Genomic DNA, 72,089 nt, shown 5'->3' on the forward strand with positions numbered 1-72,089 from the left:
ATAAGTCTCTCATGACTATTGGGACACACCAGGTGAATCCAAACGGAATGACCAAGCTTACTTTCATCCCTGCTTTTTGGTTCAGCTGATGTGAAGGTATGTTTCAACAGAATTAACTTGTCCAAGAAAAAAAAACGCTTTTATTGTGCGACCAAACCTCTCCCTTTGTGAACAATCTATTCTGTTTCAAGCTTCCGTAAATGTTCAGAAACTCGCGCTGACTTATTCAACATTTTGCGCACGGTATTTTTATCGCCATGTATAAAGTGTATAAACTGCACGTTAAACAATATACAGAATATAGCAATGTACAGATAAATTACAGCAAACAGTTTACAGTGTTTTCATTTACGACGAGGTGTAAAGTTTGTTACAATTCTCTCACCCAGATATTGCTTAACTGCTCCCGGAATGTAATCGGTCAAACTTTCAGGCAAATAAGCAGACAGTTTTAAAACCAACTTTGCGATTGTCTTTAAACACTCTTGATTCGTTGAATCTCTGCAAATCCTAGAGGGCATGAAATAATGCTGAGACGTAGGAATTAAAACTGGAAATCAAGTAACGGCTGAATACACAACAAATTAATTGAATCTAATCAACTTGGTATATCAGGTAGATTAAAAAAAAACGATAAAATTTAGACCTGAAGTTGACATTGAATATTAATCGAAGAGAACTAAAGATAAAAACCAACTTACCTGCATTTATTTAATGCGATCTCGAGTAAGTTTACATTTTCCCAAAATTCGCTTCCACTAAACTCTGCATAAAAAAATTGTATCAGGTAAAGCAGTTTGCGTTTTTGTTATGATAAATTATATTGCACAACAAGAAGTTGATTTCTACATGGTTTCACGTAATTTGGGATCACATAGATTGCACGCTGAAGTTCAAAGACCGCAACCGATATCTGTCGGCCACAAATAACGAGCCGGGGTTCAACATTACTCACACTTCATGTCATGGGCTTTGTTTTGAATCAACAATTGTAATTAGCACAACTGAAGGATTTAACTAATTTTATTGACATAACAAGTATGCAAAGGTGGATGTGAAGCGATGGCATGCACTGATTACCATCACAAACAAAACCCGGTTTACCAATGGACGCAGAAGTCCTTGGGTCCATCGTGCGCCTACCCACATCAGGTAAATAGTGGTAATTCTCTTTCTTCGAGCTCTCTCTTCGCTCGTAATTCTCTTTCCTCGAGCTCTCTCTTCGCTCGTAATTCTCTTTCCTCGAGCTCTCTCTTCGCTCGTAATTCTCTTTCCTCGAGCTCTCTCTTCGCTCGTAATTCTCTTTCCTCGAGCTCTCTCTTCGCTCGTAATTCTCTTTCCTCGAGCTCTCTCTTCGCTCGTAATTCTCTTTCTTCGAGCTCTCTCTTCGCTCGTAATTCTCTTTCCTCGAGCTCTCTCTTCGCTCGTAATTCTCTTTCCTCGAGCTCTCTCTTCGCTCGTAATTCTCTTTCCTCGAGCTCTCTCTTCGCTCGTAATTCTCTTTCCTCGAGCTCTCTCTTCGCTCGTAATTCTCTTTCCTCGAGCTCTCTCTTCGCTCGTAATTCTCTTTCCTCGAGCTCCAGATGTTCGGTGATACGAACTCGGGTCCATTAATATTTGAGCCGACGTACTACAGTGAGCAGCCTCAGATGTTTGTTCCACGCATTGATTCACTCTATCATCAGGGTCCTCTTTCCATCCCCCGCCCTGCTTTCAAACGATCACCTGTGACTCACACATATCAGGTCGACTTCATAATGTGACAAATTATGAACAGCACAAAGATAATATTAAAGTTTTATTCAATCGCAAAATGCACTTAAATTTCGTCCAAAATTAACTGCGAAAGTAATAAATATTGTTCGTGCATCGTTTAAATGTATTTGTCTGATACAAACGCTTTAAACACAATATCACGGACGTTCACTAAGTGGTTGATCCCAGTTACGACGACATATCTGCTGATACTTTGTGTACATTATAAGTTCGATAAATTGCTTCCTGGCGACTTCAGCATTAAACCGGGATTGAACATATAGTGCAGGAAAGTGACATAAATTTTGAGTTTGATAAAATAACACATGTTGTATGGTTGGTTTTATTAAGTACGTTGGTTCCAGCCTTTCCAGCCAGTTAATTGTGGTTATGTATGGGTGCCAGAGTTTTAGATGTATGCGCACAGATGCACAGGCTATTGCCAGGGCGATTTCCAGCATGTTTGGGGCAGTTTTACTATGGTTTTCAGGGTCATTAGTCAGGCAGCCAATTGGCAAATGGTGCTGTTGAACATGTAGCTGAAAAACTACCAATATATTGAGGTGGATTTTGTGGAAAAATGAATCACAGAAAGTATGGTCAATTTGTGATTTTCTGTTAGTCCCGACACTTGTCTAGGATTTCTGGCCAAATTTATAATCGAAATAACTACTTTAACCGCTCCTCCAGGGGCATTTTGCCCCCATGTTTGACAATTTTTTGCGAAAAATGTGTAGGTTTGTTTTGTGAAAAAATGAATCACAGAAAGTAACCTCCATTTGCAACAAAGTAAAGTCACTAACCCTCCTCTACACAATGCATTCAGAATTAGATGTCTGATAAGTGTTTATGCCCCCCCCCAGGGATTTTTGGGGTTTAATTGTGAGATACGGTTATAAAAATTAAAAAAAAATTCGTGAAAAATTAGTTTTCTGAGGTGTTCTGTTTTAACTACACGTATGTTTACACAGCTTTTATATATGTAATATATTTGCTATACTTGTAATACAAAGCTACACCTGCTCATACAAGAATGGCCGAACAACAAACAGAACAAGCTGATCCACAAAATATCCATACCGAGGTGAGCTTGTTGTTCTTGGATATCGAGATATTTGTAGGAAAACATGGGTTCTGTCGTCTATCAGCATTGACATTATTGGGTGTGAACGTTTGATTTTCGATATTACAGAATGTTCACATCGGTGACGTACAACAACAAAATGTACAACAGCAAACTGTACAACAACAAAATGTGCAAAACCAGACTGTGGTGCAACATATTTACAACCAACCAGCAGCGTCATCAGCTAACACTGAATCAAATGCTCCAACAACTTCCAAAGCCGGTGTTCGACAAGGTACTGATTCCTTTTGACAGCATACAAGCAGAAAGATATATTTTGTTTTCATTCAACACATTAATTGTCAGATTGTTTGTTTTTTACAATTTTACACTTTTCACAGGAACTACAAATAATTTATTTGTAGCACAACAGGTAGATATTATCAGGACTACCTTAAAATACGTTGAAATGTATGCAAGCTAATGTGGGTTTTAAAACAGAATCCTCTTTGTGGGTGTCACGTTCCGTTTTAACGGTTACGCAAAAGATGGGTCTGACTATTGGAAGTTCCTTAACAGCAACGCACTTGTACCCTGATCAGCAATAAACCTTTTCCTACACCTTTATTGTCTTATTCAAATAGAATCAACACACAAAATACGATTACTTACAGACGTAGTAACACGGTTATAAATTTAACCAATACACTGAACTACACTTTTGTTACTACACATACGCTAAATGCTTTTACGTGTAAACTTTTACCAGCGAAGGTTTGTACTAAAATGAATTGTTTTAGAAAACAGAGTGCTACTTATATCGTTTGGGTAACATTGACTGGGGTCAAAGCGTTAACTTTTTTCCCAGCAGTATCAACAATGGTGGCTGCAGCAAGTAACGGGCGACGCGATAAAACTGGCACATTCGGGACGAAAACAAAAGAAAGGAGGGTGCGAAGCGGCCGTTCGAAACAAAAGATTTGATACGCACAATAAACGTCCGGTGGTTGCGAGATATCGTCGCATGGGAATTAGGCCATAGACTATCGCATTAGGTCGATCTATAATACATTTGTGACAGTGGGATTCAATCACAACCTTCAGAAATAATGTGACGTCCATCGTTTATTGGTTGAATGTCACGCATGAGTCCAAGAAAGTTGTTTTTATGTTGTGTAGGGAGTCGTCTGTTAAATTCCAAGGAATATATTGTGCAGTGAATGAACGAGTCCGTGCACAAATTCGGGATGACGGCAGTGTAGAATGGGTGAAACACAGAACATCAGAAACAAAACAGCAATGTGCTAGAGGCGACAAAAAGTGGCACAGTTGAGATTTTTGTCAAGTTTCTAAACACACTGAGGATATAGCTTAGCGTACAAAACAAAATCACAATTGTCAATACAGTCACGTGGTTTATCAAACTAACATAACACAAGTGTCAAATGACATTCAAATCACTGCAAAAAATCTTCCCTAAAATATCGACCACGATTTGTGCGACAAAGAAATTCTATGATGTAATCACACATGTCAAACACACACACAAAATATCAACATTTGTTGAACAGACTGTAACAGTTTACTAAATAGGAACACTAATTAATTGCAATCAGTCATAAATTCTCAGAAGAAAGGGACTGAGCAACACTGCAGGAAATATAAACATGTTGTATTAATTGAAGACGTCTCAGCAACAAAAGAAACCTTAGAACAGATGTATTTTTTTTTTGTCGGATATGTAACGACTCCATCAGCAGAAGACGATATTCGTCTCTTTGTGGGTCGTTGAACTTCACTTTGCTGGATGCCCGAACAAATTATTGCAATACAATTGGCGTCACGTACACGGGACATTGTGACGCATTAACTAAAACTTGTTCTAATTTTATCTGAGCAATCGAACAAAAACTAAAGGAATTTCCCCCAGGTCCAATTCACATTAGATGCGGGATTATTTCACGTTATTCAAAACTACTTACGATTCCATACGAGTAATTGTCGGTAAACCACCTGATAACTTTACCAACGCTGCTTGGAATCGCGCATTGTCGTTGTGATTTAGGCACGAATACGGGATGGCACGAAACAAACACTTGTTTATCTCATGAATAAGAATATTATAGTGGGGATTATGTCGCTACAGCGAATACCTTGGTTCTTAATCAAATCCCCATTTGATCAGTGCTTGCTCATCCTTTGCTTGTGTTTTCCTAGCAAGCAACCTCTGTACCATTCTTCCCACATAATTAACTCGCTACCAGAAATGTAGGAAATATTTGATGATCTCCACAGACCAGTTGTTAGTAAGGGGAAGAACCTGGGACTCCATGATGAGCAAACCTCGATAAGTTTAGCGAGCTCGCAAAAGTTGGGTTAAATTCATGATTGTTTACCACACATGTGCAGGTTATAAACACGCAACTCGTATACAGAAACATTTTACGTTTTTTCACTGTGTAGTGGATTGCTTTGGTTCAACTCAATCACGGATAGAGATTCATTATAAATCTTTTACGTCAAGAGTAACTCGACCATCCCCTGTAAAATTAAACTAGGACATACTTAGGTTGGTGTTGAATCCGCTTCGTGATTTTTCAGATGAAAAACTCCAACAGGCAGTTGATGAATTTAAACGACATCAGTTGGAAAATCTCGATCCAGATGTGATTCCATTTAGTCATAAGTTTAACAAAGCCGACATTCCTGAGGTAAATCCAATCCTAATGAAAAAAGATATTTATAAGGGACTTGATGCTGAAACGCCAGAAGTTTACAAACCTTTAACTGTAGAAAGGAATGTAAATTTAACTGGTGGCAAAGAGGTCAAAATAAAAGATCTTGTTTCAAACTTTAAAACAAGCAAAGGTAAAGGATCTTTCATCTCATTCTACGGCCCTGCTGGTTGTGGAAAAACATCAATTTCAAAAAGAATATCCAGACATTTAAGAAACTCACACTTGGTGCTTAATCTTTGCTTCAAGGATATAAACTATGGTGATGACAAACTAACTCTTCAGCAGCTCTTGCTTGACAGACAGTTCCCTGATGTGGAACAATCTGTCCTTGATGCTACTTTTCAATGGATAAGAAAGAACCAGGCCAAATGTGCAATAGTATGTGATGGTTTGGATCAGGCCACATGGTCAGTAGCAGACATGAAGTCAGTTAGTGCAAGTTACGATACAACATCGAAAGTTCAACAGCTAATTGCAAATCTCTGTGGCAAAAAGTTACTTAGAAAGTCTGCATTGATTTTTACATCTCGTCCCCATTCCCTGCTCTCGATTCCTCTAGATCTTCGACCGCAACAAACCATTTATGTCCACGATCTTTCTGCTGACGACATGAGAAAGTTGTTTGATTTCTATGCTGCAGAAGAGGCCAAGAAACTGTGGAAATCGTTTGAAACTAAATCCCCACAAGTACTTAACTTTTGCCATAATCCATTGCTTTTGCAGTTTGTAGTTTATGCTGGTTTATTTGGGCCCACAAACCACATTCACACACTTACAGACATATTTGAAGCTGTCCTAGAACAACTTAGTGACACTCAACATGCCAAGGGGGATGACATAGAAAAATTAAGAAATCCCCTTGGCAAAATGGCATACGACGGAATGAAACGTAAAACGGTCATGTTCACACAAGCTGACCTCCTAGATGTTGGTTTGGAGGATATAAACGTGCAGGATGTGGTAATAAAAATGGCCAAATCCTCCTGGCATTAGAGTCGCAAGGTTTTTGACGGGAAAAATGCGATCTTCTATTATATGCACCAATTGCTCCAGGAATATTTCGCAGCCTATTACATTTCTATGCTCATGCCTGAAGAAGAATTCGACCAATTCGTCGATAAGTTGGTGAAAGAATCTCACTGGGGCCCAACACGTCGTTTTGTCTGCGGTATTATGCTCGGTAACATATCTGGTATGTACAACACGTTAAGCCCAATCTTTCTCATTTACTAACCATTATTTCCTTTTTGATTCCTGCGCCATCCAACAAAGCTTCTGGAAGTGACCGTGCTGAATACACTTCGGAATCTGATACAGCCAACAGTGCTACAAGCCATGCATCAACTTTCAGGCTTCAAGAAATACGTCAGTTGTATACTTGCTTATCAAATATTTCTTTTCGTATAATATTGATGATGGCAAATAATGTACACATATTTCTTGTTATCATCGGAACTCACGGACTCATTCAATTTCGTAATATTTGGATCTAAGTATTTGTTGAATTTTTTTTATAAGTAGTATGTCATGCTTCTGGTGCACACATTGTTTTGCAGCTTCTGAAAGGACTCCAATAACTGAGGGATCCACTTCACCAGACACACCTAGTGTGGCAACAACTTCTAAACATCATCATGCCAATGACTTGCAAGAAAATGGTGATGAGTTCTACAATTTTACCATATTATGCAATTAGAAAATCACTCACGAAACTTTTGTTTGTGTATATTTTTCTTCTTTTCATTTATTTTCATTCTGCAACAGAAAAACAAAGTGGATCTCCAAGATCTTCAGGTTTTAAAAAACAACCAAATGCAGAAAAAGGTCTTTCCTCATACACAAGGTTGAAATAAAATGTAATAAATTTTAATTCACAGCTTCTGATAACTGTTCATCAAGAAACTCTGCTACATCAACGGCTAACATTGATGACCATCATCGAGAAGAAGGTAATTTATATCACAATTCATCATTTGCAAAATCCACAGTAATCCTGTTCGTTTCACTGTCGTGGTTTGTGTTCACTTGAAAATCAAAATGCAAACATTTTTTCATTTATAGTCAAAACCATTTTTTGTGTCTAATGGTTGTGATTGATAGTTCTTGACTGTTTTAACGCAAATTAATCTTTGCAGTTACCTTGTGTTGTAGACTGCACTCATTTTTATGTGAGTAGGTAGTGATTGACAGTCTTTGATTGTGTTAGTTAAAAATGACAATTTGCAGTTACCTTGTGTTGTAAACTGCACTCATTTTTATGTGACCAGGTAGTGATTGACAGTCTTTGATTGTGTTAGCTAAAAATGACAATTTGCAGTTATCTTCTGTTGTAAACTGCACTCATTTTTATGTGAGTAGGTAGTGATTGACAGTCTTTGATTGTGTTAGTTAAAAATGACAATTTGCAGTTACCTTGTGTTGTAAACTGCACTCATTTTTATGTGACCAGGTAGTGATTGACAGTCTTTGATTGTGTTAGCTAAAAATGACAATTTGCAGTTACATTATGTTGTAAACTGCCATAATTTTTTTGTGAGTAGGTAGTGATTGACAGTCTTTGATTGTATTAGGTAAAAATGACAATTTGCAGTTATCTTGTGTTGTAAACTGTTATAATTTTTATGTGACCAGGTAGTGATTGACAGTCTTTGATTGTGTTAGCTAAAAATGACAATTTGCAGTTATCTTCTGTTGTAAACTGCACTCATTTTTATGTGAGTAGGTAGTGATTGACAGTCTTTGATTGTGTTAGCTAAAAATAACAATTTGCAGTTATCTTGTGTTGTAAACTGCACTCATTTATATGTGAGTAGGTAGTGATTGACAGTCTTTGATTGTGTTAGGTAAAAATGACAATTTGCTGTTACCTTATGTTGTAAACTGCCATAATTTTTTTGTGAGTAGGTAGTGATTGACAGTCTTTGATTGTATTAGGTAAAAATGACAATTTGCAGTTATGTTGTGTTGTAAACTGTTATAATTTTTATGTGAGTAGGTAGTGATTGACAGTCTTTGATTGTTTTAGGTAAAAATGACTACTTGCAGTTACTTTGTGTTGTAGACTGCACTCATTTTTATGTGAGTAGGTAGTTTTTGACAGTCTTTGATTGTGTCAGCTAAAAATGACAATTTGCAGTTACCTTGTGTTGTAAACTGCACTCATTTTTATGTGAGTAGGTAGTTTTTGACAGTCTTTGATTGTGTCAGCTAAAAATGACAATTTGCAGTTACCTTGTGTTGTAAACTGCACTCATTTTTATGTGAGTAGGTAGTTTTTGACAGTCTTTGATTGTGTCAGCTAAAAATGACAATTTGCAGTTACCTTGTGTTGTAGACTGCACTCATTTTTATGTGAGTAGGTAGTGATTGACAGTCTTTGATTGTGTTATAAGCTCTATGGAAATTTGTTTGGGCCCATGAGCAAAATTTGTAAGTAGTAAATAGGTGGTTGGGCCATGTGACCAAATATGGAAGTGACGCAAATGACACAGGCCGAGTACAATGTATTTGGGCCATGTGACCAATATGGAAGTGACGCAAATGACGCAGGCCGAGTACTTGGCCAAAACGGCTGAATTTTTGGGCCATCAAAATAGGTGGTCCTTAACTGACCTTGGCCAAGTAATTTTTTGGCCATGTAATAACTGCAGCAGGGTTTGGTAGCTTTTTGCGTAGTGAACAGCAGTTTTTTTAATTAATTTAACGCGCATAAGCACGGTGTTTAAATGAATGTCCTCAGTTACTCACAGCCTCCGTAAATCGCTTTTATTGTGAATATATTTCTTTTTTGATGGGTAGTAAGGCTCGTTTTATTACTTTGCAAGTGGATTATATGCCTTTCTCATCCTTTTATGCATGGAAGTTACGTTGAACTGCAGTTTAGAATTGTAACCTTTTAATTTTGTGCATAAATTGAGCTTAGAAAATGGAAAAAAGTGCTGTGGATGCATTGATAACCAAATGAAAGTTTTTGCATGTTCATGCAATATTTGGTGGTACAAATTGGTGAACACAATAGCTTTTTCCACAGTCTAGATAACTGCATCAGATTAGGTAACCAATAGATTTGGAGATGAAACACATCCAATGATTTTTTTGTGTCATTTTCCCAGATCCACAGCTGGCACAGTGACCAATTGTTGTTGAGTCGCCCAATCGAGATGTTGTCCAAACTCCACTGCGATATTTGTCAGCAGCAGCGTAATGTGTTAAACGGTGTCGACGTACGCCTTCGTCTCACGCGTGGCAAAGATCAATTCGCCGTCATGGCGGCCGCCGACGCCAATCTGAAAATCAAAGTTATCGATGTTCGATTATTCGTTCGCAAAGTGAAGCCCTCAGCATCACTTTGTCGCATCAGAAAACGCTGCAATCTCACTCGGCCGTGTGCCCACTGCGTCGTTCGGAAGTTCGCGTATTTACGATCGCCGGCGGGAGTTAAACGACCGTATGCCATACACTCGTGACCCGGGCAGTTCCTGTCAGGGTGGTCTTGGGCTTTATGGACGGCGCCGCTTACAACGGTGCTTGGGAACGAAATCCATTTGAGTTCAAGCAACATTAATCACTTATCGTTACACGTGGGCGGACGTACACAACCGGTAAAAGCATTCCAACCGGATTTTCAAAACGGCCGATACAGTAGAAGCTATTTATCGCTGTTTACTGGGACAAACACTACACGAATCAATCAAACGGGATAACATACTGCTCGTACCCGCGCGGCTACTGCCTTATCTGTGTGGATCTGACGCCCGATCACAGCGACTTGGCAACGTTTGACCTCATGCATCTCGGGTCGGACGATTTAAAATGGTTCTGGCAGCCCCGGTGGATGTAATTGCTTTTTGCGAATGCGACAATATTGTGGAGGTGGACCGCTATCGAAACGTGATTACAGATTTTGCCCCGTGAACGCATTTACGAATTACAAATTGGCGCTTTGCTTGCACGTGACCCCGTGACGTCGCGCGTCTTTCGTGGTGTTTACGCACGAGACGAACTTGCGACAATACGTCATCAACCCCCGTCATTGTATATTGTTAACAGCGACCTGTCTTTTCGATCTGGCGCCAATTCGCTTGTATTATATTTTGACACTTTCGCAAGACCGCAGTATTTTCTGGATTTTAGAGCTTTTTGACGGGTTCACACGTCGCTGAAGCTGTGGCAATTATATATGAAAGTTGTCCAGAGCCCTTTTTCGATTACCTGTGGGCCGTATTGTATTTTTTTCGCGTTGCTACGCGAGCGCGGCTACAAACAGCATAAAATCGTTGACATTTATTTGCATGACTTATATAGAAATGATTTAATTGTGGAGCGTTTTGTGGCTAACACACGGGAACGAGCGTGAGGTTTGAACTCACGACCCTGGGCTAACCAGGCCCAACGCTCTCCCAACTAAGCTACAGGAGCTCGGCAGTTTCACGGGATATATTGTGGCCAAGGTACACTGGTGCGCAAGCGCACAACTTGTCAGGCAACCTTCACATGTACGCAGGTAGCCTATACCACTATAATCATCATTTATAAAAATTCATGGTAGTTGTCACAAAAATTCAAGGCTTAACAATATGCTATTCACAAACCCACATGTCTTTTCGCGACCACGACTGCTCCGTGTTCTTCTCCGCCGGGCCGCCCCACACCCAATTGACCAACTTTCTTGCTTACCATATTTACGACAAATGCGCGAGGAAAAGATTGCGCCCAACATATATGAACAATATATAGACTGCGCAACGGTTTAAAAAGAGAAGAACGTACACAAAAAAAAATATAATAGAATTTAGCCGCAAAACGCGCGCGCTCAGAGCAAACGAGGACTTGTAGAAACACCATCGGAGAGATCGACATGTTTAGCGTAGAAGTAATTTAACCCCTTACGTTCCACATGGCGTGTGAACACGTTCTGATTAACGACTTGAAAATTCACAATTCCCTTTACGTGGGCGGCCGGTTTTTTCTAGAAAGCGCCATTACAGAGTGACCGCAAAATACAATTTTTAATTTCCCTAATCCGCGTCAGCAGTGGTGATCGCGCGCACAGCAGCAGTCGCCTTGCACGATATGCCCCAGTGACGTCATGTCTTCGTCACATCGCTTACGATGCGTTTCGCACGATTTCGCAGGATATGGTATTTTTCAATAAGAAAACAAAATTCGTTTCGAAGCGGACCGAATTGTACCCGATCACGGGATGTTTTGCGACAGAAAATCACTTTGCAGTGTTTCGTATGGGTGTGTGACCAGTTCTGAGCGCCTGGTTTACTTTGGCTTCTACTAGGGGGGAGCGATTAAAGCGATCACGCATCAGCCGCGCCGCTTTGTCCTGTATTTGACCTAGGTAATCAATAACCCACAAAGCGGTCTATCAGCTCTTGTGGTTGACCTGTTGTGACGAAACATTCCCCTTGCTTGAATCCAGGTACCTCGCTGCACACGGCAACGCTGAGAGGAATGCATTCCGTTTTATCAGCCTCGAAGTCATAGCAAATCACAAATGGGTAAAAGCGCTGCAGTGGTGATACGTTAATGCCGCACAGTTGCAAGCGTTCGAAAATCGTCTGCCTCACACACGCGAAACTTCACGTGTGACAAGAGAACACGTTTACTGATGTTGCGCGCACCCGGCGCTTGTAGCTCGTAGACGTTGATATTTAAATCAAACAACGCTTCGATTTGGGTTAGAGCGCCCACGTGGGAAGTTATCAACACATTTTTCGCCTGTGAATTTCCGACATAACTCGGTGGCGATGCGACCAAAGCCACCGCCCTGTGCCATCTTCAGGTGCGATACATCGAAAAAGACAAAGATTGTCTGTAATCGGTCGACCGTCAGTCGTTTGATGGAATGTGATGAGACCCGTGTTGAGCTTAAGACACCTCGGTAAATTGATTGGATTTCCTATCCAGGCGTGTGGTGTGTAATAAACGGATAAAGCAAGGTTTGTCAACGCTTCAACTTTCCATTTTGAATCGGGACGCTTTTGTCTGATGATTTCCAAATGATCTGCTCCAGCGAGCTTTTGAAAGAACTCGAAAAGTCATCCCGCGAGCGGATCAGAAAAGGTGTGGGGAAAAGTATTGCATTGTTGTCCGACGCGTAAATATCGCCGTTCCCCAGAATGGTTTCTAACGTGAAACCGAAACTAACCGAAGCTGTCTGCTGGCGGTTGCTCGCCGGAAACATATAATTGTCGGTTCGAACCGCCTCCTGTTTGCAAACATCAGCCAATGAGAAACCATGTCAGTCAATTGCACGCCAGAGCTGACTTTATAAACGCACCTACTTTCACCGTTGATCACTGGTAAATTTTGCTGGCTAGTGTGTTGGGTTCGCCTGCGCAAGAATCTGTTTTACAAACGAGATCTTTTATCGGTCGGTAAAATACACTTAATCCTCATCAATCGCTAATGTACGCGTTGTAACTTCCCGTTTGCCCGGCGCCACTGGATCGGCGAACTCCGGTGAGTTAAGAATGCCCAAGTCACGCAAGATCTCATCAATTACATCCGACCCGGCGTACATTGTATCGATTGTGTTAAGGTCACTGCAAAAGTTAATTGGTAACATCTGTGTGCCGGGGTCATTAGACAACTCGAGAGCTTTACCTCAGTGTAATTTGACTACAGGTGTCGGTCCCCGGTGCCGCACTGTCAGGCGTCAACGGGCAAACTCGAAATCCTTTCGCTGCGCCCACGCCCCCAATGTGTTACAAAGAGGAAACAGGAAAATCACGATCAACTTACATCGATCGCTTATGCGCTCAAGCGCGAACAAATTAAACGTACCTCTTGCCACAGGTCTCGCAAATCGCACAGCGGTTACATTGATTTTCATGTGATATGACCTCATCGGTTTTGGCAAAATGCATGTCACGAAATCCGCCATGAAATCTTACACGCATGTTTTTTGCAAGACTGGAAAACAGAGAGTATCTGTGGGTGTCTCCGTAAGACAATTTTCTATTTAATATGCGAAACGGAAAGAATACTCTTTCCTGTCTCCCAATCGGAAAGAGAGTCTCGGAGATAGGAAGGAAGTCTCTGAGATTCTCCCCTCTGTTACCTATATACTACTTTCGTAAAATCCCGATTAAGGTTCAGATGAGTCCGTATTCATAAACCCCGATTAAATCTGATCGTTGATCAGTAAGGCGTGTTTTGACCTAAGAAGATGAATCAAGCGATTTGTCGGTAATTTTAGCAAAAAAACTCCCAGTTTGCTCAATTGCGCCACATAGCGTTAGGTTGTCTGCGCGACGGTGACAACAAGGTCATAAGCAAGGTCAAAGGTTTTGTTTACTTTCTTGAGCGGCGGTGGAACTATTTGTGGCTTATTTTGAAAACAGTTGGCAGTAGGTCATTATTTATTTTTATTATTTTTATTATATGTAACTGTATTTCTGACATTGCCGGAATATTAACTGGCAATAATGCAATAATTTTAACAGGGTCATTTTTGCTTCGAAAAGTAGCATTTTGTCTGTAGTCAAACATGAAAAAAACATGAACAGTTTTCCAAAATAAAATAAAATATTGGTGTTGCTAGTCACAAACTACATTGGCAACATATAAAATAAAAAATGATATGTACAATAAACTAAAAAAAGGCATGGGAGACCAAATAATTTGATGGAAACATGTTTGAACAAGTAAGAACAAGCATTATGCAAACATAAAACTGTGATTTAATTTGTGTTAGGTGAGTGGTAAATGTGTGGCGAGGGCTCTGGATAAACTGTGGCTGGAATAAGAAATAATCAACTATTTCTTGACCAGCTTTTAACTATCATGATATACACAGTAATGTTTCATGCAACTGCATGATTGGCAGGGTTGCCCCACTGTGCAGGTCCTTACTTGGCGATCACATCTATCGTATGCTGGTAGGGATCCCCCTATCCCCCTAGGTTGCCTGGCAAGTTATGCGTTTGCACACCAGTGTACATTGGCCACAATATGCATATATATCCTGTGAAACTGCCGAGCTCCTGTAGCTCAGTTGGTAGAGTGTTGGGCCTGGTTAGCCCACGGTCGTGTGCACAAACCTCACCGGGAGTTTGATTTTTCACATCTCGCTTAGACTTGTCGGGAAAAAGTGGCTGATCCTGCTGGGCTGCAAAGCCTGTAAATCTTATTATCATGATATACAGCACCAGAATTATTACTTTTTCTTTGTAGTTGTGTTACATGCTTCAGTTAATCAGAGTCGGATTGATGTTGGATTTCCCCCTTCTTGAAAATATTAAATTAGTCAACTAAATTGTTTTCATACAAAATAAAATGGTTCAAATGTTTAAAAATTGTTGCCAGTGATTTTTAAGCTTGTTGTGTTTTAAAATTTTCTTAAAAAGGAAATAAAGCAGTCAGTCCGATCCTATGTCCTTGTAGGATTTTAACTTGAATTCAAGTTGAAACACTCCTCGCAAACAAACTATTAGCAATAGTATTGTTGTGTTTGTATTATTCAACATTATTTGCAATATCACACAAGTTTAGATGTATGTGGAATGTTCCCCATCCCCTCATTGTGTTAATTAAACCCAACTCATGACAATCTGGGGAGCTTGTTATAAACAGACTTTATACTGAACTGTAGCAATATTATTATCTACCTATCATCTTAACATGTTATGTATTTGCTATATAACACATGTGTTTTAACAGATAGAGAAACCAGCACTGCTGAACATGAATTTGAGGCAACCAGGATTCCAGCAGTTACTGAAACACCCCAAAAGTCTGGTAATAAAAAATCAAGATTTGGAATCTTAAGTACTTATTACATTTTTGAGTGACTCCCAATTAGTGAGAAAATTCAATTTTATTTTGCTTGAAAAGAACTTAAAACATGTATATCAAAGGTTTAGTAATAGGTTTGCAGGCTTCAGAGCCCAGGCATTGTAGCCTTACTGGATCAGCTCCCAGTGAGGTTGCTTAATTTCGCTCCGACTTGTCCGGAAAAAGTGGCTGATCCAGCTAGGCTGCAATGCCTGGGCTGCCAAGCATTTAAACCTAATGATCTTAATACGATAGCTGTTTTACTGCATTGTTAAGCCTGTACATGCCAGATTGGAAAGTTGGTTATTTGAGCGGAGGATTGTTTTTTGGGCGATTGTTAATTGCGCTGGTGATCGAAATGATTTTTGTATGTTAATGCATCAGCACGACATTTTTTCCAATCTGGTGTACAGTGCATATACAATAAAAATGCATTATAAAATGACATTGGCAGCAATAAAACCATAATGGGCAGCGATATAACGAAACTAGGAAGAAATGATGGGAGAATTCAAAGGTTGGTCACAGACAACCCAACCAGATCAAAATATCGCATTTTGTTACAAGTCCAAATACACAAGAAAGAAAGTGTACATGTAAACAGTTGTCATTGCTGTCAGTCGTAAACCTGTAAGTCGTAACTTTATTGATGGAAGTAAATTACTCAGAAACCTCTCCTTTGTCGTTTGCATTTAAAATTGCCACAACTACGTAAAAAAGAAAAAAAAAATTATTCAGGGACAATTACATCACTGCTTCCATGTACTGTTGACAACATTACATTGTATTTTACCCTTTTTACTTGAGTAAGTTAGATGTGGAAATACCATGTAACATATGTGTTTTAACAGATAGTGGAACCAGCACTGCTGAACATGAATTTGAGTCAACCAGGATTCCAGCAGCTGAAACACCAACAAACACTGGTAACTAAAGATGTTTTTGGAAGACAGTTTACTTTTTTCAATACAAGTGACTTGCCCAACATTAATATACCTATTCACCCATATTAATTTGGATTTATTGTTATGGAAAGTGGTGTTTATGCGAATATTAATCTAAACCCAACTTAAATCCAGACTCAAACCTTGGCGCAAGTTTGACAAAACTGTGATTTTCAGCGTCTCGCTCATGTTAAGATATATTTGAAGCATCTTGGTTGTCAAGCTATTGTAAACTAACGACTGCTGAATCGTAGGTTCGCAAATGCTGCATTTCGACATGCTGGTTTTAATGTTGTTGGGATATCGCAGAATTCTTTAGTGTCGTTATATTATTGTGATATTTGTGGATGTGTCAACGTTTCACGAAAGTTGATAACCATTGACCTATGTATTATATGTGCATACAAAATAACCTAACCTTGACATCAGTAAATCAGAGACAGAGTGATCCTGGCGTCATTTTTTTTGAAAATGTTAAATTATGTGACCAGATTTTTGTTGCACGAAATGAAATTGTTTAAACGATTGAACATTGTTGCCCGTATTATAATAATTTATTATAAAGCAGACAAAGCAGTCAGTTCGATCCTATGTCCTTGTAGGATTTTAACTTGAATTCGGGTTGAAAGACTCCTCGCAAACAAACAATTAGCAACAGTATTGTTGTGTTTGTATTATTCAACATTATTTGCAATATCACACAAGTTTTAATGTATGTGGAATGTTCCTCATCCCCTCACTGTGTTAATTAAACCCAACTCATGACAATCTGGGGAGCTTGTTATAAACAGACTTTATACTGAACTGTAGCAATATTATTATCTGCTTGTTTTCACAACTATCATCTTAACATGTTATGTATTTGCTATGTAACACATGTGTTTTAACAGATAGAGGAACCAGCACTGCTGAACATGAATTTGAGGCAACCAGGACTCCAGCAGTTACTGAAACACCCAAAAAACTAGGTGATAAAAATCTAGCTAGGTTGCAATGCTCTGTAGCCTGTAAACCTACTGATTTTGATATGATAACAGTGATCCCCAAGTAAGGACCTGCATAGTGGGGCGATCCTTCTAATCACGTGATTGCATGAAATATCACTCCATTGTTAAATGTGCACATTTACAAATAATATGCAAAATAAAATGACATGGGCACCAATTAAACCATAACAGCCACTGATAAAATGAAACTAGACAGTTGGGGGGGAAGTCAGAGGTTGGTCAGGGACGACCCAACCAGACCTTACACTGATTATCGCATGTTAAGTCTAAATTATATATGAAAGCGGTTATTTGTGGTTCAGCTGTTGAAGGAAAATAACCCTTAGAAAATATAAATATGTTCAAAGTGCGCCACGTAACCAGAAATTGGATTTCAGCTGGGGTTGTCATTGGGTCGTGGTTGCCATTCTTTGTTCCTTCTCATACAGATTACTTTGTGTCTAAATTGTAACACATGTTTTTTAACAGCTAATGAAATCACCAGGACTGCTGCAGATGAACTTGAAGCATCCAGAATATCTCAAGTTGATGCTAAAGCTCAAAGACAAGGTAGAGTATTTAAATTCTACATTCACGTACATGTTATAGACTGTGAAAGTAATTTACAGCGATCCGCCACCATCCACACTTGAGGAACAAAAGCATGGTTGTTGGTTACTTGAATAACAACCCTTTTCCTGCACAAAATATTTTGCAGTATTTATTATGTCCACTGAAATCGTAACAGCAAATAACAGAGCTATATGTGAAAGGTACTGCCCTTAATGAACAGGATTGTTTTCTTGTTAAACTTGTCTGTCCCATGGCAGGCATTGCCTTCCAGTCAGTTAGTTGGTCGTCGCCATGTACTGATGATGAGTACTGAAGTGATGGAAACATCAGATATTAGTTCTCCTAAATATCAGCACCATCTTAAGATTTCACATATATATTTGTTCTACCGTATTTACTCGATTGTAAACCGCCCTCGACTGTAAGTCACAAGTAAACGTCATAGTGTTTAGTGCAGTACAACAAATATTGTCACCAAATCTGTCGTTGAACATTGTTACGCTGGAAACCAACTATGATCAAACGTATCTGTACGAAGGGGGTTAAAAGGTTAAATTTAATGAACGCAGAACGGAAGACCAAATATCAGTGCGTCAAATATTACTACTACTGCAAAGTTAGTATTTGTAAATAGTGCATACCAGCAGGATACCGACACAAACCTTTCAAATATTATGGTGGTAATAAATGGTTGTGAAGCAATAAGATATAAATAATCACAAGTGTTAAACTGTGACCTTCCACTGCTTACTGTAAGTTATATGTGTGGAAAAACACGCAAGCTTAAATATTTCTTACATTCAAATACTTGGCTACTATTTTCATCGCAAATCTTGGTCTTGTTTGTTTTTTAGTCGAACGTGGGGAAAAGCTGTTGAAGAAACTTTCCGAATTCCTCCAAGAAGAAGGTGGAGGGGTTTTTAGTAGAGAGAAACTACGAGGTTTGTGTTTATTTCCAGTTTGATGCGTGATTGTAAATATAACTGTTACGTCACGCTTGATATTATGACGTAACACTCTCATTGTCTCCATAGAATTGAAAGTGAACGAAATGTTTTTAGTTTGAGTTGAAAGTTTTGATGGAAGGATATTTTTGTCAGATCCTTCATGTTTGTTTTAATAAACTTGTTTCAGATTTCCTCGTGGATTTACAGGAAGTTGACAAAAAATACAGGAATAAAATCGCCCTCTCTTGTCCTGGGGCGTTGAATTTATTCGCAATCCCACTGAAGATTTCGGATGTTTTCGCTCTCGCGGATTTCCTCCCTCGGATTCGAAAACCCGGTTTGGAGCTGGGGTTAAGGGGATGCGAACTTAATTCCGAAACTTTCAACATTATTTGTGAAGCGATTATGAAGATGGAATACAAGGTTTGTTTGTGAATAAATATTTATCCGAAATACTTTCATAAAACTTTACTTTTTGTTAAAAAATAAAACATGGAGTTAATTTTAATCCGGTTTTAAGTAAAATTTTTTTAAAGTTTGAAACCAAGATTTCCGACCAATCTTTATATTTTAAATAGTTGGGATTTCTCGACCTGAGTGCAAACAATTTTAAAGAAATCGAAGTTGGAAATATTTGTCGGATTCTCCCTAAAGTGGATAAGTTGTGGCTGCGTGGGTGCGGAATCGGTTCCGAATCTATTCGAATCCTGAGGGAAGAGATCGGAAAACTGGAATACCCGGTAAGTATTCTGTTTAATTTAAATAAAAACATTTTGTTAATTTTAATGAAATTAAAAGTTTTGTGATTTTTTTCAGCCGAAAGTTGTGGGTTTGGATCATCAGTAAACATTCGTTCCTCTCATCCGATGGAATCTCTAGTGGTCCGGATCAAATCAAAACCCGGGGATCTCCCAGAATTAATTTTTGTGTTTTTATGAATTGTCGAAATGAAAGATTTCATTGTGAATAAAATTATGATCAAATATATTGTTGCGACCTATTATGTCAAATATGAGTCTCGAATTTGGTCTTAACAATATTATTTATGATCGATGGGAATCCTATTTGATTAGCGCATTTGACATTAGATCGCACGTGAGTTCTAATTGTTGTGTTTTCCTAACCTGACTTTACTTAACTCTCGATGCAAACACTACACCAATATTTATTTACCACGAACAATTTTGGATACGAAATTAACATGCGCAATTATACCAACGCCAAACTGAGTGAATTTACGCCCAAACGTCCAGACAGAATTGAACAAAACCGAATTACAAAATAGTAACCACTAACTCGCGCACACTGCAAACCACGCACACTCAATTTATAAAGCGAGAATACAAAAGACCAACGATCAGCGGACAGTTTAACAAAGACAGGTCGTTTGAAAGACGATACAGGACAGTCACACAAGAAAACGTCTAGCGTCTTTAAAAACGCCTTTCATCTCTTATAGCTACCACACCAAACATTTCAAACTGGCCACTCAAATCACTTGACAACGCAACAGTTGCTTTAAAACTACACAAGTCTTAACATTAATATGACACCAAAACAGTTGAGAAACAGTTGGAAAGGACACATAGGACACAAATCACGTGAATACACAACCGTTGCTAACGCTACAGTTTGAAATGAACACGCCTGGCAAGACGACCTACTTATGACTTTACCCAACCCAATGATGAGAAATTCCGAACAATGACTTACTGGCCATGCAACCTACTTCCATAAATGCACATTGTTATGTAACGTAAAATTACGTTACATTATTTCCCCCTTTTGAAATGGGACAGTTTATAGTCGTGGCACACCACCTTTGTAAGTGGCTCGGTCCTTGTTGGAGCGAAAACGCCTCCAGGCGTAGCAACTGCACAGCATGATGAAAACGACTGCTGCCGTAGAACCTCCCGCGACAGCCAAGACCATCAAAGGCTTGCCCAAAATGCCTGTTGCATCATCAACCGTATTGTCAATCACATCTCTGACGTCATCCAAGCCATGTATTGCAATTCCCTCCAAGGAATTGATGCCAGCACCCACATCGCCCAAGAAATCCGTATCGGAAAAGTTGAACAATGACAGATCCTCGGTGAAGCTGAGTGGGGCCATGGTGATGTTTGTTGCGATGCTGATGTTTTGAAACGCCGCTATGTCCTCATCAATTTGTTGTAGGACACGTGATTGGTTGTTGAGTCCGTCGATGGCTTGAATGAAACTGGAATTGGTGGAGTTCGCCAATTGATGAAGTTCAAGCGAGGCAAGTTTGCGTAGACGAAGCTTGCCGCGAGTGATTGCAAACGAATAAAGAGACGAATTGTCCGCCTTGATGTTGTTTAAAGTATTCAAGGATTGCAAACAGGCTTGTATAGCATGAGATTGGGCAACCAATGAGGTCAGAGTGCTTCTTGTGTCTTCTATGGCATTCTTTTGATTGCGCAGAATCATCATTTGATTTCGTTGAATTTCGTGAAGCAAAAAACGGTTTTCACGAAGTTGCATGTGCTGAAAACGGTGCAAGTCGCGAGCCAGAGCCACGTTGGAATCTCTCAGGTCTTCCAAAGCAAGATTGCTCTGGGTGAGAAGTGACACAAAACCCTTCATCTGCTGAGCAACTCGAGCTAACTTAGCATCAATCTCGATTTGCAGCTTGTTCAAGCGTGTTTTGAACTCGTCCTTGAGTTTTTTCATTTCAAAATGTATCGTAGCCTCTGAAAACAAACAAGCAATTAGAGCAAAGAAGAAAAAACGTTTAGATCGAAATTTAGTAGGCATAAATTTTACAGGAGCAATAGGAATATGACTAAGATTATCAAAATGTGCATGTGGTACATCATGTGTCATAGCAACCTCTAAAGAACCAGTTGCGGAAGTACAAACAGCACGCGAAGCTTTTGCTTGACAGACTTCATCGTCAGCAAGATTAAGGGGAAATGAAGAATAAAATTGCCAAAATTGAGAAGGAACATTTACATCATGACCACAAGCATTCGATGTTCTACTATACATCAAAGATCTGTCGTGAACAGGATCACCATTTTCATTCGCGAAAATAGTATCATTTGGAAACCAAGACATAGGAAAAGCCGCAAAATACAGAGAAAACTTTTCAGCATACATATAAGGAGGTAACTTTACAACCAAACCCTTGTTAGAAAAATGTGATAATCTGGGATTGAACACAGAAATGTGTACATTCATACGCAAAGCGATGATGCTTGTAGGATCGGTGGCATTGAAAGGAGCCCAAAAACCTCGCTTTCCAAAAAGACCGTACAGAAAACATCCTGGTTAACGGATGATGTGTTCATTCAGATACCCTTGTATGTTATCATTCGTTGGAAAATTGAAGAGTGCTGATTGTGCACGAGGATCAGTGTCAAGAACCTTTGAACTGCCAATTGGAACCGAAACAGAAAAGGTTCCAACACAACCATAGTCGGAACATGGAGTTGAGTTTTGATTTACACGAAACCGTGTTGTCTCGTGAAGATCATAATAATTCGCAGCTGGGTACCATTTGGACAAAGAAGCCCGAGATGAATACATGTAACGGTCATAATCAATACTCACAACAGCTTTCACTCGTTCATATCTCGTGAAAAGCGTTGACAAGAACATTGTGAGCAAGGCATAAGACGGACGTAGATCATGGAAGTCGCCATATCTATCTTCATAAGGATCCGAGTCGACGACGAGATAGGTGCGATGTAGAGATGAAATGCAAAGGTGGTTGTCACCCAAACAAAACTTGAAAACTTGACGTGTTCGGTCACAAAGACATTCTTGTGCGTAGTCATCAGAAGTAGCATAGTACTTTCCTTTCGGATAGTGGAATTCAGTCCATGTTTTTGAATGGGCTTTGAAGTTGCCAAAAATGGGTGAAAAAAATTCACGTGGGGGATCGGTGCTGAAATTGGATTGAAGTTCATGAAGTTCTAACGATGTTTCTTCATTGCCAAAGTCAGGACGGACTTTGCCGCTTTCCTGTAGGGTTTTGTAGTTGGATGCATCGGTGACCGCAATGTCTTTCACGTGGATAGTTTGGGAAAGGACGACACCTAGGGGTATGAAGAAAAACCAATACATGATGAAAACCTACAAAAACAAAACATTCAAACAATTTAAATCCGTGGAACGCGAATAGCATCACGCCTATTTCTATACACCCTAATGCAACAGATGCAAATGACAACTATTAACACAACAGTGACAAATAATGACACTGCAATTATTGTTAGAGAATGCGGATGTGCAGAATCTTTAATGTGATTTATGACATTTCCTATCCCATTTAGATTAGACAAGGTGCAATTTCTTATGTCTTGTCTTGAACCATTTACAGGGAATAAGCGTGCACCAAGTGAAATATGTCTGGAGCAGAAAGTGAGAAGTTTTCCGACATTTTTTTGTTTTCAGAAGAAACAATAGCAGGGATTATTTATAGAATGGAATGTTATCATGTAGAAACTCACGGATCTACTCGGATTTAAATTAAAACTTGCAAATGTCTGAAGAAACTAATTTGCATTTTTTCTGTAAATATTTTAATGGAAACGAAGGAAGTGAAACAAAATTAAAACGACAGAGGAAAAAAGTAAATATGTTGGTAACAAGTAAGTACATGTCTCACATTGCTCTGTTTCACATAAATATTTACTTGCAGTTTAAAATTATCCAGTTTAGTATTTATGTCCTATCAGTTTAATTTAAAACCAACTAGTGTCAATGTTCATTAACGTACAGGTTTGAAACTTTCCAATCTAGAGTACATGACTCACATCACTCCGTTTTACATGTACCTCTTTCATTATTATTCCGCAACACATTTTGAGTCAGTTATAACACATAGGGTGGTATTCACAATCTCCGATCAAGGATCAGATCAGTTTTCACAGATCCGTATTCAGAAACTTGGATCAAACTTAATCGCGGATCAGAATAACGCGTTTTGATCCGAAATGTTGATCCACCCCTTGAGGTGGATCAAACCTACTTTTGTGCATTGCTTTTGTTAAATTTGACCGTTAATATAATACATGATTTGCACCAAAACAGCACCCCAAGTGTCAGCTCGGGGTCAGAGGTTAAGTTGTGCTATGCGAGCAAAGTACTGTTTTGTGTGATAGTAAGTTTTGGAAATAATCACTTATTTTGTTTATTATACGGCTTTGGTTCTAAACTGAATGTCAGGACTCGGATGTTGCGTATTTGGTTGCAATAACAATCAAAGAAAACTGCGTCAGTGGAGATCTAAACAGTGTGAAATTCATGAATGCAATGTTGTGGTGCCTTGGTGCGCATGTGATTCTCCATTCGTACTTCACCCGTTTCCAACGAAATCAAAACATAAAGAAGATCATGATCGATGGGTGAATTGTGTTAAAAGGAAAGGTTGTGAAAAACGCAAATGGACTCGCATTTGCTCCAAACAGCACTGAAGGCAGGCCAACAACTCAAAATCCAGGCTATCCAGCTCCAGATTTACACATGGGTCATACAACCAGTGTCATAAAAGCTAGGAAACCACCATCTGGTTGACAAGCACAGCTGCTTAAGTTATGATCTTGCAAACTCCACGTCAGAAAACAATTGAACAAAGTTCTATATTGGGTGCAGGTGGTAGTTGCAGATGTAAGTGAACTCTTTAAACCGAAACAAAATGTATTGCAACAACGCAGATGTGGATTTAACTTTCTCACAACTGATGAACTGGTAAAATTTTACAAAAAATGAAATCAGTTTAAGTTACTTGGGATGAAATACTGGAAAGGTTGAAGTTGCAATGCAACAAGAAGCAAACAAATCTGTATATGTCTGTTATTTGATGATGAGTTAGTGATGACATTCATGAGATTTCAATTTGAACTGTTGGAAAAAGATTTAGCACTGTGATTTGGCATTTCTTGTTCATCGGTTTCAAGAATCATAACAACATTAACCAAATTTCTTTCATGGCAACTAAAAAGTCATAGTATTGACTTGAATATGTTGACCTATCTGAGCATTTTCAAAAACCTCCTTACAACAAAGTTAATACATTATTGACTGTACAGAAACCCCTAAAAATGTATTTGCAAATCAAGACAGTTTCATTTTTTTTCTGATGGAAGAGGCAGTCGACACACCACTGTTTGGCGACTTTGTGATAGCTGACAGGATTTTTCACATTTGTGAGGAGTTGCTTGTAAGACGTTGTGATTTATTGAAGCCACCTGGTAGGAGGTCCAGAAAACTAAACAATTGGCCCATCATCGTATATATGTAGAACAAGCAAAAGCTTTGAAATATTTTGTTCATATTATTGATGATATTGTCATGATGTGCCGCTGTGTGTCATCTAATAGAACTACTTAGTCAGTAGAAATATTGTTCACATGGTTTATTTTAAATTGTTGCTCTCTTGTTTTTGTCACAAAGAAGCGTAATTTAGTGTTAATACAAATGTTTGCAACTGTAATCTTTCAGTCTTCTTTAATTAGACAAATATATTTCGCTTCGTTAAAAGCATCAATGATTCCCAGAATCAATTCTCAAACAAATGTTTGCACATAACATTAATAAATCAACCAGCACTGTGTGAACACAAAAATTTTCAATTACATGACGTAATATGACAGTAAACTGAAAGGAACAACAAAGGCATTGAACAGAAAGGAGGTAATAAACAAGTACAACATAAGAAGGGCAGTTTAACAATGTGCAAGAAAAATAAACACTTGTTTTGTCTAAGCCAGATTGTTAGAAATCTATTTCTTAAGCTTTCAATGAACCCATAAATTTGAGTTTGATACATTCCTCTGAAAGAGAAGAGAAGTGTATGATTTCTTATTTAATTTAGTTGCTGTAGCTTCAGCTCGATGCTGCAATGTGATTGCAGTTCTGATTTAATCTAAAAAAATGCAATGGTTTTAAGGCAGACTGATTTCCTATTTTAGGCTACTTCACAATTAATAGGACTACCCAAATAACTTACCTGTACGTACAGGTGCAGTATGCCCGCAAAATTTCTCCATTTGGGATGGTGTACACTTGGATGTGAAAAATCAGTACTTCTGCAGTAGGCAGCATTTTTAAGGTTTAATATAATGAGACTCCAGGTATTCAAATGCTATGCTTATAGGTTGACATTTGGGAGCTTTTAGTCCATGTAAATCAACATCGTTCTCATTTAGACAAAGCAGATTGTCTTTGCAATGCCATCACATGGGTAAAGCAGTTGCTATTTTTCAGAAAAACGTAAAATACTTATGTAGGCTACTTCTCTTTGCGATTTTAATTCTTTACTGCACACCCATAACATCTGCGGAAAAGACCAAAGAAACATGTTTCGACTTTGTTTTGTTATTGGTTTGCAAACCAAACAGCTTAAAATGTTCCCGCAAACTCCCAACTGTCCACGTTTGCAACGCCTATGCCATACTTAGGGTCTTTGTTTTTTGCATTTTGCTACAAAAAAATTAAAAACATCCCAGAACTGTTGATATTTTTGACATTTACCAACCAAGACCAAACATTTTCTACACAGAAAAACGCGCGTAGCACAACTTAACCTATGACCCCGATTCTCGCGCATTGGCATTAGCGTTGGTGCAAATCATGTATTGTTGCTTGTTGCGTTGACAATCAATATTGCCATTTCTTGATTAATGGCTAAAGAAAAGCAATTACGCGACTTGGCCAGCTGTTCTGCTGATGAGCGAACACGTTTTTAATGGCAAGTATTGAATTTTGCATGTAATGTGTAAATTTAAATAGTACAAGCAAAATTAGTTTGGAGTTGCTACTTAACATGTTTAACGTTGTAAAAAAATAATAATAAATAAATTTAAATCAAACACTTATGACAGATAACTGATCACTAACAGGAGAAATTACATTGTTTGCTTTTTTTAGTTTATTCATCACAATGATTAACAGGTAAAAACAAAATTATCACAACTATTATTTTGAGAACTTGCACTTGGCCTTGAAATATTCTACTAGTTGCTCTGATGAAGGTGACCTTGAATGTAAGAATAGTTTCCAAACAACTTTGCAAATAAAAATTAGTTGGACCTGCAAAAAACGGAAGTTTGTCGAAGTCACAATAAAAAATTCGTATTTTCTCGCAAAGAACGTTTTTTTTATTGCACTATTTAAATGCCAAAACATATGCCAGTTACATAAAACTCTAAGCAATTAGGCATTTATAATGTAAAAGTAAATGGTTAACAAAGGACAGCAACATTTACCGACCAAAACACTCATACCTCGCACTAACTTGCTTCCCTCATTTTTCATCTTCCAGCAAAAACTCACACCACAACCCAGCCTACGTAAAAAAACTACCTCTGTCAAAACAAGTCACTCCCGAGACCAGTAACCCTCCTTCCCGTTGAACTTGCGCAGTTTGTTGTCTGCATAATCACTGAACCGTTAAAAATATGATAAAAATTTGTGATATTTTTCGCTACAGCGAATGTTGTATCACGAAACCCCCGATCAAAATTATGGTTGATCCGGATCAACTGGGGTTTCTGAATACCAAATTAATCCGATCCTTGATCTCGGATCGGTTGATCCAGGATCGTGGATCAATCTTGATCAGGGATTGTGAATACCACCCATGGTGTTTGTGATGTGTTCTTCATTCATCATGGCAAGTTTGCAAAATCTCGAATTAATGTCCATTTAATCTTGTTTGCTCATAACCAATCAAATAAAACTATTTGTAAACTAATTACTGTATTTATTACCACACAAAGAAGTGGTCCATTGCCGATGAGTGATACTTCATACGAAAGGATTCCAATAATCACACTGCTGAAACTGCCGCAACCAACAATGTATTTCCTGTATGTACTGCACTAGTTTACCAGTACAGTAGTTCCTAATTGTGTTTGGCCATTAAATTTCAAGACAAAACACTTTGCAAGGTCTTGTAGGCCACTTAACAGCACTTTTTTCATGTCATTTTCATGCTTTGGAGATAGCCATGATTTCTTACCATTATGCATGTGACTAATTAGCCTCGAATATTGATTAATTGAAACTTGTGTTATGTCATTGAGCATGTGTACATACAAATGGGTGTTGCCATGACTGGTGCATGATGTTTCGGTGTAATTTATGTGAACCACTCGAGGTCGGTGGCATCATTTTCTGCCTATTAGCTGTACTGCTGGTAGCCCTGCTGATAAGGCCATTTTCTGTTGTTTAGGTGGTGTTGGTAAAACAGCCAAACTCTGGGATCAACCAGGTGTGAAACTTCACATTGTGATAGGTGAATGTCCCATATACTTTGCGGCATGGGCCAATTGGGATTCTGGCCGGGTGCCCTACTATTGAAGGGGAAATTTCTTATTTACTAAACAGAAAATGTATGTAAAATTTGCACTGAAATGTGTATATTTTAAATTTCTTAGGAGGGTTTAAATCAATGCAACTTCCTATCTCACCCGTACTTGGACAGTAAACACCAAGTATGTTCCATGCATTCAAGGGGACAGTTCTGTTCTTCTGGTTCAGCATCGTCCAAACATTCAATGATGAAATTAAGGGATATTTCCACATAAAATGGAAGAAGGTTCTCGGCCCGATTTATTCCACAAGATAAACATGGAGAAATGCATTTACCACACCGACTTCTGCAAATATAAAGTGATTACTTCCTTTCCTCAAGATTTCCCTTAGACTTATGTTGCTTCAATAAGCTATTTTTACAGGTACTAATGGATAAATCGTTACCATCTATAGCATTGCAATTCTACGCTAAAGTTCTTCCATAAGATTTAAAAAAACGTATTGTTGCGGTGGTGAAACGAATTAAAAACATTTGGAGCCATAACAAAATAAATGAATGATAATTCAAACATTATAAATATACATATGATGCACTCACATTCGTTGGTGACAGATGCATTCTAACGAACAACCAGCACATCTTGCACATTTTCCATGCTGTAATTGTTCGAGTGCGGTCACTGGAACAACAATGGTTAGTTATTTTATTAATTAATGAAAAACACCAAAGTCGTGTTCAAGTTTACAAACGTGGCTTGATTTTGTTGCAAATCTTTGTACTGTGTATTTTAGGGAATTAAGTGTTTGCTGTATTTCGTATCTTGGACATATATGTGTGTTGTGTGATGCTGTCATGTGCGAACTTGTGGCGATTAGTAATCTTACTGTTATACAAACGAGATTTCCTGGATGTATAAATGAATAAATTTGCTGAGTATAAGTCTCTCATGACTATTGGGACACACCAGGTGAATCCAAACGGAATGACCAAGCTTACTTTCATCCCTGCTTTTTGGTTCAGCTGATGTGAAGGTATGTTTCAACAGAATTAACTTGTCCAAGAAAAAAAAACGCTTTTATTGTGCGACCAAACCTCTCCCTTTGTGAACAATCTATTCTGTTTCAAGCTTCCGTAAATGTTCAGAAACTCGCGCTGACTTATTCAACATTTTGCGCACGGTATTTTTATCGCCATGTATAAAGTGTATAAACTGCACGTTAAACAATATACAGAATATAGCAATGTACAGATAAATTACAGCAAACAGTTTACAGTGTTTTCATTTACGACGAGGTGTAAAGTTTGTTACAATTCTCTCACCCAGATATTGCTTAACTGCTCCCGGAATGTAATCGGTCAAACTTTCAGGCAAATAAGCAGACAGTTTTAAAACCAACTTTGCGATTGTCTTTAAACACTCTTGATTCGTTGAATCTCTGCAAATCCTAGAGGGCATGAAATAATGCTGAGACGTAGGAATTAAAACTGGAAATCAAGTAACGGCTGAATACACAACAAATTAATTGAATCTAATCAACTTGGTATATCAGGTAGATTAAAAAAAAACGATAAAATTTAGACCTGAAGTTGACATTGAATATTAATCGAAGAGAACTAAAGATAAAAACCAACTTACCTGCATTTATTTAATGCGATCTCGAGTAAGTTTACATTTTCCCAAAATTCGCTTCCACTAAACTCTGCATAAAAAAATTGTATCAGGTAAAGCAGTTTGCGTTTTTGTTATGATAAATTATATTGCACAACAAGAAGTTGATTTCTACATGGTTTCACGTAATTTGGGATCACATAGATTGCACGCTGAAGTTCAAAGACCGCAACCGATATCTGTCGGCCACAAATAACGAGCCGGGGTTCAACATTACTCACACTTCATGTCATGGGCTTTGTTTTGAATCAACAATTGTAATTAGCACAACTGAAGGATTTAACTAATTTTATTGACATAACAAGTATGCAAAGGTGGATGTGAAGCGATGGCATGCACTGATTACCATCACAAACAAAACCCGGTTTACCAATGGACGCAGAAGTCCTTGGGTCCATCGTGCGCCTACCCACATCAGGTAAATAGTGGTTGTGAATACAGCTAGTGATTCTAGGATATTCTAATTGTAAAATCGACCAGACGCCATATCATAGGATATATATATACACACACATACATATATTATAAATTATGGTATCGTCGGTTTTCGAAAAACAACAAACGTAAACGAAGAGCAAACATTCAAGGTTGAACACACAAACAGAGAGTTACAAGTATTTAATTCTCGGCACCAAATGAAGACATAAGTAGGGTAGCAGACAATGTTACAGTTGTATACAGGTGTATTAGTAAAATCGTCACTGTTGAAATTTCAGAATATATGTAAGCATATAAAGGATACAATTCTGCAAGTCACCCAAACATTTACGGTTAAATAATAAAAGCTTAGATAACAACGTCATTCGTGAGCGATTTTTTAAGTTTCCAGACCTGCCCTTTGTAACCATGACGTCATTATGACGTTTCGTCACATAATCTTACCTGATGCATTTGCGAAACCAGTCAAGATAATAAAACAAACTCCAACCGATGTTACCCTCATATCAATTATCGACTTGATATCAATTATGGAAACTACCTTATGTTACCGTGCAGAGATATTGACTCGCAACTTGGTTCCTGTTGGGGCCACGCTTGACTTCACCACAGACCATTGATGTTTGTCTTGGTCTCATCGGATTTTTTTGCATCATCACGGTTTTATCCAAAAATTTAAGAGTTCCATTGGGACAATGACGTTTAAATAAATTACTACTGATGCTACCAGGAATGTTTTATTGCTGCAATACTGATCTTCTGGCAATAATTTTTTTGCGGCCAAAACAGGACTTTGAAAACACTGTGATTTTGTAACGCGATGAAAAGTCTTTCAGGCACGAAAGAATTATTTTGGAGTCCGTTAACATAAATGTGTATTTGTCGTCACTCAATTAAAGAAAAAGGTTTCCCCTTGTGTTTCGACACCTGCAAGGCAATTCTGCTGTTACATCTCGGGCACTCCAAAATCCATGATAACCCGTGTTGTTCCTGATAATTGTAGTGCAGACGTGTTCGCCCTTTCTTATCGTTTCTTCACCTCTTCTTTTCTACTGCAGCGTTTTTTTCTCTGTTTCTGTGCCACAACATTGTCAACATTGGTTAATTCACATTTTCCCCTTCCTGATGAAGGCTGCTGCATAACAACCTAAACGTCGATATAATAAAATGATTGGCAGAACAACTTTGCAGCATCAATATGACGTTTTATTTTGGAATGTGATACAAGCTCATTGATGCGGCATTCCTCTCAAACCGCCTAGTTATCAGATACGAGCCATATTTTTATATTGTGACGTAATCTATTGATACCAAAGGTAAAGGTAGCTGATATAAATGAAAACACATTTATAATCCCAACTTTTATGCGTAAGACGTTTGGTTGAATAGTCTTTGTGATAATACTTGCTTACGATATAATAAATCCTATACAGCATGTTGTTTGGTCGCGCAATACTGTTTACATATTAAACCCTCATTCTAACAATAGGCATAATTACAATAGGAACGGATGCTTGCGCTGTGGGCATTGTTCCAATATCCTGCAGTACTTGTTGTTTACCAGTTTGTGATACGGGTTGTGATATATAGAATACTAATATGTTTCTTCGGTTCGACATAGCTGTGGTGGAAAGAGACTGGTTTTACAAACACCTCGACAAGTTTTGAGAACTTGTCATACAAATAGCGTAACATTGAATGACAGAAACTATTGACGGCAACAATTAGAACAAAACATTCAGTATCACATATTGTAATGTCTGTGTACGCGTTTATATTTGCGTTGGGGTCAAGGTTACACCTAAAATAAAGAAAAACTTGGTTTAAATTATCTTAAATATGTATATGTTCAATACATGTGCCATTGTCTGGTGCATGTTGTTGGTTTGCTGCTTTGAGACGGAAGCATCTGGGAGGACTTGTGCTGTTTCGTATGCAAGAAGACAAGCTTGTGTGAGCAGCGTTATCACCCGCACACAGTGTGAAAGAAGGTGGGAGTTGTCGTGATTGTTTTGTTGATGCAATATTTTATAATCCGAATAACTTGTTTTACAACAAGTTATGTTTATACACACAGAGATTGCTGCTTTGACGAACAACCAAACGATCCTTCCATGCAATGTTACAGGAAAGGTAGGATGTCTTATCATACGGGGCAACATGTAAATGGCCTTGTTGTTGCTCAATTGGATTTGGTCTGTTCTTTATATTCTACCAGGGCAACCTACATTAACTTTCCCACATATTTGATTCTAATCAGGATTCAAATTATTCGCAACTACATGGCTTTATAGCTAAACTCGTTAAACGGAGCTCTGAAAGTTCGGACGAGTTACTTACGTGGAATTGTTATGAAGAATGCAAAGTTTTACACAATTTTGCAAAATTTTTTCGCAAATTGCTTTGCGCAAATACAGTGAGGACCTTCAAAACAGTTAATATATTCCTGTTGTTCAGATTCTGCTTCCTTGCGGCGTGAAGAAACAAACATTCTGTGCGGTTCATTCTTTTGTCCAACAAGGTAATATGTGAAAAACTTGTTGTTTTGGCGTGGACTCTATTAATCTTTGTTGCAGGAGATTATGTCAGCTTTGGGGATGTTGTTGGAATGATGATAAAAAAGCCTGTTATTATCCTTCAAAATATGGTAAGATTTGAAAGACAAACCTCACATAATGGTGTGCGTCCGGAGAAGTTGTAATCTATTAAATTTTCACTGCTATGCCATAAATACACCTTTTTAACATTAGATATTTTTTAGCATGTGTTTTTCCACCAACAACTGATTTTGGAACATTTTCACCAATAAAAGAATCCTATGAACCGTCAGAAACTGTTACGTATACCTGTGAATCTCTACATGAAACTCCAGAAAATTCGGTATTAACTTGCCTTAATGATGGAACCTGGGACCGAAATAGTGCACCCGTGTGCAATGCAAATGGTAAGCGGTAATAATCACACTTTAAAATCTTGGAGTCTGTGATGGTTTCGAATGCTTTAAATACACAAAGAATGTTGATCTATGTTGGAAACTGTATAGAGGATGCAGAAACATCCTAATCGTTCTCTTTCCTTCATCAGTGTTGTAACAATTTCAATCCAAATAGCCTTCTTCATTACAAAACTAATACAGCCCTTTTGATGTGGCCTAGCTTGTCCAGTTCCAGTCAGTATTTCCGATGCAACTTTTACAATCTCACGCCCAGCAGGAGCAACTGTAAATATTCCTGGTACCACCGTCCAATATACTTGTGACAGTGGATTTACAATAGTCGGATCAGACACCATGATATGTGGGAGTAATGGAGATTGGAATGCCAACCCACAGTGCAAAGAAAATGGTATGTTTATATATATATGTATATATATTTGGTGCTGGTTAGCCACTAGGTTATTTTGTACTTGCTGTTACAAGTGTTTCTAATATTTAAACTTGGTGTTCGTACGTTTTAGAATGTTGTCCACCTCCATCGATTGATGGTGGTTCATTATTACCGGTGACTGGTGTTTATGTAAGAAATTCACAAGTTACTTACTCATGTGATGATGGTTCAACACCAATTGATACAACCATGAATACTTGCCAGGATGATGGTACATGGTCTTTAACTGGTCTTTCTTTGCCATCTTGTCCAATGGGTGAGTGTTTTCAGTATAAACCAATTCTATACGATAAAAGCCTCACAACTTAATAACCGTTGCGTGCGCGAGGTGAATATAATGGTGCAAGTACATCATAAATACACGTTGTCCTCATTCAGAATGTGGAATAAACGAAGAATATTTCCCACCAACTAGTTGTGAAAGTGGTTGTGCAAGTTGTGACTCACTCCGATCTCCACCACCAATAATTTGTCCTGCTGTTTGTCTCAATGGATGTCTGTGTTAAGCAGGATATTGTCGGGATGAGAACAACACGTGTGTTCCTACACAAGGTAAGTCCACAAAAAAAAGTCAATTGTTTTTACCTAACACACGTACAAAGTATATTTCACATTAGCAAACCCTTTTTTATCCAAACAGTGTGTGTCCCTCCTCCACCTATTGTACCCAATACCTCATACCTGCCTTTACAACCAACGTACTCGATCGGTGGAATGGTTACGTACACATGCAACAGTGGGTATTCGAGTAGTACTTATCCCACGAACCCAACATCGACCTGCCAAGCTGACTTCACGTGGAGTGCTGTTACAACTTCTTGTCTGAAAGGTAAATTGGAATTATCAGAAACCAAGCAGTCTGTAGACCTCAAAATCAATGTAACCTCTGTAGAGTGTGCTGCACTTCCGGTTGCCTTTGGACTTGTTCCCACTGTAGTTGCACCGATACCAAATTATCTGGAAGGCGCTTCAGTTACCTACGTTTGTGTGCTTCCGAACCAAATCCCTGTTGGAGGAGAAACGACCAATGTGTGTCTGCCGAACGGTGAATGGATGTTTAACGAAGCGGAACTGGCCACTTGCCAATCAGGTGACACTTGTTAAGTTGTTCTCTGAATAATACCTGTGTTCCTTTGTGAGGTTGGTAAATGTCATCACAACCAAAGCCAAAACAAAACAGTATGTTGTTTTCCTGGCGCATATCCGTTGTTATGCCCTTTATCAGAAAGGGACAAACTTTTTAAAAATTACCATTGTGAGTCGAGTCGCTGGGCATCAATCATTGCTGTAGTCAAAGTGTTCGGGTTTACGTCATTCCTCAAGGCCTGATATGTAGACGACATGTTGAACAACATCGCCCCAGATACGCATTATCACAAGATGCCGAGCTAAGAGATAAACCGGCAGTTTATATTACTTTCTACATTGTTGAGTTTCGAAAATATTACGTTACTTTGAGCGCCACATATTTGCCAATGCCTTTTCTGCAAAAACGGAGAGAAATGTCTGCTTGGGTCTTGGTGCAAATACCGAAATAATAAGAGTGTTAGATTAATATAGTAAAGATGTTGGTGTGTTCGTCACAGAATGCACGAATCCACCGCCATTTCAACCCAGTACCGAATTTCTCCCTTGGACAGGGCCATATATAGAGGGCGACATTGTCACTTACGTGTGCGCTCCTGGGCAAGTTGGACAACTTGTTGGACAAACAACTAACATGTGCGTCAGTGGAAACTGGATGTACTCCTTGGCTCAAGTTCCCGAGTGTTTGGATGGTAAACATCTCAAAATGAATTCTTTTGTGCTGTTAATATGATTAGAAAAGATGAGTGCTAAAAAGTTGAAGAATAAAACAGATTTAAGTGCATTTTATCTCGTCCGCAAAATGATTTTGCATAGACGCCAAACTTCAATCAAATATCTACCTTCAAGCATTCGAGAAGGAATGTTACACATTTCATGTAAAAATAGTATTTAAAATCCACTTACCGTACGATTTCTACAAATACACTGAATAAAATAACTCAAGTATATATGTAAAAATAAACACAAAACATCTCACATAGTACATTTCAGATTAAGATTCCTTTTTCTATCCAAACAGTTTGTGTCCTTCCTCCACCTTTTGTACCCAATACCTCATACCTGCCTTTACAATCAACGTACTCGATCACTGGAGTGGTTACGTACGCATGCAACAGTGGGTATTCGAGTAGTACTTATCCCACGAACCCAACATCGACCTGCCAAGCTGACTTCACGTGGAGTGCTGTTACAGATTCTTGTCTGAAAGGTATTTGGAAATAACGGAAGCCTTGAAATGAGTGGATTTCAAAATCAATGTTACCTCTATAGACTGCAGTGCACTTCCGTCAAAATTGGGACTTATTTCCACCGTAACTGCACCGATATCAAATTATCAGGAAGGCGCTTCAGTTACCTACGTTTGTCTGCTTCCGAACCAAATTCCTGTTGGAGGAGAAACGACCAATGTGTGTTTGCCTAACGGTGAATGGATGTTTAACGAAACGGAACTGGCCACTTGCCAATCAGGTGACCCAATATGAAGTTGTTCTGGCGTAAGCGGACTGTTATTACCAACTATTTTGCAGCTTGTCCAAACGTCCCTTTGAATGCCAACCAATTCGTCATCCCGTCACAAGCGGTGTATACGCCCTCAGAGGAGGTGACATACGGCTGTGTTTCAGGCTACCAAGTTTCAGGACCAACAATGAACACTTGTAATGCTGGGGCAACCTTTACCGATGCACCTGTTTGGTCTGGTTCAGCACCTACCTGTCTACGAGGTACTCGTATTTAGATAAAACTATATGATGACTTGCACGGACACTAAAGTGCTTCCCTGCTTGTTGGATTGATTTAAGCGAAAAAAGTCATTGTTCGCTCGGGTTTAATCAACGCAAACTTTATTCAACCAGGGAATTCATTTCTGCTCATTTTTTCGTCCATATTCATGACTTTCGCCCTCGATTTTTCTTTGCAGTTTGTCCGGCGCCAGGGACTCTGGCTAACGTTGAAGTCATGTTTCCTGTGGCACAATATTTGGAAGGAGTGCTCAATACGGTCACGTTTATTTGCAGTTCTCTTTCACTAGTTAGGGAAGGAGCCGTTACTGCCACTTGCCTACCATCTGGAACCTGGGATTACGGCGGCCAGCCATATACTACATGTAGGGAACAGTCTTGATGATATTTTTTCGCAATTGGCAGCGGCAATATATGGAATTGGTTTCACTTAAATGTTATTTTTGTGCTAAAATAATTTAAGTGAAGCGATGTATACACCAATGTTGCGACCTACAAGCCAAATGTTATTAACTTAATGTTGGATATTAACAAGATTAATTAACCGTTGATAACGAAATGCTATTTGACTAATTCATTTGACATAAGGCCACTCTTGAGTTCTAACAGTTGTGTTCCTGACCTGCTTTTAATTACAAACCTGAAACAAAGTTAATTTATCATTTATTAGATTAAGGATACGCGATTATATTGGTTGAGTATATCGAATCGAAACGTCGAGTTACGATATCACAAGATAAACTTATTACAAGCTGAAGTAAACAGATACTGAGACTGAGACTGTGACTGTGACTGGGTTAGTCTAGAAAGCATGCACATATATACACTAGAATACAAGTCAGTTCTAAGTTACCACAACGAAAAAGTCGGTTCGAAATTACCACGACGAAAGCTATTATCTTATCTGATGAACAGCAACCCATCTTTTCACAAAACAAGTACTTGAAAACAAACCAGAACAAGTGATGCATTACAACAATTACGTGAGAAGCGAACCCTCTGCAAACAATGACTGGACAGTTCGGGTATAGATCGCGTGCAAGCACAAAGACTGGTCAGTTAATGACCACATGTCAATCAAACAAAACAACGAACATCGCGTGAGAATGGCGTGGGAGATTTACAAAATACACAATTCTAACACAAAACAGGAAATGAAGTCACCAACGAATGCGCATTCCATACTTACCACAGTACAAGTCGAATTTGAGAGCTCCCGAACTTTAATGACGTAATTTAGATATTTGTGATGAATGTTCATGATATGTGTAAATGTACATGTTACGTAAACATGTAAACGTAACAACCACCATTATGAAATATGTTTTTTTTGTTTGTTTATGTCCTGTCAAATAGCTGTCAGCTGGTCGCACGCTGTCATGGTAGAGAATTTTAAATTTTTGCGTCACTTCGTCACCTTAAGATCATCCTTATAAAAGCACATTCGTCTTACCAATAATATTTAACAGTATAAGGAAATCCTATTGATTGGTGTTTTTGACATAAGGTCACTAGCGAGTTATAATGTTGTGTTTCCTAATCTGACTTTAATTAAAAACCTGATGTAAATCTACGACAATATTTGTTACATGAAATCAGTTAGCGAATTAGAAATACGTAATATTTGTTGCACATTCGTTATAAATGCTCAGAGATTTTGAACCGCTAGTGAATTGACTGGGCTACATCAGAAAAGGTGGACACTTTATAGGCTACAAAATCAGGAAAGTAAGACCACGCCTATCAATACATCAGCGATCAGAAAACAAAGGTGGACAACAGACGAACGGAGAGCAAACTAGGTATTCTACAAGTTTAACTATTTCCTGTCTAGCATACTGCAACGTTTGTTGCCCAACAAAACACCAAACTATGCTTAAATCGGTGAATGGTGTTGGGTGAACAATGGGGAGAAATTTGTAAATGTGCTTACAACAAACTTTAGGATATTTAGAAATTTAGTTTGTAGTGAATATACGATCTCAAGTAATGTTGGTCATAAAACATATGGTATTTAGTGGACTTAATAACTATGGCATCAAGGCTTCTCTGACCAAAACATGTGCTATTCAACGTTTCAGTTATTATTCCACAAACTTCTATCAGACGATATGACAGAACATATTTCATAGAAATTCAACAAAACTTTGTACAAAAACTGTAAAAATGTTAATGGTTAGGAAAGAATGATAACAGATGATCACAGCGCAAAGATAGGAACATCTTCCCGCCAAAACCTGCGTGTGTTCTAGTGTACTTTATTCTCTTATTGGAACGTTTTCTAAGCTCGCTATATACTGCAGTTGATCGGAATAGGTTTATGCTCTGCTTACATGTCTCATCACTCATTGCAACTTGGTGAATTTTTCTTTGATGTAATTGAGTGTATTCTGCAACTTTGTAGAATACTGGAACATCTGCACTCTGCTGTGTAACACCTACACCAAAAACACATTTAAACACGACAGTCATTTATGAAATTCGTAAAATTATTTTCTTCTTGATTTTTGCAGCACCTGACTAAGCTCGCGAAAGCTTGTGAGAGTAAAATTTGTAAACAGACAGTTTGTCCAAATCAGTGCTCTAGTAATAACTAACGACTTAAATATAAGCTATTCATATCACATGAAGATGGCAACTCGTTCATTTATTCGTCCAAGTGGAATCTAACATTTCCATGCTTATAATGGTGCTAGTTTCAGTAATATGGCTTTGTTGTACATATAAAAATTTTTTGATTGAAACTGTACACTGGTTTGTATGTTATTTACGAATGTCAGTTTAATAAGTTATGTCGTTATTTCACAACAAACATTTGAAAATTTCCAAGATATTTCAAACGATTTATTTTAATATTCAAACTGTAAACACGATGACAAAGTTGAAGTAAATTTTGTTGTAAGCGCATTTGATGCGTTGCGGGTTATGTTGTGCCAGGTATCAACCCCATACTGTCCCATAATAAGCCTGGTGAGGACTGTACCTATCGAGGAATACCCTCAAGCAAAACATGTTTCTCCATCACAATCTCTGCAGGCGAAAATAACTTTCAGATGCGAAGTGGGCGAAAACCGTCGAACTTATGGAGAATCCACAAACGAACTCATACTGGATGGAGCGTATTACGTAAGTGACCAAAATATAATGGAGGAAAACTAAACGATTTGATTCAGGAGGATTCTAAGAAGGGTTATTTCAACACTGGAGAAACGTTTCGTGATGCGTTTGCTGTTTCTGTCCATAACAAAAATATGGCGATTTCCGCGTTATATTGGTGAATTATGCTCCCAAGAGTCTGGCGATCAATATAATAAACTTGATACCTCACGATGTTTTGTTATGCAACAAGCATTAGGATATATAGAAAATATACTGAATGCAAATTTCCAAAAAATCTCCAATCAACTGGACAAAAAGTGCTAAAGTTACGAAACATCGCAAGTATTGCTTTTGGCGATAAACAGAGAAACGAAACACACTCATCAAATTATTCATACGTTCCCGTCATAATCTCCTTCTAACAAACAAAATTATATAAAGCATAGATCTCCCTTTGTATAAAATGTTTGTTGTTTAAAGCAGCTCCAATCACTTATTGCCCCCTACTGACGAAAATGTTTTTTTAGATTTGAATTAAATGCTACCCTGCTACCATTCACAAAGAAATTATTTTGTTAATTAATTGCTGTATTTATTGCCACAGAAAGAAATGGTCCATTGCCGGCGGGTGATACTTCATACGAAAGGATTCCAGTACTCACACTGATGAAACTGCCGCAACCAACAATATATTTCCTGTATGTGCTGTACTAGTTTACCTGTACAGTAGTTCCTAGTATGTTGCAGCATGGGGCAATTGAGATTCAGGTTGGTAGCCCAACTATTTATGATTGCATATTTGTATTTCTATTAAATTAGTTTCGCAGGAGGGAAATGTCCACCTAGTGGTCCCCTGTCACAATATAATGATGATGTAACAAAGCAATTGGTGTAGCATAGGAATCAATTTTACACTTGAGTAAGCACATATGCATGTACCATTGCTAAGGCGAATAGGAGCTAGTTTAAAGTTTTGAGCGTCTAAATCCGGTAGCTACTTGGTGCTCGGTGTTGTAGAACATTAAACTAAAAAGTCTGAAACTTCAGGCTATATTTGCAGGAAAATGAATCATTTAAGGGCCCAGTTTGTGAAGGAACAGGTGCTTTTTCATCCCCCTGTAGACATTATTGTGGGTAAAAGAACAACAAAAATATAAATTGTTTTTGCAGGAAAATTTATGGTTGAATTATTCTATCTGTTGTGGTTTATTGCAAGGCCCATCTCTCCTCCAGACAATAACACAAACGTTAGTTGCTGAATAATTGCATAAAGAGCCCCCCAGGATCATCGCCATATATGTCGTAAAGCATTATTGTGTTAATCCCAACCAATGAATTCACATAACACTGCAACCAATCACCACTTCTGCTTCATTAATATGTGTAGTATTTACCTAAGTGTAAATATTGTTAAGTTGTCACATTTACAAGCCCACATAATCATTATAAAGTAGCATTTACTCAAAGTGCTTTGTATGTTATATCGCAAATAGTTGTGTCTTGTTGCATGGAAACAAATGAAATGTGTGGTTTCCATAATTAATTGTGTATTTTACTTTATTGGAATTCTGCTTGTTATAAGTTTTGATAATCAGCTGCACTTTCCTAACTTTTAATAAAGTCGTATATCTTTCATCCACCAGGGTGCGCTAGAGGTTCAAACATCCTGTTACCATGACAACTTCGGGGCGTGGGCGGAGCTCAACACATATAAGAAAATCTTGACTTATTCTGGCTTCCGTAAGATCACCGACAAATTCCTACATACTGTAGCGTCTCATGTTGGTCGTTAAAAATTCCTTGTAGTAACCGCATGTTATGCAAAGTCACCGCCCATAGGCGTCGATTTTTTAAGTTTCCAGGTTGGGCTAAGTAAAATCATGTTGGTCGTTAAAAATTCCTTGTAGTAACCGCGTATTGTTTAAAGTCACCGCCAATGTATTTAAACCGTCAGACTGTCGCCAAACCCCGTTGCGTGCATTGTGTATTGTTTTCCCGTCTTACTTTCACTTCCCTTTGTTTTGCAATCACGGAACTCGTACCTGCACCGCCGATAACAACCATCGCTTGAAACGTCTAATAATTATTTTTCTTTTACACCTTCGTCCTTTATAAGCCATCACATTCTCAATCATGATATGTTGAGATATATATGTTCGTTTGTTGTTATGTTGACAACCTGATCACCGCATAAATACTGAGGCTTTAAAATACTCTGTATACTGTATAAATAAAACATTGCGGACTTTTAGTTACGTTAATCAAACATTTATCGAAAACTTGCCGTCAGCACGTGCCACAGACATGCCTAGAAATGTATTCACACCGTTCATTGTCTTCTCTTTACGCAAAAGATCATTGGTAAACGAAACACATTGTTTTTTAGAAATAAAAAAAATAGTTAAACAAAAAAATGCAAAGTTTACTTTTTCTAATTTCCGCTTAGTGTTTTTTCTTTTTGCAACGCCTGTACTTTGCATAGGGCCGGTCCTATAACCAAGAATGGTTCCACCGGTCCCTCGTCACCATCTATGTTTAAATCGTCCACCGCAAATTGTGATTTTTCGCTGACGAAAATAAAATGAATTGAATTAATCGGTGAGACGTATTGTATGCTGTGTGAGAGGTTAACCGGCGAATACATTGTCAACAGATCTACATATATTTAAACTGGTAAGAAACAGAGAATAAATTCGTACATATTTTGTTGCGCTTTATTTGGAGTCAGACTGTTATTATATGAAGGTTCGGTTTTTGTCGCTTTACCAGTATTGGATTTCTTATGAGTCAGATAGCGCATTAATAATATTAAGACAAGTAATCGAACGCTTCATTTCGGTGACCTGCGCTTGTGATTGAAACGCAAAATCCTTCTGATTTCAGCATTGTTTTTTTTTGTGAACGTTTAGTTTTTCTTCTTGTAACGGAGTTTCGTTCAGTTTTGAGTTGCTACGGGATATGGCTTTTATGAGTAATATTCTTCCATTTGCAAAGCACAAAACTAAACTCACTTCCACGCCTAACGTTTTTGGAGGTGAAAGGTCGCAACAACAGAATAGCAATTTAGATGATATTATCAGTGAGTTAAATAACGTCGGTTCGGACCCTTCAGCTATTCATTGGACAGAACCACGGCCAAGCGTGGTTCCACCTGTTTGTGAGACCAGGTCAAGTTTGTCCGCCACGCCTTTGAGTGACGTACAGCACTGTGAGTTGCCCAGGCGCGTTGGTTTTTGTTGATTCGGCATCAAGGAAACCTTTCGAACAGAGGAATGAATCGCAAAAAGGTATGTGGTTGAGCAAGATAAGCATTCCCAAGTTTTGGCCTGATCGTTGCGCGATTTGGTTTGCTACTGTGGAGACTTTGTTTCAAGCGTATGGGATAGATAGCGAGTTTGAACGTTTTATCATTCCGCGTTTGTGGGACGAACAGATTGCACGAGTCGGTCATTTGATTTGAAATAGAGATGATAGTTTCCCGTTCACTGCATTGAAACAGAGCTTACTTAAATTTTATGAGTCTCAGGAACAGGTTCGGTTGACGAAATTACTGAATTCCTCTTGTTCCGACAACAAGCGCCCCACTGAACTTCTAAGTGAGATGAAAATCTTGCCGTCGAATTATGGGGAATTAAGTGCGTCTTCCACTGCTTTGCTCAAAAAGTTACTGTTGGATCGGTTGCCGAAAAAAATACGGTTAATTCTTTCCGCCAGTATGCACTTGAGTTTAGACGAATTAGCTGAGAAAGCAGATAGCATAATGACGATTAATTCGCCTGATTTGTTTATGCAAAATGCATCTGCGGCATCCGTGTCTGATGCCGTTCCATTGTCGTCGATGTTCAGACGATTAAACTCTTCAGACGGCCAGTTTTATGAATGCTTCACAAGCATCAGATAGGCAGGAAAACAATCCTCAACAACAGAGTTTTCCCAGACACAGGAATTACTTTCGAAGCAATTCGAACCCTAGACCACAGAATAACCAGCCATCAAGTAGTTTTCTGAGTAGAAACCGCTTTAATCAGCCAAATGCTTCTGGGTTTCATGGTATGGCACCAGCAAAGTTGTGTTACTACCATCCGACCTACGCCAGTGCGGCTAGATCATGCCAGCCTGGTTGTGTCATGTATTTAATAAACGAGGTAGAAGGTGATGAATCGGCAGGGTCAAAATCGTTTTATTAGCAACAAAACTTTCACCGTACTGGAGAGGATTAATCGATTGCAATTCCTTGTTAATTCTGGAAGTGACGTCAGCAACATTCCATGTTGGTTTTCTCCACGTTTGTCTCAACCACAATTTTTTTGGTGCATCTGGAGTCACATTTAAGTCTTTTGGTGATGTGTCTTTATCGGTTGACTTTGGTTTAAAGCGAAGCTTTCGCTGGACATTTTTGGTTTGCGATATTGAGAAGCCAATTCTTGGTGCTGATTTTCTTGATCACTTTGATATACTTGTTGACACTCGACTAAAGAAATTAATTCCGACGGAAAGCCGAGAGCCGAGGGTTCGTTAAACGCCACAAGTGTTATTATCGTCACCGATCCCACGCTTGTGCGAAATTGCAGAAATCATAATCATCCCATGTTTGCGTTGTCCAAAGCAAACAAAATCTTGATCCAATTTTCAATGCCGATGTTCCAGGTGATAAATTATCTACGGACGAGACATGCGGTGATAACGCTAGCAATGATTGTATTTAACTAACGCTTTACAAATTTGAAGCTGTTTTAAAGGAATTTTTAACGACCAATACATGACGCTATAATACTATGTGATAATTTTGTGCAGCTAAAAGTCGGGTTTTTGCAATAAAACAAATCATTTAAGTGCAAACTTATTTGTTCTTTTGTAAAAGCCCATCTTTGCCATGTAGAATGTTGTAAAATTGTGGTTATTTGTTTATAATAATTAAGCTGCCATTTAGTTTGTAACAATTACTCTAAACCTGGCCATGTAGTGCTTGGGAATTGAATTTCTCTGTCATTTGGGGAGAAACTACCACAGTAAATGTGTCGCCTAGCAACCACATGATATTGGGACACTGTCTGGCAGTAAAACTTCAAACAACCAGTTTGCAAAAACACACAAATGAACACAGCCTTTAATCTACATGAGATGATTGCATTTGCAGATTTTTATAAAACTGACATTTTATTTCTTCCAGGGATGAGTTTCCACCCGACCATGGAAGTGAGCTGCAGAGTGGGGTTCATTTATAGCTGATGTCGATGAAAGTGAATCAAGATCCTCTAAACAGGATTGTTCTCTAAATCCTCTTCAAACTTACTGATGATCCAGATCACATGACAAGGAATCAAGTGATTTCCGCAATAAAACGATTCTTTGTAAAGTTTGTTTTTGAAGATAACTGACGCAAAACAGATCCATGTTAATAAACTCAGCTCCATTACCAAAAACACAAAATTCTGATATTTTTATTTGCAAGACAAGTCACGTGATGTAGAGTACCGACATAGGTTAATGCTTTAATTAAATTTTAGGATTTAATTTGTGAGATGGGGATTGCAACGAAACAAAACATAACGCTGAGTCCTAGTGAAAATCTACACAACCCCAAACTACGTGTAGAAACCTGTGAAAAAGTAGAAACAAACCGATCTGTAACGAATTAAATTGTTATATTGTCGGGGTATGTCCCCGCTGAGCTACCGTGGGGTACGACTACGTCTCAGGCCTCGCACCCAAGGGAAGTCTCGATGGCAACACGGCCTCGTAGACAACTTGCCTTGTCTATCTCAAGGTTTACTGTTGGAGTTAAAGAACTCCTTTACACAAGTCTGTGCGTCTTCTAAATAGTCTTAACTCCCGACTAAACACATACATCCACCAAACTTCAAGCCAGTCCAAAGTTGTTCATAAATCCGTTTATTGTCGATATTCCAGTACTATATACAGCACAGAAGTTTCTTCAAAACATGGACAGTACTAAAGCAGAATCAACAGACTAGACCCTTACACAGCAACAGTAAAAACACACTGATTTGGCAGACGCTGGTCGCTCTGCTTATAGAGCCTGCGGTTGGCCACCACACGTATTGATGCCTTATTTGGAGTTGTTGCGCAACTTGAAGTTGGCCAATTTGGTCGATTACGTCAGTTATTTATATAGCTTGATTAGGTAAATATGTTGTTTATGTTTAGGTTGACTTTGTTTTCCGATTAACTAAAAGTAGTTATGTTTATTTTAGCTTTATTTATCATTTGCGAAAGAAGTACTTGTGTTTAAATTAACCTTATTTATTATTTGCCAAAGAAACGCCTATAATTATTTTAATTTTAATTTAAGCAGTTAGTATAGTTGCCTAACCTATATAGCTTTATTGCCCAAATTACATGGTTAATAACACAACTTTAATGTGGTTGCTTATATAGGCTACAATTTTTTTACCGGCCACCAGGTCGGCAGGTTTTTCTTGTTAAATTGTCCGGTCAGGAATTGACCTAAACCGGAAATTAGTTTTTTTCCCATGTCGTTTTATTGGAAATCACAACTTGGACATGCGTTGAACGCGTGATAACAATAATTACTACGTTTCCATGGCCGCTTTTCAGGCGCAGTACTCGGCCCGAAGGCCTAAAAACGGAAGTGACGTATTAAAACGAGGCGCTTCACTGCGCCTCAACTGCCGATTGGTCGGGCGGTACAGAAGAGGTTGCCTGACGAAGTTGAGGCGTGGTATACTCGGCCTGAAGGATTTCGGTTTTGTTGATATTGTAACTGCGCATGTTTGTTGGTGTACGAATGGTGTTAGTGTTGTTAACCTGAGTAGTAACAATTTGATAAATATAATATTCATGCAGGGAGACAAAAATGTGATTAGCCACCTTGCAAAAAGTGCGATGAACCGGATTGTGGTAACGCACTATACAGCAGGTTGCTGATGAAATGAGAAAGGACACAGCTTCATTATTTATGACTAATTATTTGCAATTTAATTCTTTTAATGGATAATTAATGGATCTTAATTGTCATGTAGCTACTGGCCTGAAAGTTCCATATGCTTCCCTTGTTAGCACATACATTTTGATGACTTGTTATCACATACAAATGCTCTGTGTTGTAAACAATGCATTAGGTTGTTAATCCAGTAAACATGTAAAGCTCATGCAGACACATGAAGATGGACAGTCACTGAAACTTCACATAAGCTTAATCATGGTGCACAGTATCATGTGTGCATGGACCTAACCATCGAAAGCAGATGGATCTTGTGAATGCTCACCTATGAATGAATTTGTGTACTATGTTTTGTTTCAATTGAATAAATAAAATCATAAAGTTTTGTGTGGTTTATCAGGACTTCAATATGTAGATATGCATAGTTATGATGTAGTCTGTATTAGTGATGCACCGAAACAGCTATTTTTATATTCGGCCGAAACCGAATATTCGGCAAAATATTCGGCAAAAGTTGCCGAATTAACTCGGCCGAATCAACCGAAACTAATTTTGGTATCCATCTCTTTAAACGCAATAAATTTAAACAAAACATATACTGGATTAGATCTTATATCCTATCATACAGCCTTTTTTGGTGCTTAAAGAATAACCTCGTCTTCTGTACCAAATGCTTAAAGTTAATTTTTATCATTTCTGTGAAAGTCAACAAATGAAACAAACACATTCGTACAGTTTAAACAATGATTTTAACCTTTTTTAAACTTTGCGTATCAGCGTTAGATGCAGTAAAAAAGTTTCGGTTTCTGCCGAATTTTGCTGAAATATTCGGCCGAAACCGAATAATTGCGAAAACCTTAGTTTCGGCCGAATAAATTCGGCAAACCGAACTTTCGGTGCATCCCTAGTCTGTATAATGTGTACTTTTTTAAACTTCTTTTTTCTACAAAGAGCGGATATAGGCCAGGTTGGTGGTGATTCAATGTATTGTGGCTCTATTTTATGTCTAATAGCTAGGAAGACCGCATTCTTTGACTGTATTCTCCACAACATGCAAAGTCTCAACGGACATGGAAACGCAAGCGGTTTTGCGCCTGTTCGTTCGAGCCATGTTTTCATACGCTTTCGGCCTTTTTTGTATATACATGTGTTGTGCGGCCACAGTATGAAGTTAGTGAGGGTTGAGATTGTCCAAGTAACAAAACGTGGGTAGAATTGCTGGTAAGTTCCCGTTAGTTAGTGTTTGTGATGTAAATTAAGACCGCATATCAGTATTTCTAAAAGTGTCATAGAGAAACTCAGTGACGTCACAAGGCAACCGGTGATGCATTTGGGGTCAATTTTCGGGTTGAATGAGCAGGGAGTCACGTGCTGTAGCCAGGGCGATTTTTAGTGTGTTTGGTGCAGTTTTAGTGCATTTTTTGCCCTTCTCAGTCAGCTAGACATTTGGTGCTGGGTGCTGTGAAAAAGTTAGTTGAAAAAGCACCAAAATGCTCTAGTGTTCATAGCTCAAAATTGAATCACAGAAGTATACCTTAATTTGTGATTTTATGTTAGGCCCGCCTCTTGTCTACGCATTCAGGACAAAATTAGTTGCAGAACATTATTTTAGGTGAATAAGCTGTATGCAAAAAATGTAAGTTGGGTTTGCGAAAAAATGAATCACAAAAACCTGACCTAGATTGCAATTTAATGTTGGCCCCAACCCTTTTCTACGCAATGGCAAAAAAATTTGCACAGGGAAGGTTGCTTTGGTTGCCCCCTGGGGCTGTTTTTCCTATAGGAGAGTGGTTTCCAAAGTGGGCGCCAGCGTCCCCCTAGGGGCGTTTGCAATCGTACGGGGGGTGCTGGAGACTAAATGGGCGATTGGGGGGCGCTTGAGGGTATGGCCAATTTTCTTTTACAGCGTAAGTCAGTGTTTCCCAACCGGCGGTACGTTTACCACTAGTGATATGCGACTGCATTCCAGGTGGCACGCGAGCACCTTTCCGTAATTATCTTAGCTCTTACTTGGTGGGACGTGCGTTCAGCGCATTCACCACTCCTTTAGATGGAAAAAGAAACCGTCTTGATATCGACAATTGAGGAGACTTGATATCGACAATTGAGGAGTCTTGATATCGACAATTGAGGAGACTTGATATCGACAATTGAGGAGACTTGATATCGAAATTTGATGGAAATAAGTCCGCACTCCGATCGCTTGGAGGAAAGCGTCGCAAGTTTCTGGGCTTATTCTTGTCTGTATTGTCCCGTAATAAACCGATCCATCGTACACTTGTAACAATGTCTCACCAACGATAACCGGAATGTCTTTCCATCTTCTGCTTTCAATGATTTCTCTCACCAGGTTATTACTACACGATCTGAAGTTGGCTTTCCCTGTCATGTACAAAAGCTTAACAACACTCAGATAAGCAATAGATAAGTGGAGAAACTTATAATCACTTAAATCTTAGCATAGTTTTGTATTTGTTAAATTAATCCTTGTGTTAATTAAACTTTTGCCATAAGTGTAAAATGTTTGAGAAACACCGGATTGAACAATGTTTCCCATTTATTAATTTTTTTCTGAGAATTTTCCGACACAACTAATGTCATCCAACATTGCTTTGATATCAACATAAGTTGACACATAATAGGATTGCAATATTTTTTAACGGAATCTGCTTAGTGTGTATTTTTATGATAATGATATTGACTTCACAGATTAAACTGTTTTATGTTGATCACATGACTTACTTATGTCAAGTCCGAAGTGCCGACCTATTGCTCTACGATGCATTTCAACAATGTTCGGTCGAATGGTATTCGTGTTCAGTAAAGACATTAATACCATCGTCAAACTCCTGTGGAAAATAAAACATAAGTTTTTTTCACACAAAGACCTGAATATCTCAGCTGTTGTGTGACCAGGCTGAAAGTGGAATGGAAATAGACACCAGAGAGTAAGTTACGATTTAAACCTACCTGAGGAAAGCAACTTTTAAGCTAGCATCAACATGGAAGTGAAATGTATCGAGTTACAAGCAGAAAGCCTAAGATGTAACCATGACAGGGCATGAACAAAATTACAGTATAAAATAGCCTGATGTCAACGCATATATTTTCAAGAATACATGTTTCGGTAAAAGCATCCTTAGTTCTAAAATGAAACGGAAAACAAAAGTAAAAGCTGAAAAACAAATGCTAAAACTGGCCGAGCAAATAAGCTACTGGTGGTAACCTCCAAGTCACTGTGACATGCAATGTCTGGTGACCTACTTGCGTGGTGTAGCACCGCGGCCGCAAGCATGCGTTGCGTGTGTAGATAAAAACGTTGGGCATATCACGTGATCGCCGATAATACTATTTTTGTATATTGATTTGTGCGTTTAAAATTATTTGCCACTTGTTTTCACAAATGTCCAAATGCTCCATAGGAGAGCTGCAGACAAGGTCTCATCAGTGCAGCTGTTGTGTGGCACTGTGCTAGCTTTCACACTAGCAGGCACACTTTCACACTAGTCTCCACTTTGTGGTACCTTTCGGTCAACGTCGATCTCCATAGGGGGTTGTTCCAGAAACACCACAGAGTAGCATGTAGCCGAATCAGGTCTTTTGTAGAACGTTGCTGGGTGATGTGCCTGAAAATGGCGGAGTAGCGCACTTTTGTCTCCCGCTTCATCGATGCTGAATGTTCTTTATCCGGGAAGATATCTTAGTGCTTATTGCTTAATAGGACGGGGCAGAAGCAGGTTTAACAATCGAAAAGGCTCAATTCGCGCTCAAGCTATCGAGGCCCTGTTAAATATCTCTGAGTCAATTAGAGTTATTTACAATAGTGCCCCACCTTCGGACTCTCCATTGAGATCAACAAGAAGACGCAGACGTCGATCACCAGCTAGCAGACCAAGATACCCGGCAAACCGACGAGGAAGCCCGTACAACCCCAGGCGACCAGCACGCCAAACCAGGCACCCAGGTGACAATCTGTCTCCAACATCTCAAACATTTTTCGACCAGGATTTCCAGCTCTATTCCCGCCCGCACAACAACTCAACATTGGACCCCCTCTTGCCAAGCGCACGCGCATTAAAACCACAACCCCTTATGACCTAATGGTCGCCATGTCAACAGGCGAAGCAGAAATTCCCATGGTTTCGCCGCAAAGTGTTTCATCGGAAACAAACGAGTCAGTGCCTTCGATGTCCAATCACGTTAATGTTGCTAACGCCGCAAATGAAACGCCACCACAGCTGATGGTCAAACAAACCTTCCAGCTCGCAAGGTTTTGGCCCAACGCCCAAATTCATGCGCAATGTTTCCAATATGCCGATAGACAATTTTTAAAAAAAGCAATCACCTCGGATTATGACAAATTCGATTTTTTGGTAAAAAGTTTTTCGAAAGAGCAAACGTCACAGTTTCAAAACTTAATTTCGCAGGCCTCTGTAACTGATACGCCGTATAATACCCTTGAGAAGGCATTAATTAAGCAAGCTACCGGATTGGGCGCCCAAATTTGGCAGGCGGACATTTCAAATCTCGTTCAACAACCCAATGAATTCCCAAGTGTTTATTTACATCGTTTGGCAAACGCCTGTGCTGAAAACACGCATACCAACCCATTAGCACGAAAATTAGTGTTAAACGAACTTCTGCAACGCATGCCAACAGAAATTCAAACCTTGATTAAGTCACAAAATCCTGATACATCGCTAGAAGACATTGGAATTTTAGCAGATCGAATTTCAGATACCAACCCAAATGCGCCAAGCGACCGCACGCAGCCAAACGAAATGCAACGTTTAACAAGCCAAAGTCGGTCATTTGATTTGAAATAGAGATGATCGTTTTCCGTTCACAGCATTGAAACAGAGCTTACTTAAATTTTATGAGTCTCAGGAACAGGTTCGGTTGACGAAATTGCTGAATTCCTCTTGTTCCGACAACAAGCGCCCCACTGAACTTCTAAGTAAGATGAAATCTTGCCGTCGAACTATAGGGAATTGTGCGTCTCCCACCGCTTTGCTTAAAAAGTTACTGTTGGATCGGTTACCGAAAGAAATACGATTAATTCTCTCCGCCAGTATGCATTTAAGTTTAGACGAATTAGCTGAGAAAGCAGATAGCATGATGATGATTAATTCGCCTAATTTGTTTATGCAAAATTCATCTGCGGCATCCGTGTTTTATGCCGTTCCATTGTCGTCGCCTTCTATTGTTAATTCGCAAACGATTGTTAACGACTGTTTTGACAAACGTTTTATGAAGCTAACAGAGGATGTTCAGACGATTAAACTCTTCAAACGGCCAGTTTTCTGAATGCTTCACAAGTATTAGATAGGCAGGAAAACAACTCTCAACAACAGAGTTTTCCCAGACGCAGGAATTACGTTCAAAGCAATTCGAACCCTAGACCACAGAATAACCAGCCAACAAGTAATTTTCAGAGTAGAACCCGCATCAACCAAATGCTTCTGGGTTTCATGGTATGGCACCAGCAAAGTTGTGTTACTACCATCCGACCTGGTTGTGTCATGTATTTAATAAACGAGGTAGACCCTCGTCGAAGGTGATGAGTCGGCAGGGTCAAAATCATTTTCTTAACAACAAAACTTTCACCGTACTGGACAGGATTAATCGATTGCAATTCCTTGTTAATTCTGGAAGTGACGTCAGTATCATTCCATGTTGGTTTTCTCCACGTTTGTCTCGACCACAATCAGGTAGATTATTTGGTGCATCTGGAGTCACATTTAAGTTTTTTGCTGATGTGTCTTTATCGGTTGACTTTGGTTTAAAGCGAAGCTTGCGGTGGACATTTTTGGTTTGCGATATTGAGAAGCCAATTCTTGGTGCTGATTTTCTTGATCACTTTGATATACTTGTTGACACTCGACGAAAGAAATTAATTCCGACGGAAAGCCGAGAGCCGAGGGTTCGTTAAACGTCACAAGTGTTATTATCGTCACCGATCACACGCTTGTGCGAAATTGCAGAAATCATAATCGTCCCATGTTTACGTTGTCCAAAGCAAACAAAACCTTGATCCAATTTTCAATGCCGATGTTCCAGGTGATAAATTATCTATGGACGAGACATGCGGTGATAACGCTAGCAATGATTGTATTCAACAAACGCTTAACAAATTTGAAGCTGTTTTAAAGGAATTTTTAACGACCAATACTAGACGCTATAATACTATGTGATAATTTTGTGCAGCTAAAAGTTGGGTTTTTGTAATAGAACAAATCAATCAAGTGTAAATTTATTTGTTATTTTGTAAAAAAACATCTTCACTACGTAGAATGTTATAAAATTATTTATAATAATTAAGCTGCCATTAAGTTTGTAACAATTACTCTAAACCTGGCCATGTAGTGCTTGGGAATTGAATTTCTCTGTCATTTGGGGAGAAACTACCACAGTAAATGTATCGCCTAGCAACCACATGATACTGGGACACTGCCTGGCAGTAAAACTTTAAACAACCAAATGAACACAGCCTTTAATCAACATGAGATGATTGCATTTCCGGCTTTTTATAAAACTGACATTTTATTTCTTCCAGGGATGAGTTTCCACCCGACCATGGAAGTGAGCTGCAGAGTGGGGTTCATAATAGCTGATGTCGATGAAAGTGAATCAAGATCCTCTAAGCAGGAATGTTCTCTAAATCCTCTTCAAACTTACTGATGTTTTAGATCACATGACAAGGGAATAAACGAATTTCTGCAACGCATGCCGACAGAAATTCAAACCTTGATTAAGTCACAAAATCCTGATACATCGCTAGAAGACATTGGAATTTTTGCTGATCGAATTTCAGATACCAACCCAAATGCGCCAAGCGACCGCACGCAGCCAAACGAAATGCAACGTTTAACAAGCCAACTACAGGAATTGTTAACTACGTTTCAATCTTCAGCGACAGGACAGGGTACGCAAAAACCGCATTATTCAGATCGCCAAAATTATCATTCTTACAACAGGCAAGCACAACCGTTCAGGCTTAACGCATTTGAGCCACGTAATACAGCACCGCAACGCGCGACCGGAAGCTCTTATCAGCTGTTTCAGCAGCCACAGCAGTACAGTACGTCACAGCAGCCGCGCAAGCCATTTTCGGGATATCCCCCAAATAGACAGCGTTATAACTCAGACTTATGTTTTTATCACGCGCGTTTCCGTCCCCGTGCAAATAAAAGCACCCCCCTTGCCAATGGAAAGGCAATAGGCCTAAACAAAGTAACGAAGTTAAGATCAGACGTGAAGCAAAACCCGAACCAATATTCCCGCATATTCCATATATTTATGACAAGTTACATAATTTTTTGCTCTTACTTGACTCAGGTTCTTCAAGCAATCTTCTTCCAATAGACAAAGAAACGCAGATTGTTCATAATAACTTCTTGACGGCAGATGGAACTCCCATACCATGGTATGGTCAGAAGACTTTAACAATTGATATAGGTTTCGGCCCAGCACCAGTTGTATTCAATCTTTGCACAGTTGACAAGCCCATTCTTGGCTACCCGTTTCTCGCAGAACATCAGTTAATCTTAAAACCGGCTCTTGGAACCTTAGAATCAGCAATCACCCACACTAGCGTACCTATAGCAACTTCCACTTCGGTCACTATCTCTAACATGGATATGCTTTCCGACCCACGTTTCCGCAATATTCTAGACCAATACCCAACCCTCGCAGAACCGCCGGATTATAAAGAACCCCCAAAACACCCAATAGTCGCAGAATTGACAACCAATGGGAAAACTCCAAATTTTCCCGTACGACGCATTCGCCCAGACCTCCTACCAAAGGCCAAAGAGGAAATTAAACGCATGGTTGACAGCAACCTAGCAACCATAGGCAGCTCGAATTATGGATCGCCACTGGTCATCGTCACCAAGGCAAACGGAAATCTGAGGTTATGTGGGGATTTCCGAAAAATTAATAGCATTCTTAAAGCAAATGTATATCCCATTCCACGACTTACTTCTATACAAGACCTACTATATGGTTCAACAGTTTATTCTACCATTGACTTAACCGCAGCTTTCCATAACATCCCATTAAACCCGGAAGATAGCCACAAAACTGCAATCAAAACACCAGTGGGCAGTCTAATTTTCAACCGACTTCCCTTTGGGTTAAAAACAGCACCAAGCTACTTCCAGCAATTAGCAGACCTCGTAGTTGCTCCTATCAACCATTTCGTCTTTTTGTACTTAGATGGCGCACTCACATTCAGCAAAACAGCTGATGAACACGAGAAACATCCCAAACTATTCTTGGACAGATTACAACTCTTTGGCCTAAAAGTTAACCGTGACAAATGTTGTTTCGGACGCAAGGAGGTGACATTCTTAGGTCACAAGGTCACCCCAAACGGCCTTCAGCCCCTGGTATTCTGTCATCAGCACCACTTTTTGTCCGACAGTGGCGCTGCCTACGAGTTCGCGTTATAAATGATTTATTTAATTCGCCACAATCAACCACTAATGTATTTTTCGCAGTATAGTTGTAACTAGAAATGTTGAAATCAAATTAAAAATCGACGGAAAAGTGAGGTTAAAGTTATGACATCACACCCAATGACGTCATGTAATGTTCACTGGGCAAAGAAACGCACCATCCCCGTCTTATCGAAGTACAGAGTAGTGTTGTTGCTGCTCTACCCTTGCTTTTCCGATAATTAAGGACAAATAAGCCTTTGCTTTGTGACGTCACAGTGACATATTTTTGTGTGACGCAAAATCTTGTCCTGACCTTTGAGGTAACGTAATCTGTGGATTCTCCTATGTTTGAACTATTCAATATTTGCAATATAAGGCGCGTTCTGCAATGTAAACATTGCATTTTATTGACGCGAGCGCCTTGTGTGGTGTAACTGCTGTTTCACTGTTCAACGATATTGAAGAACTCTCTACAAAAGTTAAGCACACTGAAATTTATTGTTATTAATGTTGTAATATTAAATCTATTTCCACTGTTTTCTGCTAACCTGTTTGAAAGATAAGGAGCAATCTGTTGTCCATGACCGCATCGGCTCGTTGAGAGATGAAGTACGGGAGAGCAAGAACTCCACTGACAATTAACACCCTGAAAGAGCTAGTGCAGTAGATGAGAGAGATGCGGAAGAGCCAGACCTTTCTCCAAGAGAAGTTTGAAGAAATGAAGAAAAAGCTCTCCACAAACAAAGTGGTGATTCACTCGCTCCAATCTGAGAATAGGGAGTTAACCCTTTAAGTATGGAAGGCACCTATATGTGCCCAAAATGACATCTTTGTTCTGGGATTGTCAAACGCTAGTTACTTGTCCTAATTTGTTAGCAAATAGCTCATTAAAAGTATAAAAGACCAAACATTCTATTCATCAGAAATTAAACGCATGTTTGTATTTGACTTTTTTGAGTATTTCAGTGTTTTTCCGAAATTTTTTTTTGTTTTTTTTTGCAACAAACAATCTTCAACTTCTGCCATGTACTACCCAAACGAATGCTTTCAGCGTTTGGTGATCTATTGTAAAAATGCACCTGATGACCCAAGCTTTCAATTAAACTAAAAAATTTTCCACACTTGTGACGTAATGATGATGTCATAATCACAACAACAAAAAATTTGATTTCTATTTTGAAATATTTTTTCAAAAAAATTTTGAAATATAGATATGAAATAATTTGACACATGTGAAGTGTAATTATTGCACATAGCTTTCGGCAAAAAATAGAGTATAGGCACCTTAGCTGTGTGCAACAACAACGAGAAAATCACAAAAAGTTAACACAACACAAATTCTTACATTCCCAAACTTTTATGATATAATTTAAAACAATCATTGCATAAATGCTTTGGGCATCCAGAACATTTGTACATGGTCGACTTGCGTTGACCAATTGTCCGACCAGAACAGTGATAGCAATCTCGTTTGCATGACGTTTCTGGATAGTGACCACGAGAAACTGTAGAATGCACTATTTTTTTATACCCCATACAACGATCTTTTGTATAAAAGCCTGTTGTGTCATCTTGGTTTTGTGTGCACTTTGATACAAAATATGACTGTGTTGACGATTGCTATGGACAATAACATGTCAATAATTCTGCGATACCACTTCCCTCGATGAAGAAACAAATAAACTTTTGATTTTTCGTGCAACAGGTCCACTCCACCCATAAACATGTTGTATTGGTTCACAGCAAATGGCTTGGCGAAAACTTGTGATTTTTTGTCTCTAATTTTATTTGGAATGCGTCCACTGTGATGAACTGTGGAAAGCATGGTTACGCGTTTGGCATGTTGCCAAGCACAAGCCAAAAGGTTGCCACACTTCGCAAAAACTGGATCATCACCTTATTTTTGTGTATATATGTGCATGCTTTCTTGACTAAACCAACGCTCACTCTTAGTCTCAATCTCAGTCTTTCTTTACTTCAGCTATGCGTTGTTTGTTAACCTGCTTCTGCCTCGTTCTATAAAGCAACCAGAACTAGGATAACTTCACGAATAATTATTGTATTCAAAACTGTTATCGGCTTCATTAGAACGGTACATTACAACTCTTTAATAGAATGTAGAATCCAAGCGAATGGAATAGACTAAACTGAATTTCTCCATTATGAGAGCTGATTGGTCAATATTGTCACGTGATATCACGAACCGCTCGAAGTAATATAATACAAGAACATAAAATACAGGATATTGTCAGCCAGTACACATCTAGGTTATATGTGTGCACCGGACAGTCACTGGTTCACACGATTTGGTGCACACTAACGGAAGGAGATCCTTCGCGTATAATAAGGGACGAATTGAAATGGTTAGTTTAATGCAAGAGTATGTATCCTGTGAGAATATTTAATATGGTAAACAGGATATTAAATGAATCGCTTTACTCGATTTGGGTTGGAAATCGATTCATTTAATAAACTCGATTTGGGCAGCTTTGTGTAACGCCTGCTCGTCGTCCGAACCAAATATTAGGTTTTCAAAATGGCTCCCAGCTGTGAACTTATGTTGCAAAAAAACTCCATGTATGTGGAATAATCGTGGAATAATAAAAGCTGTGTAAAAATATAAGTCCAATAAATACTGGGTTGTCTCCTGTCGCATCTCTTACAGCGCTGTGATTGTTGCATGAATCTTTCCGAGGTTAAAGTTGTTGTCAGCGCAAAACATGGATTTCCCACAAGACAAAATCTTTTCAGAGTATAAAGAGACTGGCCCATATTGTTATTAACACTTAAATGTATTGAAACTGGGACTTTTTTGCCGTGTACAATCCGTTGAACGAATTCGCAACTGATAGCCATATTTATCACTTCTGTAATGTCATCAGCATAAGTTTGCGGCTGTGGGTCATTCACCTTTTTCTTATCGTTGAACTTTTTTCCATGCAATTGCTCCAAATCTCTTGGTCCGTTTGGTGGAGAAAATTTCATCTGAAGCTTGTCGTAAAGCGTTTTAGCATTTTGGCCTTTGCTGAGCTCGTCGCCAACGTTTGCAAGAAGCACAGGGTTAGTTCTTTAGTATATGTTGTCTTGGATTTTGGCATTGCCATGACATTTATGGCCAGGTTGATTACCTAGATATTCAACAAGAGCAAAGTTTGGTCGTGTTTCCGAAGATTTCATAATCCATGTAATTTTCTTTCAAAACTTTTGTCTGCTTTCAGTTTGGCGTAATATGTTCCAACATGAGTCACATGTTTTTCTTCTGGTTGTGGTTCTAATCGAAGGTATGTGTTTTGTTTTGGAATCCTAATGCAATAAGCACCGCAATGTGGACGAACTTCAACCAATTCGTGATTCTTTGGAATGTAACATATTTTCGTATATTTGCACTTTTCCCATGCACCGCAGTCGTCAAAAAACTTTTTTTGCATATTTGCCGCTGCTCTGTCCATATTTTTCTAATTGTTTACTATAAAATACCTGTTGTCTTTGTTTCCCTTCGGAATTTCCTCGAGACATGTTTTACATTTAGTTAAGATATTTATAATTTCCCTTGTCGGTAAAAAGTTGTCGTATATAACACAGATTGCCGAATTAGGGATCTGCACTTGGTTTAGGACCTCCTTTTTCTTCAATCACAGATATTGCGTTTAATGTTGGATATTTTTGTATGGGACGAATCGGGACTTATTTTTCCACTTTTCGAGAGTTTGCGTGATACCTCACTGTTGCTTGTTTTTGATTTTGCTTTAATATCCGGTAAAGAGCACTTTATTGTTGATGCTGTTTCATCTATCAACAAGTGGCTGCTCTTGCTGTGTGTTTTGTTTAAAAATGAAGAGTGGTTGTACAAAGCAGGAACTCGCATTTGGCCTGTAATATCACTAAAACTGGTACATTCTTCTTCTTTTAGATACTTTTCTAAACTCATTGCACTTGTTGGAGTAGAATTTGAAATACAGCTATTTTTTCGGCAAAATATAGCTTGGAATGGTTTGGTGTTTGTAATCCAAGCCTTGTCCACATGATATTTATAGGTTCAGTATTAAACCTGTGAACTGAAAATTGTCTGTTCAAGATCGCGAAAGTGTTGTCTAGTCAAGTGGGCCGTTGCAAGGAGAGTATATACTGTTTATTGGTCTTTCCAACACGCTGCTCAATGCAAACTTGCAGCGTGTCTTTATATTTATTTGTAATTAACATGATTGTATAGATTTCCTTTTTTCGTGACATATTAAACAAGTACACCTCATTATCCCAGATTTTGTTTACGTTAGGCCACTTACAAAGACAAGCACAGTAGTTAAAACCCATCAGGTGAGTTTCTGCATGACGGGCATATTAATGGACAACCAGAAGCATCGTGAAAGGCTTTGAAAATATCATTGGTTAGATAAAGACAACTTTGGTGAAACCATTAAAAGCAAATTTCACAGAAGATTGCATTTCCATTGCATTCGTTTTGGCACTGGCCGCAAGGCCACTGTCGTCGTTTAGGCATAAACGATCGAAGTTGAGATTTACTGTGCACAAGTCTTGCTACACACCAACCGGGCAATTCACAAAATATCTTAATACGTGCACTGGAAATTAATGTGAATGTTTAGGTATCAATGTAATGCACACAAAGCCTAATTTTTTACCCCATAATACATAAACCTGCCCCATAATTGCCGAACTCGCCAAGCCAGCAAACACAGAAAGCCACAAGACCGCATAAAGCGCTGTTTGGAATTAAGAAATAAATTTGGGGAGTAAAAAAAGTGTTCCCGTGTGGATGAATACTCCACAGCTCTAAAAACCAATAAAAATAAGACTCTGAAAATAGGTAATTTAGTAATGTCTTGTGCCGAATCCGGATATTGACCAATTTTCAATACCTGGACCCGGCCGGATATCCCCCTTAATTTGACCGGATAGTAGTAGGGTTGTTGCGTATCTGTTATGTCAAATATGAGTCTCGAATTTGGTCTTAACAATATTATTTATGATCGATGGGAATCCTATTTGATTAGCGCATTTGACATTAGATCGCACGTGAGTTCTAATTGTTGTGTTTTCCTAACCTGACTTTACTTAACTCTCGATGCAAACGCTACACCAATATTTATTTACCACGAACAGTTTTGGATACGAAATTAACATGCGCAATTATACCAACGCCAAACTGAGTGAATTTACGCCCAAACGTCCAGACAGAATTGAACAAAACCGAATTACAAAATAGTAACCACTAACTCGCTCACACTGCAAACCACGCACACTCATTATATGAAGCGAGAATACAAAAGACCAACGGTCAGCGGACAGTTTAACAAAGACAGTTCGTTTGAAAGACGATACAGGACAGTCACACAAGAAAAACGTCTAGCGTCTCTAAACGCCTTACGTCTCTTTGCTACCACACCAACACTTCAAACTGGCCAATCAAATCACTTGACAACGCAACAGTTGCTTTAAAACTACACATGTCTTAAAATTAATATGACACCAAAACAGTTGAGAAACAGTTGGAAAGGACACATAGGATACAAATCACGTGAATACACAACCGTTGCTAACGCTACAGTTTGAAATGAACACGCCTGGCAAGACAACCCTACTTATGACTTTACCCAACCCAATGATGAGAAATTCCGAACAATGACATACTGGCCATGCAACCTACTTCCATAAATGCACATTGTTATGTAACGTAAAATTACGTTACAAGGGTGTACGTTTACATGTTTACGTACACGCCATTCGAACTCGATGTTCGTTTTGTTTGATTGTGATCTCTTTCACTGACCAGTCTTTGTTCTCGCACGAGATCTGTACGCGAACTGTCCAGTCATTGTTTGCGGAAGGTTCGCTTCTCACGTAATTGTTGTAATTCATCACTTGTTCTGGTTTGGTGTTTTAGGTACTTGTTTTGTCAAGAGAATGGGCTGCTGTCCATCAGATAAGATAATAGCTTTTGTCGTGGTAATTTCGAACCAACTTTTTCGTTGTGGTGACTTTTATCGTAGTGTATATATATATGTGCATCCTGGACTAACCCAGTCTCAGTCTAACTCGGTCTATGTCTAATTCAACCATGCTCTGCTTGTAATCAGTTTACTAACCAATATAATCGCGTATCCTTAATCTAATAAATGGTACAGTAAGTTTGTATCAGGTTTGTAATTGAAATCAGGTCAGAAAACACAAAAGTTAGAAATTATGTGTGGCCTTATGTCAAATGAATTAGTGAAAGGATTTTTTATCAATGGTTAACTAATAGTGTTAATACCCAGCGTTAAGTTAACAACATTTGGCATATAGGTCGCAACATTGGGAAACCATTTTTGTCCTGAAAACAGACAAACATTTCGCAAATTACTCGTTTTTGGGACCCAGTCTGTGATACTCGCCGACTTACGATTTTTCTGTTGTTTGTCATTGAGGTTTTTGGTGACGTGTTATACCGTATTAATAAATGCCCACGTTTATTTGTTCCACTCATGTTAAACTAACCTTAACATAGCATTCTGTTTGGCATCAAACATTTTTGCCACACAGATAAAATACACGAATTGGTGTTAACAAACTGCCGGATCCAAATTATCCGGCCGGATTTGATTAATGACTATCCGGATCCGGCCGTATAATTTGGAACTGGGAACATCACTAGTAATTAAGTGATGACTAGGACTGGCCTAGATTTCTGCTTAATCAGCCAAGCAAGATGTTTTTTTTTAAATATATATATTTCGCCTATGCGGCATCCTCAGTATTATAAAAACAAAAACAGTAATCGTAGTGGCGGTCTGTAGGTTAAGTGTGTACATGTTAGTCTTGATGTGTGCTGTTGATGCTAGTCACTAGCTAGCGAAGGCGTCAAGAAGATAGGGAGTAACTGTAAAAGAGAAGAAAGGAGTTTCAAAAGTTCAAGTTTAAACAAAATATGAAAATGTTTCGAATTATGACAAGCCGATTTTTTTACAAGGGCAACAATTCCCTTTTCAGTGCTACAAAATCTGGAAACCGATTGGTAAACTCAGTCGAAATAGACGATACAGAAACTTGGGCACGCAAGTTGTTGTGCGGGAAAGAATCCAAAATTTATTTTAAAGCTGGTGTGCGGTGTAAGTGTCCAGTTGTAAAAAACGCCTTTCAAAAATCAGCAGCTTAGTTCGAAGTCTTGAGGTGAGTACAAAGGTGACTCACAGCTTCATCTTGTTCTTGAAGTTTGACTTTCAGTTTCCACTAAAACGCTAAATCGGTGATACAAGCAGGTTCTCATAGTTCTTTCATTGGTTCCTCTTTTTCACAAAACAAATGTGCACCCTCCTTTCTAAGTGAGTAAAGTGCTGAGCCTCGACTAACCCACCTCACATCTCTGTGATAAATGATATCTGCCAAGCAACAACTGTGTCGCATAGCCCTTATTGCTTTTATGATTGGTTTTATGACGTCATCATATTTAAAAACATAAAAAAAGAGCCTGTTGGTGGATAATGCAGTACAATTTAATACAGATGCTCCCTTATCGCTGACTTTGCTAAAGATCCACTTCGTATGCTAGTCATGGCAGGTGTACCATCAGTGACAAGATAGGCGCATTAAATTGTTTCGACTTTCAGTAAAAAAGTATTATAGCTGGGACTACTTTTCCTGAAAAAGGCGGAATGAGCTACTAACGTCATCTTATGAAAGCACAGAGAATATTTGCGACGAATGTAATAAAATTCTGGGGCGGGGCCACATTTGTCCCGCGGGCCAGATTTTTGGACACTCCTGTATGAGAAGGTTTAATACAGCGGACCTTTAGTATTAGAAGGTACAATATAGCGGACCTTTAGTATTAGAAGGTTGAATACAGCGGACCTTTAGTATTAGAAGGTACAATATAGCGGACCTGTAGTATTAGAAGGTTGAATACAGCGGACCTTTAGTATTAGAAGGTACAATATAGCGGACCTGTAGTATTAGAAGGTTGAATACAGCGGACCTTTAGTATTAGAAGGTACAATATAGCGGACCTTTAGTATTAGAAGGCATCTAGTGGACCTATAGTATTAGAAGGAACCTAGCGCACCTACCGGACCTGTAGTATTAGGTTGAATTTAGCGAACATGTAGTAATTGAAGGTACCTAGCGGACCTATAGTATTAGAAGGCACCTAGCGGACCAAGCGCACCTGTAGTATTAGAAGGTGGCCAAAGTTTGAACGCGCGTTACTCGGCCACCTCACGAGGTAGCAACCCATGGTATTTTTTCATCAGAAAACTGGAATAAGAATGTCGGTAAACTTTCGTCTCACTTTCTGCTCCAGACATAATTCACTTTATATATATCGCAGCAATTTTATTCACAGTAATAAACATTTATTTTGAATAAATTACAAAAAACACAAATAGTTCTGGACGTCGCGTGTTTTGTTCAATCCGGACCACTGGAGTCCTAATCGGATGAATCCAAACCCCAAACTTTCAGCTGAAAAATCACAAAGTTTTAATTTCATCAAAATTAACAAAACCATGTTCTTATGCAAATATTAATTAAACTAAATTCTTACCGGGTTTTCCAGTTTTTCAATCTCTTTTCTCAAGACTCGATTAGATTCGGAATCGAATCCGCATCCAATCAGCCCCAACTTCCAATTTAGGGAGAATCCGACAAATATTTCCAACATATTTTCGTTCAAAATTGTTTCCATTCAGGTTGAGACTTACCAACTATTTAAAATATAAAGATTGGTCGGAAATCTTTGTTGCTAACTATTTTTTTGAAACCGGATTAAAATTAAATCCATGTTTTCACTTTTAACCAAAAAAAGTAGTTTTTATAAAATTATTATGGATTTAAACAATTATTTATTCTCAAAGTAAAGAAAACCCACCTTGGGTCCCATCTTCACAATCGCTTCACAGATCATGTTTAAAGTTTCGGAATTAAGTCCGCATCCCTGCAACCTCAGCCACACACCGGGTTCTCGAATCCGTGGGAGGAAATCCGCGAGAGCGAAAACATCCGAAATCTTCAGTGGGATGAAGCTTAAATCCAACACCCGAGGACAAGAGAGGGCGATTTCATCCCTGGATATTCCGTCAACTTCCTGTAAATCTACGAGGAAATCTGAAACAGGGACAAGTTTATTAAAACAAACATGGCGGTTTTTAAGTTTTATTAAATCACTAAAACTTTTTGTTGCAAACTTCAAACAAGATTTCTTCACTTTCAACCTGAACTAAACATTTTTATTCCATTCTCTTCTATAAGAACAACAATGGAATTGCAACGTCACAATACTTACAGTGACGTAACAGTTCCGTTTACAAACACGCATCACACAAACTGGAAATAAATACTAACTTCGTAACTCGTATCCATGTAAATAGAATCCACTGGGCCTTTTTTCGTGCAGGTATTTCGAAAGTTTCTTCAACAACTTTTTCGCACGTTTGTCTGAAAATAACAAGATCAACATTTACGGCAAAAATAGAAGCCATGTATTTGGATGGGAGAATTATTTAAACTCCCAATGTGTGTTTTCCACAAATATAACCTGCGTATATTAGATGCGTAATGAGATGCGAGACTTTCTAAACCACGATGCCTGTTTACCCAATATAATGTAACTTGCATCGTTGTTCAACAAATTGTAAAAATGGTTTCGCAAATCATTTAGCATTTAGCTAAAAACCGCGTAAGAATAGTAAGGCACATGGAGAGTTTAAGGGTCACAGTTATTACACTTGCAGTTGAAATTTTGCATCATTTTCAGGCAGGGGCAAATTAGGCGACCGTTTCATAGGGCATATCATTACAATAATATGTTAACTAATAGCTGCATCTTAACTTTGGCATTAATTTTTTTATCCCAGATTTTTACACCTAAATGCCTTGTATTACTTTGCTAAATAAATTGTTACTGATGCAGTATTAAGCAATTACTTTGCTAGTTACAATTATTACAGCAGAATGATTTTCTTATGTTTAGATCAGAAAAAAAGAAAATATTGTTTTAATGTAACGGACTACCATGCTTTTGTTCCTCATTGTTAAGTGTGGAAGATGCTGGATCACTGGAAGCAGTCTTGACTGAGGTTAATGGCAAGGTTTTTGGACTGGAACCACTTCCATCACCTGTAAAAAAACATCAAGGTAATAACTGCAATTTAATGGCACTGATGTACACCATAAGGGTTAACCCAATGTGAAGGCCTCACTTGATAATTTTGACAATAAATAAATTAGGTTACAGTGGCTTAACAACCAAGCTGGACCTGGGCATTCCAGTCCATTGATCTGTCTGCGGGAGTTTGTCAGTTAGACTTTACAGCAGGGATGCACAACACGAATGACATATTAGGCTTTTTGGCAAGCTCTTTTAATATTAGGCAAGCTCTTTTGCAAACAGGATTTAAGACAGGAACTTTATAAAAATATAAATTTTGTCTTTGAGTTGTACATCCAGCTTTTCTGGGAAAGGGGGATTTAATTGAGATATGCTATATTCTTGGGCTAACCACTGCTTCAAACCACACCATTTTGAAAGCAAATTAAAAAAAAGAGGCATTAAAATCTATGAATATGGTTTTTACTGAGTGCGTCAAGTAAAGCAAAGGCAAAATGTTTACATATGGGAAATGTTGTAATATTCATACCATTTAACAATGAATTTATGTGCCTTAAACCACAGGTTTAACCACGATGCCCGTTTTCCCAATATAATGGTAACTTGCAGTGGAAAGTGTGTGAAAGTTTAACAGCAAGCTTTTCGTGTAAAGCAAAGTTGTGTAACAAATTGTAAACATGGTTTTGCAAATCGTTCATGGCCTGCCAATGCAGACAAGTACAACAAAATAAATATGTTAAATAACAGCAGCATCTTAACTTTGGCAATAGTTTCTTTGTTCAAGCTTTTTATATCTAAATGCCTTGTATTACTTTGCTGGTTACAATTATTACAGTAGAATGATTTTCTTGTGTTTAGATGAAAAAAAGAAAGAGTTACAGTTCTTACACTTGCAGTTGATACTAAATTTGTATGATTTTCAGGCAGGGGCAATTAGGCGATCCCTGCTCGCTAGGACATATCATAACAATGATTAAACGCTGCAGTGGCAGAAAAAATATCGTCCATCGCACTAGCGTGACTTTGTCTGGCGCAAGTTCAACTTCTCGTCCAGCGCATGGAATCGCCATTAATGCATCATAATAAATTTTGGATAGTAGCAAACCTTGTCCTGCATGTTTTGGTTGTTTGTGAAAAAGATTTGAAAACAGCTTCATAAATCCTCTGGGTGTTTCTGTGATGGAATTGGAAGCAACTGAAAAGAAGTAAAAATATGTTGTTTAAAATGTTTGTGTTCGTCATCAGTGCAAGACTGACTTGTATTACTTTACTGGTTACAAATTTTACAGCAAAGTTTTTTTGGGTTTTTAGACAAGTAAAGAGAAAAGATTGCTTTTGAAGTAACTGACTACCATGCTTTTTTTCCTCATTGTTAAGTTTGGAGGATGCTGGATCACCTGAAGCAGTCTTGACTGAGGTTGATGGCATGGTTTTTGGACTGGAATCACTTCCATCACCTGTAAAAAACAATCAAGGTAATAACTGGATGAAGTAGATTTTACATTTGTTGAAGCCAAACCTTCTCTGCAAGCTGTAAAACAATAAGTTACAATGTATAGTATAGCATATGTCTTTCTTTATCTGTCAATTATATTTAAGTTGAATGCTAAGTAATTGGCAAAGTTTTGCCAGCGAAAAAGATAACAGAAACACAAATACCAAATAAATATAGTACTGACGAATTTTATGCATCTTGTAAATTGTCATACCGCTGGCAGCACTATTGAGAGGATCAGATTCTGAACAGGTTTCACTACGTCCACTTCCAGAGGCTTTGATTGAAAATTATAAAATCAAAATAATGGTCATTAAAGCGCAAACTTTCCAATGCGCTGCACATACCTGGTTTGTGTCCGAGCAAAAGGCCACACACAAAACGACGAACCATTGCCCAATGGGGTGCATTAATCAAATCGTCCACGATTAGATCAAATTCTTCATCTGACATGAACATAGAAATGTAGTATGCACCAAACATTTCCTGCAGAACTTGATGAAGGTAGTAGAAGAGAACATCCCCCCCATCAAAGATTCTACGACTGGGAAACCAGGAGAACTTTGCCAATTTGAACACTACATCTTGTACTTTTACATCTTCTAAACCTGCTTTTTGAAGGTCATCATGTGTGAACACAACGGTTTTACGAACCATGCCTTCATATGCCATTTGGCTAAGTGGCAATTTGAGGTGATCTAATTTCTCTCCTTTTGCATGCTCAGAGTGACCAAGTTGTTGCAAAACGGCATCAAATACATCAGTAATAGTGGAAATACTGTGTACCTCACCAAATAACCCAGCATAAACAATAAATTGTAAAAGCATTGGATTGCGGCATAAATCAAGCAGTTGTGGAGATTTACTTTCAAGTTTGTTCCACAGTTCATTTGCTTTATCACCAGAGTAACTATCAAACAGTGTCTTTGCATCCTCAGGAGAAAAATCACTGACATAAATTGTTGGCTTAGGTCGGAGTCCTAATGGTATTGATAGCAATGAGTGGGGTCGAGAAGTAAAAATCAATGTAGATTTTGGAAAAAATTGCCTGCTGCAAAGGTTAGCAACAAGTTGCTGTACTGGCAAGGGAGTGTCATACTTCACATTTACAGGTGCCACGTTTTCTAGTGTCCAGGTTGCCTGATGTAATCCATCAAAAATAAAAGCACACTTTTCAGGGTTCTTTATCATCCACTGGAAAACCAAACTGAGTGTTTCCTGTGAAGCATGGTTGAACTGGTTTTCCAGCAGAAGCTCCTGCAAAATAAGCTTTCTATCGCCGTAGTTTAGATACATGAACCGAAGATGAAGCACCAAGTGATCTTCTGTTCCTAGTTGCCTGCACAATCTCTTTGAAAGAGTGGATTTTCCACATCCTGCAGGTCAAAGAAAAGCTAGAAATATGCCTTGCTGGTTGTGTTCTTTGAAGCTTGAAACTAGTTGCTGAAATTTTATGAGTTTACCAACAAATCGATCATTGCCTCGCTTGCTTGTTGATGGCTGAAACTCATTTTCCTTTTGAGGATCAATTCCTTTGTAAATATCAGTCTCTATTAGTGTTGGTTGAACCTCTGGTATTTCAAACTTTTGAAACTCTTCACCGTAAGGAATAACATTTGGATCAAGATTTTCAAGCTGATATTTTTTGATTTCATCAACTGCCTGATGCAACTTTTCTTCTGCAAATTTTAGAGTTTTTTTAGATCAATGTTACGGTGGTTTCTTGAGAAACAGTGAGCTCTAGCATCTATGTTTGGCTGGTTTATTTTTAGTGCAGCATGCTGCATAACCACAACGCAAATGGAGGATTAGCGTTTATCAGTAAAATTATATTTTGTCTTCTGTTTAGTGTTTTAGCCATCCGTATTATGTATAATCGTATTGTAATTTCAAATACTTGTTTACAAAGTTTTAGTCGATCTAAATTTTATTTTACGTCAATTTATGTAACTACAGGAGTAGGAACAAACAGAATTTTAGATGAAATCGATAAACATCACAGAGAATATTTAGTTGTAACCGGTATATTTTGATCAAGTTGTGACTCTCTGATGGGTTGTATTTTTACCCACAATGCAGTATACTTGATGGAGGATAAAAAAAATCTGCTAAAGGACGTCATATTGAAACTTCTATGAAAATAAGTTAGGCGGCGGAAAATGTCCACCTTGTATTTAATCCTTTGTCACAATAGGATGACGTCACAAAGCAATCAGTGATGCATGGGGGTCAATTTTACGGTTGAGTAAGCTCATATGCATGTGCCGTTGCTAGGACGAATTTGAGCCAGTTTCGGGCAGTTTCAAGTAGAGTTTTGGTCGTAAAATGTCAGGTACTTACGTGTAACGGGTGCTGTTTAAAATTGAGCTAAAAAGGCGGTTCAAACTTAATTAAAGACTTGTGTCTGCGTTGAATTACAAAATTCTGGTCCAAGAACAGACCATCGGTGACGGGACCTGCAGCCAACATGGTGTCTGACGGAAGTCAATGTTCATCACGACAGTGATGGTTTCAATCCTGCTATAACTGACAAATCGCATCCAAAAAGCATGAGCAATCAGTCATGTTGTGTTGCAGCCTGCTGTTAATGCCATAGTTCTAACGCGATTTAAATAGTGTGAGTAATATTGTGTTTCGTTATTGTTGAATTTTGTACTAGTTATGTTCCCAGTTCTAAACTATCCGGTGAAGAAAGTGTGCAGAAAAAGTGGACGCGAACATATCAGCGGGAAGTGAATCAATCGAAATCATAATCACTCAGCAAAAACATGGGAAACAAGCCAGGTTTTTTAACGAAGTTGCGTATTTTGTGTTTTTTTCAGAGAAAGAACTTTCAGGGATTATATGAGAGTGTTTCCGTTCCACAGTCAGAAAAAAATGCTTCATCGTGGATAGACGTATGTTGTTTCAGCTACAGTGTTTGTTTTACATATTGGCCAAACAAGCCTGAAGAAAATTCCATACTTTCTAAGCCCATGTGATCGGCGTGAAGATGCCCTGGTAAACTTACTGGCACCGTAGCTTCATTTTACAGTTTGGCCCAACACAAGATACGGTAAACTGGAATCTCCTGTCCACTGTAATGCATATTAGAAATAGCTGTCCCTGTACTGTCGTATCTACCAACTGATTTAAACGTTTTCACACACTTTTACTTCCCGTATGTTTGCTCAGTTTCGCTTGTCACAGCTACCAAAATATTCCAACACATGTCCACAAATTGCTTGTAAAAATGGTTACGTAGGTTATTTGTGATGTCACGAGGTTATGAGTTTTGAGCAAACTATTGAAACATTTCATGGCTTGACGCCACATTACTAAAATGTTTGCAGTGGACACACATAAGCGCATGTGTAGCTCCATCATATGGGCGCCTGGCTCGATAACCCTTCTGGTTTATCGATATCCGTGCCATTCTATAAACTATTGTTAACTTGTGAGGCTTCGCAAAACACACAATTTGCGACGCCCTTCAACGCCTTATTCCGACAAGCTGTGAAATGCACTATTTGTTCAACTAGACATATAAATGATTCAATATAGGTTTACTGTTTGGCCCCTCTCAAAAAATGTAAAGATAGTTATGGTCCAAATTTCCCGTTATGTATGCTAAAGGCAATTCATCTGATATAATCAAAAGTTATTTTGTTTGCTATTCAAACAGAAACTGCTCCGGCAGTGATATGCCAAAGGAGTTTTTTTAACAACATGCTTTGGAAATTATAAAACGATTTTTCAGACCGAACCTAAGGTTCCTCGATAATTAGTTGGGGTTCGACTCGAATGCAAGTATTTGTATTCCAAACTTCCCTAGTAAAACTACTATACCTCGTTTATCTACTGATTCTGTAATGCTTGTTTCATGATCATGGGCGTGATGGTGATGATGTTCTTCCACAGTCTGATGCATATGTTCGTGGTGATGTACGTCACCAGTATGTAGGTGTAGGTTCTGGAATGGAACCAGCAAAATTACCAAACACACAAATATTAATTGTCCATAAAAACATAATGGTCGTGAAAATATTCTGAAATCCAATACTGTTTCTAAACTGCCCACATGCGATTTGTGCAAATATAAAATCTGTCACTCACAAATGATTTTCTCCAACCTCTGCCACCAGTACAGCAAATCTTAATATTTACCTCGGCAACAATGTTTTGTGAGTTTTCTCCTTCTCTTTGTTGTTCAGCCATTCTTGGATTAGCAGGTGTAGCTTTGTATTGCAAGTACAGTATTCAAACACATATATAGCCTACAAACTGTGTGAAATTTTTAAGTTAGGATGTAACAAGGATGTAAATTGTTTCTACTTTAGTTCATTGTTTGCAAGTAGTTACACGCTGCCAAGGAGGATCGTAGAAATGCTACACTCTGTGTTACATCACCACGTTCATTATGCGTAATTGATAGTGGCGTAACAATGATCTTAATGCGTAACACTTCTTTTCGAATGCAATTGTTGCTTGTTATTGATTCTGTTATTTGCAGCGAGTTGGTAGGGGAAAATACCAGTTTGCGTCAGTTAAATTGTTTATTTACCCCTTTTAGGAGATAAGTTTGGCATAAATATTAATGTTCTTCTGTTCGCTACAAATTAAGCTGTTATAAGGAAACGTGACCAGCTAAAAAACAGTTGGTAAGTGGTTGCTAGAGTTTATTGTTGGCTGTGTTGTTGATGGTAGAATGTTTTTAGAAATCCGTCGTTACTACCTGTGACGTCAATACACCGGGAAAAGGGAAACGGCGTGTTTCACCAAAAGTAGGCTCCACCCTTTATTTAGCTCTCGCAGGCCAGGCGTTCAGAGTCTACACTCTGTGCAAAATGTCAATGCATGTTTGCTTTGAGCAAACAGTTCCTCTCCATATTATTCCGCAATAGGCATCAAACATCGCTATAACCTACACGTGCCAGTAAAGAATATTATTAAAAGCAGACAAGACATTTGTAAACGTTTTCCGAAAAAGCAGTTATGGCCTATGGGAACAAGGTAGTTGTCTAGCAAATACTTCTGCAAGGCGACCAGTGTGCTTGGAAATTAATATCATATTGGAAACGAAATCGAATCCCGTGAGAAAACAATTGGCAGCACCTGTGTACTTTGAAATTAGATACATCAGACGGCCATAAGGGCCTTAACCAAAAAGGGAGAACATGGTTCCGAACGTCAATCACGTGATCTGGCTTTTTCTGCTCCAAATATGCCATGTCACGTAGGTACGTAACTGATGTGAAGGTTTGTTTTCCAGTATAAAACATTCCTGTCAAATGTTCTCGTGTAGCGCATGGATGCCTTTCGTGTACTATTGTGGTTCGCGTACCACTGGTGTAGATGAACCGCGAGAATAACAAAAAGAACTTAAATCAGGAAATGTCCTGATGTTTATTTTTTTCACAAAATTTCCCTCGATATTTTGTTCCTTTTTAAGCAAATTTGGAACAACACTTAAAACCATCTAACTTACAGACTAAAAACCCTGGAACATACTAAAACTGCTGGAAGGTTGCTTAAAATCGTCTTAGCAACATATCGTACATCTATGCTTATTAAACCTTATAACATTGGCAGCTAAGCATAAGTAATCGCATGAAGTTGAAGTGCAAAAAGCTTACC

General features: G+C 38.6%; 2 protein-coding genes, 2 long non-coding RNA genes and 1 pseudogene across 7 annotated transcripts; 3 read left to right on the plus strand and 2 right to left on the minus strand.

The window, feature by feature from the left end:
• The first annotated feature begins 6,565 nt into the window (after positions 1-6,565).
• On the plus strand, positions 6,566-19,777 carry LOC145909268 (uncharacterized). Of its 4 annotated transcripts, none has more exons than XM_082996618.1 (13): positions 6,566-6,751; positions 6,832-6,924; positions 7,116-7,217; positions 7,324-7,383; positions 7,437-7,508; positions 15,235-15,312; positions 16,200-16,274; positions 17,183-17,260; positions 17,768-17,848; positions 18,706-18,792; positions 18,986-19,221; positions 19,377-19,538; positions 19,615-19,777. In XM_082996618.1, the coding sequence occupies exons 1-13, from the start codon at positions 6,595-6,597 to the stop codon at positions 19,642-19,644; spliced, it is 1,311 nt and encodes a 436-aa protein (XP_082852744.1). In that variant the 5' UTR covers positions 6,566-6,594; the 3' UTR covers positions 19,645-19,777. The 4 variants fall into 4 exon arrangements, with proteins under 4 accessions (XP_082852744.1, XP_082852747.1, XP_082852745.1 ...); XM_082996621.1 differs by having other exon boundaries at positions 19,414-19,538; positions 19,615-19,733; XM_082996619.1 differs by lacking the exon at positions 7,324-7,383.
• A 3,392-nt stretch (positions 19,778-23,169) lies between these two features.
• LOC145909270 (uncharacterized) lies at positions 23,170-41,275 on the plus strand. Its single transcript, XR_014403128.1, has 4 exons — positions 23,170-23,421; positions 27,549-27,629; positions 40,112-40,275; positions 41,151-41,275. It is a non-coding gene; the product is annotated as an uncharacterized LOC145909270 (long non-coding RNA).
• Positions 29,367-30,704, minus strand: LOC145908786 (uncharacterized). Its single transcript, XR_014403035.1, has 3 exons — positions 30,639-30,704; positions 29,724-29,787; positions 29,367-29,532 (listed from the first exon to the last, which is right to left on the minus strand). It is a non-coding gene; the product is annotated as an uncharacterized LOC145908786 (long non-coding RNA).
• LOC145908788 (sushi, von Willebrand factor type A, EGF and pentraxin domain-containing protein 1-like) lies at positions 32,034-36,790 on the plus strand. Its single transcript, XM_082996118.1, has 14 exons — positions 32,034-32,185; positions 32,272-32,327; positions 32,652-32,715; positions 32,945-33,138; positions 33,350-33,538; positions 33,651-33,836; positions 33,959-34,075; positions 34,221-34,409; positions 34,473-34,670; positions 35,167-35,358; positions 35,688-35,876; positions 35,939-36,136; positions 36,196-36,390; positions 36,588-36,790. Exons 1-14 carry the CDS (start codon positions 32,034-32,036, stop codon positions 36,788-36,790), a joined length of 2,322 nt encoding a protein of 773 aa, XP_082852244.1.
• A 16,062-nt stretch (positions 41,276-57,337) lies between the features above and the next one.
• On the minus strand, positions 57,338-58,325 carry LOC145909665 (uncharacterized; annotated as a pseudogene).
• Positions 58,326-72,089: the final 13,764 nt, after the last annotated feature.

This window comes from Ascidia mentula, chromosome 7, assembly GCF_947561715.1.
Source record: "Ascidia mentula chromosome 7, kaAscMent1.1, whole genome shotgun sequence".
In the NCBI taxonomy this organism is placed as follows: domain Eukaryota; kingdom Metazoa; phylum Chordata; class Ascidiacea; order Phlebobranchia; family Ascidiidae; genus Ascidia; species Ascidia mentula.

What these genes read in the sequence shown, in the direction of transcription:
- LOC145909268 (XM_082996618.1), top strand. Translation starts at nt 6,595, where the DNA reads ATGCACCAATTGCTCCAGGAATATTTCGCAGCCTATTACATTTCTATG. An exon ending in TTTCAGGCTTCAAGAAATAC is followed by an intron (nt 6,925 to 7,115) that starts GTCAGTTGTATA and finishes ATTGTTTTGCAG; the next exon opens with CTTCTGAAAGGACTCCAATA. An exon ending in TAGTAGAGAGAAACTACGAG is followed by an intron (nt 18,793 to 18,985) that starts GTTTGTGTTTAT and finishes AACTTGTTTCAG; the next exon opens with ATTTCCTCGTGGATTTACAG.
- LOC145908788 (XM_082996118.1), top strand. Translation starts at nt 32,034, where the DNA reads ATGTATATGTTCAATACATGTGCCATTGTCTGGTGCATGTTGTTGGTT. An exon ending in CATGCAATGTTACAGGAAAG is followed by an intron (nt 32,328 to 32,651) that starts GTAGGATGTCTT and finishes CCTGTTGTTCAG; the next exon opens with ATTCTGCTTCCTTGCGGCGT. An exon ending in ACTGGCCACTTGCCAATCAG is followed by an intron (nt 36,137 to 36,195) that starts GTGACCCAATAT and finishes ACTATTTTGCAG; the next exon opens with CTTGTCCAAACGTCCCTTTG.